The following is a 70469-nucleotide window of genomic DNA, read 5'->3' as shown; positions in this document are numbered from 1 at the left end:
CTGCGCACTGAGCTGCTCGTGCACTTCAAAGTACTCTGGCATGGCTGACTGATTGTGACACTATTTCATTTGGTAGAAACATTAAATCTATTGAGTTGTAGTCACAGTGGTGGACAGTAACTAAGTACATTTACTCAAGTACTGTGCTTAAATACAATGATGACATACTTGTACTTCACTTACGTATTTCCATTTTATGCTATCTTCTACTTTACTACATCTCAGAGGCAAATACTTACACTTTTTACCCCACTACATTAATTTGATAGCTTTAGTTACTTTACATATTCAGGTTAGTAATATATAAATATAATCAATAAATAATGTATCATGTATTATTATAGGTTAAGATAAAATGTTATTGATTAAATTAAATGAATTATTAATTATGAAATAATTATTAAAGTGATGAGCACATTAATGTATCAATAATTATAATCCAATAAATAATATATATTATTCTGCATAATAAGTACTGTATTTTAATGCTAACACTTTTACTTAAGTAAGATTTTGAATGCAGGACTTGTACTTGTGACCGAGTATTCCCACACTGTGTATTACTACTTTTACTTAAGTAAAAGATCTGAGTACCACTTTCACCACTGAATACCCATCGTCTTACTTCCTGTTGCAAGCTTAAGCACGGGCCCCTTGGTGACCCATACAAAATAAAAGCCCACATGGCTTTGTTATCACCATGCTGTTAAGTTGAACATGCTTTTGTTTTGTATGGGTCACCAAGGGGCCAGTGCTTAAGCTTGCAACAGGAAGTAAGATGTTAATGTAAATAAGATCTCTCATGGTTAGAAATGTGTAATAAAAAGATCAACTTGAGCAGAAGTAAGTAAACTTTATCGTATTTATTTCTATAGCAACTTTCAAAGCCAGAATTGTACGGTTTACAGTGTATGGTACACTTTTCTTTAAAAGTGCAAAAGTGCATATACCCAGAAAGGTGCTTTACATTGGACAAAACACACTAGTAATGTTTAGTACAGGGTCTCAGATCTTATTGAACAATCACAAGATTAACTTTTTCTGCGATCAACATTCCAAACAAAACAGCCATTTCGTCGTACTTATTGGCAAGAGATAAGGATACGTTTTCAAATTAAGGAGCTTAATTATCTTTATTATACATCTGTGGCATTGCTTACCTGGACTCTGTGGTGTCAGTATTTACTTAAGGAGGGTTAGGCAATGGTTAAGTATGTGACCTATATAAGCAGGATAACCATAAAGATTATGTAAAAAGCTAAAGAGGATCAAGACTTCTCTAAACCTCAGAGTGAGTTGACCCATAACAAAAAAACTACAACAGCATTTACGCACTGCTTTCTGAGCTAAGCAAATATCTTTGATTCCTCAAGGGCTCGGAGTTGAGGAGGTTAACATTTGTACAAAGTGGTGGACAGTTACTAAGTACATTTACTCAAAGTACCGTATTTGTATAACCTAGAGTATTTTTACTTTACTAGTTCCGTATGTATTATGTAAGATATCATATATTGATATACAGTACATTATATTTATATTTATATCGGCCTAAAACTCCTTACTCCAAACGCATATGTGAAATATCCAGGAAGAAAACATGATGATCTGATGAAATCAAAAATCACATTACTTTGGTGTAATTATCATGGTATCACTACAATATTTTAAGTTTTGGAACTATATGTTGGTACAATAAGAACTGATTTGGTGAAAAGCTCTAGAAAAAGATAGAAAGTTGCTGATACTACTTTTACTTAAGAAACACATCCACACATCCATGAATCTTACTAACATAGTAATAATCCAATAAGGACAATTGATCTATTTCCTTGATCAGATTCATGAGGATGACAAATAATTTAATTTAAAATATCTGTATATTTGATTAAATAATCCGTAATTATTTTAATTCATGCAATTATTGAACTATGTTATAGGTGAGTTTATAAAACAATGATGCTGTCCAGAGAGTCAGTCAATCATTTGTCTCTTCTCCTGGTGACAGTCAGTGTTTGTGTCACGTCTGCCTGTCACACCTAAATCTCAGTTATCCTGCAGACAAACCAGACCGGTCCATCCGGTTCCTCTCTCCTCGGTGGGAATTGAATCATGACGACTAATGCCAGCTGAAGTGTAAGGAATGTGCTGGCAATATACTTTACCTGCTTCCCTGTGCTGAACATACTGTAAAGCTCGGCTCTACCATGAAATGAAAGCAGTAGCAGTTCTGTGAATCATGAGCTCTTTGGACCGTTTCATGGATTTATTCAGTTCTTTATTGTCCCATTATGCTCATTCAGTGAGGAGAGGACAGTGTCTTTTAAGTCTTTTAATACTTTTTTGGCTAATTCACTTCTCCCTATTAAAAAACAAACAAACAATACATAAATAAAGCAACATTTCACTCCCATTGGTTGAAGGAGACATCAAACCAAGTCAAATACAACTATTTGCACACCTACACACTACTAGGTAATATTCTTTTAAATATAATTTGGGTGAGCTGACCCTTTAACATGCTGTCACTCTTATATGTAACTTCTCTTAGGACCATACAATCTATTTATTTCAGTAGCAGGGGAGGCTCACACTGCAGGCTTGTTGACGTCCCAGTCTTGCCAACAAAGCAGCAGCTGCTACAGTGGATGTGACGGCAGATGGAGGGGCTTTAAGAGGGTCTAAAGCATCACAGTGACGATCATTCCTACAGTGCAACTAGAGTAAGCTGAGAGATCACTCAGGACTACAGTGAGAAGACTTAAGGAAGAAGATTTATGACAACATTTTTAAACTGACGTTTGCCTCAAAGAGCTTCAGTCCAAACAGAGTGTAAACAGACATGTGTGTGAATGTCTTTTGAGTCTTAAAAACATTATTAATGCACTATGTTGTGGTTGGCTTCCTTCTTTACCTGTAGCCTATTTACCTCGGAGTTTACTTTCTCTTTTCCCCTACGTGTCGATGACCCCTTCCCTGTGAGGCTAAGTTCATGTCCGTGGATTATGACGCAGTGGGCCACTGGGCACAGACATGCAAACAGCCCCACCACCTCTCCTACAGACACACAGACTTTATAGTTGTTTAGCCACTTTTTGTTGTTGTCTTGAGTCTCTTTGTAGTTGTTTTGAGTCTCTTTGTGGTTGTTTTGAGTCTCTTTGTGGTTGTTTTGAGTCTCTTTGTGGTTGTTTTGAGTCTCTTTGTAGTTGTTTTGAGTCTCTTTGTGGTTGTTTTGAGTCTCTTTGTGGTTGTTTTGAGTCTCTTTGTTGTTGTTTTTAGTCTCTTTGTGGTTGTTTTGAGTCTCTTTGTGGTTGTTTTGAGTCTCTTTGTAGTTGTTTTGAGTCTCTTTGTAGTTGTTTAGCCCCTTTTCATAGTTGTTTTGAGTCTCTCTATGGCCTCTGTGTCTTTTTGCAGCTGTTTTGTATCTCTTTGTAGTTGTTCTAGTGTCTTTATCTTGTTGTGTCTCTTTGTAGGCCTTTTATGTTTCTTTGTGGTAATTTTGAGTCTTCCTGGTTGGTACGTGTCTCTTTGGAGGCATTTTGTAGGTGAAGGCCAGAGGGGGCCCAGAAACTGTGAGCCCTCTGAATTGCATTAAACCACATTGGCAGGCCCCCATCTCACCTGCGAGACAATGACAGCATGTCAACATTAAAGAACACAACCCAGTAAAGGAGAGAACCAAATAATATCTCACAATAAAGCAGGTGAACATCCACAAACAATCAGTCTCACTTTATGATTCATGGTATATGATTTAATTTTGTTGAATCTTTTTTTTTAGCTGTGCTAGAAGCCTGGCTCTAGGTAAGGCGATGCTGGTTTGTTGGGGCTGGTCAATCCACCACTTTGGTCCAGACTATGAGATTTTTAACATTCATGGTCTTCAGCGGTGTATCCGTCTTTGATGAACCTCTTAGTTTTCCTCTAGCGCCACCATGAGGTTGACTTTTTAGTTCTTTATTGAAATATAAGGACAATTTCATCAGCATCAGCTGTACTTCCTGTTTAGTGCTAATTAGCTGATGTTAGCATGCTAACACGCTAAACTAACACATGAAAATGGAAAACTTGCTACTATTATCTTTGTAAGCATGTTAGCATTGTGATGTGAGAATCAAGTACAGCTTAACAGAGCCGCTAGCATGGCTGTGGATTCTTAGTGTTGTTTAATTAATAATAATTTGTAACAAAAGAACAGAACATGTCAGTAAAGAAAGCAACACATTTGCTACATACAGTAATTAACCAAATTAAGTACACACATTCCTTATACTACTATCCCAGCATGTACACATACTGTATATATATATATATATATATATATATATATATATATATATATATATATATATATATATATATATATATATATATATATAATGTATATGTACAAAACAGGTAGGTTACAAAAATAAGCAGCAACAAGAAAATGTATGCTTACTAGGCTTACTGCTGGCCAACACAAATAAGTGCTCAGGAGAGACGATTCTGCACAATAATGGCCTACGTGAGCTGTATTAATAGATATTTGATTCATTCATTAAAGTCAGTCACAAATCTTTAATATTAATGTTTGGGCAGCTTGTGTCATCTTGTAAGATAAACAGGGGTTTATTTCTGCCCCTAACTCTCTTTCATTAGTGAAGTCTTTACTCGCAAGCAAAGTGGATTACAACTTGTGACCTTTTCCCACAGGCGTACAGAGAAATTATTGGCTGACGCACACTGAATCCTGCTGTTTGTTTTTAGTCTGCATACTGGCCATGCATGGACGCTCTGTGAATGCAGTACATTCTGATTATGGTTTTTACAGGACTTTTTACATTTCTATTTTGAAAAAGAGACATGGGAAACAGCGCTGGGACGAGTGTTGAGGAACTACAAGCTTGTGAGAGTCATCAGTGGTACAGAAGATTTATGACCGAAGTGCCCGTCTGGACTTATCACCTTTTACGAGTTTAAGCAGTTTTTTGGCCTGAAGAATCTGTCGGATAAGTCAAATGCCTACGTTTGGACTATGTTTTCAGCATTTGATATGAACAGTGTAAGATCATTTATAATATTCTGGCAGGGTAATCTCTACTCATCATTAGTTGCTTCTTTACTGAATAGCATTGACTGTGAAATGTTTTAATACTGTATCCTTTGCAGACGGAGAAGGTTTAGTTCTCATTACATTTATTTGTTTACAGGTAAAAGCTTATGCTAATGCTGCTAATATTATTCATCCAAATCATACTCACAACATATCAATAATACTGATAATCTGCTATTACCAAGAATAAGGATTATAATGTTTGCATGCACTTTTTTCCACCAACTACATCTATCTCATGTCCATTAATACACCATTGTAAACTTATATGAGCAGAGTGCATGTGTTTTTCTTCAGTGTCTGCCTGCGTTATCATTAGATTGTTTTTTTTATCTGATTATAAAATGGGTGGGGAAAATGTGCAGTTTTTTGCACAGATTTAATGTGGCAGGAGTATACTTTGAATACTGCTCTACTAATGACAATGTTCATGGTGTCCTTTTCTTTTGCAGGATGGCTTCATTGACTTCATGGAGTATGTAGCTGCTCTTAGCCTGGTGCTAAATGGAGGAGTGCAGAAGAAGCTCCGCTGGTACTTCAAACTGTATGATGTAAATGGGAGTGGATGCATCGACCAAGAGGAGCTGCTTCAGATAATTAAGGTGCGCCTTCATGTTAAAGATGGATGCTTGGCTAATTGAAAGACCTAAGGAAATCCCAAGTACTGTCCTAAAATAACCTGCTTAGATTACTCAGGCATGAATGAGATACAAGGCACAGAAATCCCACCTCAGGTTTAAAGGTGTGTGGGCCATACAGTGTGTAATACAAGGTGCAGAGGCAAATGGCCGACACTTGGCTGACATCTACTGGTTGACGAAAGCATTACATGTGTCAGTTTATAACATGATCTCCTTTCTTTGTGTCATGTTTAGTCCATCCGTGCAATCAATGGAATTCCTAGTGAGATATCAGCAGAGGACTTTGCCAACATGGTGTTTGACAAGATTGACATTAATAGAGATGGTAAGACAGGAGGGACAAATCTTCAGTCAGACACTTGGGGGCACCAACTGGGAATCTAAATCTTGGCAAATGATTTACAAAATATGGATCTCTGTCACCATCACCACTACAGGATTTGAGTTTAGTGTGTGTGTTTTTTTTTTCAGGTGAACTCTCCTATGGAGAGTTCATGGAGGGGATTCAGAATGACGAAATGCTGCTGAGGACACTAACAGAGAGTTTGGACCTCACACACATTGTCCAAATAATTCGAGGAGAAATAAGTTCCAACATCTAATACCTCCATCTGCATGGACCCTGAAATATACATCTTTGTTCAACTGTGCCAGAGCTGAAGATGTGGGTTTAGTTGAATCCATAAATCATCATCCAGACAAACGGATGTGGACTAATCTCTGGGTCATTGTCAAAGTACTGCATGGTTGTATTGTTTGGATTTTTCCTCAGGTTAAGAACTCAAATTGTTCAACTCCATCAGTGTTCAGGAGCCTCCTCTGTTGGACTCCAGCTGAAATGACACATGTGACACTGCATGATTTCTGTCCAGTGTCCATTGAGTGCCAATATTGCCATGGATTTGTTATTAAATAGCCTTTATATTACCAGTAGAATTTGAGACTCATTATCTTTCTTAATTGTCGTGTTTTACAAAATTTGCAGTAGAGCCACCTGAGATTCTTCTGAGCCATTACAGAGGTGTAGGTATTTTGGTAAAGACTTAACATCAAAGCTGATTCATACTGTGAATTATTAAGATGTAAAGCACTAACTACACGGAGGTAGATTCACTGGGTAATAGCTGTTATGTACATTTTAGAATAAACAATCACTTTAATTATCAAAATCATGTGACTTTCTTCTTTAATTAGCCTCAAGTCTGAATAATTTGAATTTTGACCGTGTGTTATTCTTCAGGACAACCAGGATCTGTGCATTTCTAATTCTTTCCCTCAACGTTGCTCTTCAAATCGTTGCTTCACAGAAAACAAACTGGAAACAACGAGCTAACAACTGTTGCAGCTTCTTTTTTTACAACCCTGACGAGCTTTAAAACATTCGGTTGTTTTTCATTTGTCAAGTCCACAGCATTAGACACCCTGTAGTCTGGGTCTAGTTTAACTACATTTAAATTCCACATTAAATTAACTTATTATGTTGTCAAGTTGGTTGATGAGAGGGTTTATGTTTAAAAAGAAAAATACTTAATTTTGACATGTGCACATTTCTAAAGGTAAATGACAGATGATGCCAAAAGTATCTTTGTGTGACCACATGAATGTTGTTGTAATGGGTTTAGAAAGATGCATATCTAGCACTAATGTCATAGACAGCTCAGTAAGTGATATATTTGAATTAGTTCTTTGTTGTCATTTATACTTTAATGGGTTCAGAATTTTTTTGGTGTGTGTGTGTGTGTGTGTGTGTGTGTGTGTGTGTGTGTGTGTGTGTGTGTGTGTGTGTGTGTGTTTGTGTTGTGTTGTGTGTGTGCGTGTGTGTGTGTGTGATTTGCTGTTCTAATGAATTAGGGTCTGAAGGTTGCTGGTATACTGCTTTTCAGCCCTTTTAAACGCTTGTTTTCTAGATTTAAATCTGTGGTGGACAGGCCAGGGGATTACATGGATACTATACTGGGGATGACTGTGTGTGTGTGTGTGTGTGTGTGTGTGTGTGTGTGTGTGTGTGTGTGTGTGTGTGTGTGTGTGTGTGTGTGTGTGTGTGTGTGTGTGTGTGTGTGTGTGTGTGTGTGATTGGCTACTATAAAGACTTTTGGATTTAAAGTCAGATATATCTATAATGTACCTCTATGAGGTGTGCTGAAATAACAAACAGCTACTTTTATATTAAATGGTATAATTAACTGAATAAAAGGGCTAAAAACAATAAAACTGTTTATTTAATAACTCTATTTTCATGACATATTTCATAATGTTCAACAGCAACAAAACTAAATGTTAAACCTTGACAACAATATATTTTGAATATAAAATGTCTTCTCTATATCCCCTTTAAAAAATACACTTTATACAAGATGGAAATAAACAATTTATCGAAATCTGATAAAATTGATATAGGGATATTTTGTATCACGTTGCCTCTTTACAGTCCCCTTTATGTGAAAGTTATGCTGGGACCCCTTAGGGGTCTTTCATCCTTTGTGATGCTACAGGCAGCTCCAGTGACTTACTTGGACCCAAAACACCCAACACACTCAGCCACAATTAGACTAAAACAGACCATGTATCCCATAATGCAAATTATTAGCATTACACAGACATAGCGACAGGCTCATTATGGATATTATGCCCAAAGGCAAATGTGCGCAGCTTGATGTCGGACACACGCTCTCAACGCCAGTAGAGTAGTTTCAGGGAGTGGCTTGTTATTGGATGTTTTGGATATTCTTAGTGACAGGATCACCAACCGTCCATTTGTGCCTATTCATAGTGAATGTGCGGTTTCTTTCAATGCAAACTGCCGCTCTGTTTGACTACTGAGTCATAAATATTGTCTGCTAGTGCACAATGTAGGTCAATTTATACGCAATCTATGTGGGACACTTATAGCCTAATATATATGTTTTCAAGCAAGTGAAATAACAGAAATATATAAGTATGTACGTTTGAAAAAGTATCAATCTGATGTTTATCAGTGCAGGAAAAAAAAGAGGGGCAAATTAAAATCCTTATTTTTCAGCAATTCCCTGGAGAAATAATAGTTTTTAATACATTTCTCTGTGTGTTATATGATATATGCCTGTATAAAGACAGACAATATATTGATGAAAAACATATGTAAATGTGGTAAATGTCAACATTCATAATGCAAAAAATATACCATAAACGTGGTTCAGATTTCGCTTTACAAAAGCATTAATGTATGTATTAATGAGGTTGGCTCAAAGTGAAATGCTCAGATGGAAAGATAATGTGTAGCCTACACGTGCTTCACTAACAGCTATCCCCTCAGCTGCTCAGAAAAGGTGTGTCACCGGCGTGACGTCATGTCTGTACCTGAGTTTCGGTGAGGAGAGGGGAAGGGCCGAGCCGGAGTGAACAACACCAGATAATAATTTGTTTTTTCTCACCCACCTTCGTCCAAATGATTATCGATTAACTTTTTTCTTCGAGGGAATCTGCAACAGTTGGAGAATTGGCAGAAGAAACACGGTTTTATCTCCAGCTGCGGTTAAGCAGGCCGACGAGGACCGACCTCTCCAACTTCCTGGTTCACCACAGGTATGTGTCGTTCTTTAGTAACGTATTTGGTCGCTTTAAAAAAATATATATAATTAAAATGCCACTATGTTTCCTACGTTTAAAGATACGGTGACCTACTTCACAAGGTCTAACCTGCGGGCAGCTGCAGTAATATGACAAACAAGCGAATAAATTAAAGATTATTCCGCCTGTCAAAGTGTGGCCGTATAAAAATGTTTGGACAATCCGGACATGCAGGGTTTCTGTGGACACTGTTGCAACATTGCAACATTGCAACATTGCTAATCACAGATCTCACTAGCTGGTGGTGAAATGATTCAGAGTAACTATATACTGTGGACTAATTGTGTTGTGTTGTCAGCCAGGATGTCGGTCACCCCTCGACGTGTCCGTCTGAAGCCCTGGCTGGTCGCTCAGGTGGACAGCGGGAGATACCCGGGTCTGGTGTGGCTTGACCGCGAGGCCATGCGCTTCAAGATCCCATGGAAACACGCTACACGACATACACCCCAGCACGAGGACGAGGACACCATATTTAAGGTAAACCCACACTTAACAGATGTCCTGGTAACATAGAAACATGGAAATGTAGGCTACGTAATGAAGTATTTGTTTACCCTGAGGCAGAACTTGTAAATGTTGGCACTGCTGCACATGCAGGGAGTGCTTAGATTGTATCGATGTATTTCCATTTTTTTAAGCAAGGCTTATGCTGGTTGTTAAATATATTTATCAAGGTCTTTGCATGTCTCAGGAGTAACATCTGGTTTTGCAAAAACAGTTACTAAATGCCTCTCTCTGGCTTCCAGAACTAGGAAAGCCATGGGGTCATGTAGGTATTAGCATCGGGGCCTTTTCTGTGTTGCTGCAATTAAATATCTAAGACGGATGTTGGGACATCTTACTTCCATTTTCTTTATGAGATTGCATGAAGGTTTTTAATCATGGACCGTATAAGTGCATTGTGGTGTAATGTTAGTAAATCAAAAAAAATGTATGGTACTGAGCACATACATTGGGTGACCTTGTACACATGCTTCATGAGAAATGAAGTCTTTAGGGATGTCTCATGCATATTAATCTACATTGTGACCTAAATATCATTGTCCCTCATCCTGGATATTGCTCTGGACAGATACCTCACATAGCGCATCAACTACCTTTGGGAGAAACCGTACAAATATGTGGATCCTGTGAGAAAATGTCGAAACAGAACTGGGATATTGATGCCTGTGTGTTTTTTTTTTTTGTGTTCCTCCAGGCGTGGGCTGTGGAGACGGGGAAGTTCCAAGAGGGAGTTGATGAACCTGATCCTGCAAAGTGGAAAGCCCAGCTTCGATGTGCTCTGAACAAAAGCAGAGAGTTCAACCTTGTCTACGATGGCACCAAAGAGGTCCCCATGAATCCTTTGAAGATTTATGATGTCTGCGAAATCCCACAGCCCCTCAGTAACCAATGTAAACAAGAGCTGGTTGATTATGACCGACTTTCTTCATCCTCGATTCCAAATATTCACCCAATCATTTTCCTCCATTTCACCTCATTTTGTAATATTTCCCCCGACAGGCTCCTCAGATGCGGGTTCTTGGACTCCACATGAGGAAGATGGTGGTGAGGAAGATATTCCAGATACACCAGAGTCTCTCCCTCCATACCCATCCAATGGTGAATGTTTTTTTCTTTATACATTACGGCGCATGTTTTTAAATTTCCTGGCAGTATATTTAAAAAGCAATTGGAGTTTGATTGCTGTCAACCAGAGATAAAACTGTATGACAATTTCATATCGCGTTATAGTGATAAAACAAGAATCACGGTTAGCAGTATTATCGCGGTAACAAATAGAATTAGCTATAAAGATACATTTGCTGTTACGTTGTGGGTGGTGGTGACAAAGGTAGTCATAAGATTTTCGATCAAGTTTCCCTCTGCACTCTTATAAAAACCAAAATACGACCACACTTCAGACTTAGTCCTCCTAGAAGACTGAAAATTCTCTGCTGCGATGTCACTGCCTGCCGCCATTTTTACATTGACTCAAAACAACCACAAATAGCACGCTGCTCCTGCCTCTGGGAGACTGTTGCTAACTTTGGCTGATGCTGGAATTTATTAACTGAGTTTTTCATACTGACCATGGTTTACCGTGACACCAGTAACTGTTTCATCCCTACTGTTAACAGCTAATTAATTGTTCTCTTTTTCCTCATTTAGGCACCAGTCCGTCTCCTCTCATCATGTGGTCTCCTATGAGCGCAGGGTCCCCCATACAACCTCCTAGTTGTCCCCCTTCAAATGAGGTCTGGCCCAAAGAGGAGCCTGTTAAAATCTGGCCTAAAGAGGAGCCTGTGGATGTGGAGATGCACCCCTCACCCCCGAGTGACATGCCTCCTGCTCCTCTGCCCGATCACCCGATGCAGCCCCCTTCTCTACCCGACGTCTTGTTTGCCTCTCCAGAAACGTGGATCAGTTCTCTCCCGAGTAAGCATGCACTTCTTCTGGTGTTGTTGAAATCCAGTGATCGCCGCACATTATTAAAGAGACAGTCAACTGATATATGTTTTCCTGTTTCCCAGACTGCAGTCAGTAAATTCAGATATATTTAGTTCAAAGGTAGCTGTATCATGCAATTTCCTAAAATTAATTACATTATAGTTGTTCTTAAACAATTAAGAGTAAATAAGCCCTTGAGGACTATTTTTAGCTGTGATTTAGTGAGTATTTACAGAACAGTAGAAACATTCATCGATGTTTGAAATGGTTTTTGAATAACAATGGAGGTCTATGGCATAGAGGAATAAGCCACACGGACTTGTTCAATCATTCAATTCATTTCTTGGCAGTAAGGAAAATATGCAAATTGACTTGGCTTAATATCTCCAAATCTTTGGGGGCACTTCAGAGACAGTGGGAGAAATTTTAAGTTTGTGTTTTTTGGGTAAAGGGTCCTTGTTAAAATTGACGCATTGGTACATCAAACGTGGTTTTAAAATGAGTCTACATTTGTGTCTGACCCAGTGACAGACCTGGAGGTGCAGTTCCTCTACAGAGGGAAGGAGATGTGTCCCACAGGGAACGTCAGTAACCCGCAGGGCTGCAGGCTTTTCTACGGAGATCTCGGCCCCATGGTCAACCAGGAGGAGCTGTTCGGGCCGGTGAACCTGGAGCAGCTACGCTTTCCGACCACAGAGCACATTACCAACGACAAGCAAAGGGTTTTCACTAACCGCCTGCTGGACGTCATGGACAGAGGCCTGGTCCTGGAGGTCAATGGTCACGATATCTATGCAGTGCGTCTCTGCCAGTGCAAGGTGTACTGGTCTGGTCCCTGTGCTCCAAATCCAGCTGCTCCAAATCTTATAGAGCGCCAGAGGAAGATCAAACTCTTCTGCCTGGAGTCTTTTCTCAGTGGTAAGAGGAAATCTCACTTTCACAATAAGTAAAACTAACTTGAGTTGTATGTAGATTTTTATTTAGAATAGTCTTTGCAGCTCTTAACCAATGTAATACTCTCTGAGAAGGAATTCTAGTACTAATAAATCTGTTTGATTGGTGTGCAGGTGTGATAGCCCACCAGCGCGGCCAAACACCAATCCCTCCGCTTTTTGAAATTAACCTGTGTTTTGGAGAGGAGTGGCCTGATGGGAGGCCCAAAGAGAGGAAACTTATCATGGTTCAGGTGAGAAATGTTGTCTCTAAAAGGAAGTGACACAGGACAGTACAGGCAGATAATCAGCAGCCAGACTTTCTATCTATTTTCAGGTTCATACTTCTTTTTTTTTTTTACTGGGACATGTATTACATGCTTTAATGTTCAAGAAAACACTCATGCTCTGTCTGAATATACCTGTATTCACCCTCTGATATTCACTGACTGTCCTATTTCACAGTTTATGGGGTTGTGGGCACTCCAGATACCCAAATGTGTGTGCACATGACTTCTTTTCATGATGTGTCCCATTTTAAAGGAAATAAAAGCTGCTTAATTTGGAAGCAATGAGGAACAATTATGCCTCCCTGTTACATGTGAACCACAGGACTGTCGATTCTCTTTTCAGAGTCTCTAATTGCGTGACTCATACTGGTGCTCTCTCCTTCCTCTGTCCTACAGATCATTCCAGTGGTGGCCCGTATGATAAGCGAGATGTTTTCTGGAGACAACACACGATCCTTTGACAGCGGCAGCGTCCGCCTGCAGATCTCAATCCCAGATATCAAAGACAACATAGTGACCCACCTAAAGCAGCTGTACTGCCTGCTGCAGACCCACCAGGGCCAGGATGGCTGGGCGTTGCCGCCCGGCTCAGGCCTGAACATCGTTCAGGCTCTGCAGGCACAGTGAAGCAGCCCACACTGTGAACTAACATGCATCATATATCATATATCACTGTATGTTTCACTCTGCTACTGAGAGTTACCCACTGTTGGCAAAGAAGTACTTATGTGTAATCATATAACTATGCACACTATATACTGTAGGATTATTATGCTTTTCTCTAGCAATGTGCTGTGACAATGCTTTTCTGTATATAGAAGTAGTGCCTTCATGCCTGCATCACTCCACATTATGTGTGCAGGAACCATAGAGAGATGTGGGGACTGCATAGGCCAAAGTCCTGTTGGCTGCAAGGGAACATTTAAGTTGACTTAGTTAATGAGTTACAGAAACCGCCAGTGCCTTATTTATCTAAAACTTTATCTAAAACGGGTCAGTGATTACCAAACATTCCTGCAGTCGAGAAACCGTGCAGAATACCTTTTTATATTTAGACCTCCATATAAAATGTTTTGAAGCAACTCATCTAGCATGGGATTTGTATATGTTGGATAAAATATAGGCAAATATGAATTAAAGTATATTGTTGTTTTCCTTGCATTAGTTTATGAATACGGTCCATCTGTACTGCTCAGTTTGAGATCATGTATCCTGCCAGCACATGTAATTAGGGGTTTCAATTTTTTTTAAACAAATGTTTGACAAAAAATTGCTACTTCCCTTTGACAGAAGAATCAGTTTTCAGGTACCTGGCCTGCAGTTTTGTCTTCAGCTGTTTTTTTATTTTTTCCATCTATATAGTAGGATATTTTTGTATTAATATCTCTGGTTTTTAAGCCATTTATTGTATCCAGGCAGCCATTTAACTAAACAACATTCAGCTATATGGATCTGTTTTATTATGGATGCCACTGCACTTTGGGGCGCTGAATTATGTTTTACGTCTAGTTAAATTCATCCTGTGATTGTATGTTTATTTTATCAATAAAAAATGCCAAAATAACATTGGAGTTTATTAATTACTTTAATGATGACACGCGTAGGTAACTTGTTTCTGGACAAAAGGAGTAACATGTATTACGTTTGTGCAATGCATGGTTGTATAAACATTGTTTACTTTTCTGCTCCAGCTGATTGACTGGTGAAACTGCAGGTTGACAGATTTGTGAGTTAAGTGCAGCTCTGCACCTTCTGAATGTGCTCATGCAACATTGCTGACCTCCAGTGGTTTAGTTCACAGCTACACACACACTACATTGTGCAACGTGATGTTTTTTTGTGTCTGCATCAGTAAAGGATGTGAACCTCCAAAGTGAGGTTGTTTGCTTAGTCACATTCATCTGGTTTATTTTAATGTTCCTGATTGACTCAGAAATGTATATCATTCTGGATCGATAAATGACATTAAACATCCTCTGTTGCGTTCAGTGGCTAGAATAGTTAAAAAACACGTTAAAACATTGTATTTTAACATGACATTAAAAAAAAGCCTAAATAATATTTGTATATACAATATTTATAAAAAACTAAAAACGATGTAAAAAGCACTAAAAGACCCATATGGAGAGATGTGTCCTGTGTATAGTGTTGCATGTTGGTCACCGGGTTACATTACATGGACGATCCTTCAACCTCCAGCATTTAGACGCGAGGACCGAGCTCTTCGTCCTCCTCCTGCCAACATCGGATGAAGCTGAGTGACACTTGCTCTCGAGTCGATTTCTGTAGTATATCAACCCTAAAACTAACTCCACCGCGGGTTTTTCCTTCGTTAGATGAAGTGTTTGTAAAGTATATCACACTTCCGGTCATCAAGCGAGCGTCTCCATTGACACGAGCAGTCGGCTGCTTGGCAACAGAATAACAACCAGGCAGCCATGGCAGGTTCGTACGAGTTAGTAAACGTCTATCTACTCATTTAAATGATCATTCAGACAACAATGAGTTGTCTGAATAGTTTTGTCTTCAAAATGATGGTTCGGTTGTTAAAAGTTGTCTGAAAGGTTTGATCTGGGAGCTGATTGATGATCAGTACGATAACTAGTAAACAATGAACACGACCTTTCTGTTACTTCATACAGATATGAGTCCAGATAGAATCAAGGAGTTTGTAATATACTACAGTATATAGATATACTCATATCTGTAATCTCTTAGCAACTGTAAACAAACAACCAGAAGCATCTTTTGTAATTGTGAAGGGGAAACTATTGAACGTGTGTTTGTTGATTTCACGCTACTTCTTTTTGATTTGATTTACAGAAGACTCTTTCAAAAACATTTGAAAAGAATATCATAACAAAGATTGATAAATGATTCATTTAGAAAAATCCCAATTTCCCAGCTGTTGAATCTTTCATAATTAACTTGTTTAACATCTTAGCAAAATCTTATATCCATTAATGATGTGGCTTTAAATACTACTCTCCTTGTATAGCTACTTTTAAAGATAATAATTAAAAACGTATTTGATTACTATTAAAAACTTTAAAATACAATTATTCCGCTACCCTCTGTTATTTGTTGAACAATTTATTTAATTTTTATATTATGAAATATATTTAATGCAACTATTATACATTTAAAAAGTGCAACATGTATGCCTGTAGTCCATGTAATGAATGCATTGACTTTTCACAATAAAGTTTTTTGGGGAAAAGTGATACGATAACTCTTGGCTCTCTTCTGTATATCAGAGGCCGTCGTGTCCGATGTCCACAAGAAGATCAGAGCAGTGTTTGAAGCGTTCGACAATGAGTCTAACAACACAGTGGATGTCAGGTGAGCTCAAACTGTACAGAGTGAGGTGGTGACGATAAACCAGACTGTTGAAATGATCAAACACACTCCTCTGAACCCTTTAGGTCACAGCTAAAAACTTCAAGCAAAGTGAATATAAAGATTGATTGTTAGCAATACTATAGGTCAAATCAACAAAACATGTTAAATTGGACTTAAATGAAGTGAGGTGTTTGACACAGTGGGCTCTAGTAGAATAAAACATGCCTTAATACATCTCTCAGGGGGGATCAGCACCATAGTGTGGTCTAACATGAAGTTTGTTTTACAGGGAGATTGGCACCATCATATATTCCCTGGGTTGCTTTCCCACTCAGGCAGACCTACACGACTTAATAGCTGAGGTCAGAACATTGTTTACTTGCTCATATTTTGGGTGAATGAAACAAACGGTTCATCTGAGGCTTTACTCAGGATGCAGTCATAAATGTATCATAAATGTATTACATAATGAGTCATGCAATAATATCTACTGTGCTTGAAATGTATTAAAACGTGCCACCATATTATTCGTTTTTTAAAATGTGCATTTATTGTATTGCTTGAAAAAGTCGATATTGATTTTGTTAGAAAATGTTCAGCTTGTTGTAAAAACTCAACCTTGTCCTGTCCAACCAGGTTGAAAAGGATCACACAGGATACATCTATTTGGACAATTTCCTCCCAGTCATGACCAAAGTGCTGCTGGAGCACAAGTAAAACTTTTATTTTCTCTCCAATATTTACTCTTGACTGATGCCAGTGAATAAAAAATGATTAATTTTGAGGCAGAGAAGAACGCCATGTCATGATGCAAATAGGTGCTTTTGTTACAGCAAATGATTTATTATACGGCTAGATGTTTCTGAGGGAGCAAATTAATTACCTGTCGCTGGTAGGACTTTTCAGATTGTTTTAACATTTAGGAAATATAATGAGGTACTTACTGCAGTACTTCACAGAATAGATGTGCAGCAATGTAAAGGTCTCCAAAGGCACTGTTTAGTACACTGTTTATTCACCAACCTAGATACCACGTCAGACTTCTCTAAATAAAATATGACACTTTCTTTTAAACTTGTGCTTTTCTGTGCTAAATCTGTTCTAAAGTGTATACTCTGTAATATATGGTTTTGTACTCATGTGTCTGACAAAACTCAGTTTCACCTAAAACCAGTGAAAACTTTAGGATCCTCTTAATACGGTTTTTGGTTTGTCATCATGGTAATATGTTTTATATGTTTGCTTTAGTTTTTATACTGATATTTACCTGTGTCTGAAATAAAGTTAAATTAAATACTACTAGGGGGGTTTTAGCATACTACAGGCGACTAACTAGTGTGTGTGTGTGTGTGTGTGTGTGTGTGTGTGTGTGTGTGTGTGTGTGTGTGTGTGTGTGTGTGTTAGGTTCCCTCCCATCCCTGAGGACCTTCTGCTTCAGGCTTTTGAGGTGAAATCAGTTTCTCCATATTCTCCAGTGTTGTAACACCAGCGGCTGCACATGATCTAAATTAAGTAGAAGTTTGAGCCTCAGTGAAAACCATACAGTCATCACAGTGTTCGTTACTGATATGTGTTCAAGCCTAAAGGCATTAACACTGTATTTCCAGGTTCTGGACAAAGAAAAGAAAGGATACCTGGAGCCCGAGGAGCTGACAAAGTACATGACACAGGAAGGTGAAGACATGTGTTTGTGTGTCTAACATTCACCTTACTTTCACAAAACAACCTATACTTTACAAACAGTGTTTTAACCATTGTGTTTGTTCATGATTGTGTGTAAACCAGGGGAGCTCTTCTCTCAGGAGGAGATGGATGAGATGCTGACAGCACTTGCTGACCGCGACAACAATGTTCTCTATTACAAAGACTTAATCAGCCAGCTGACCATCGACCCGGACATGTAGACAATGTCGCAGTGTTGGCATAACTGTGCTTGTTGTTAATGTGGGCTACTAGTTCTGATATGGTACAATAAATAAATGTAAATATCTTAATCTGAGCTTCTGTTTCCAAATTTTTTTGAATTTGGGAAAATGTATCAATGCAGGAACAGCCCATTATTTTGGTAAAACACACTAGTTTTAGTTTTATCATACTCACCCTTACTTTCATAATCTCAAAGTCTGACATGGCAAAGATGTTATACAATGGTGGCTGTGGAGTAGAGACTGGCTCCGGGGGTAGAGTGGTCGTCCACCGCTCGGAGGGCCAGTGGTTTGATCTCCAGCCTGTAGTCAACATGTCGTGTCTTTGGGAAAGATACTGAACCCCATGTGTGAATGTTTATCAGGTGGCACCTGGTAAGGTTGCCTCTGACTCTGTATGAATGTGTGTGAAAGGGTGAATGCTGACATGTGTTGTAAAGCGCTTTGAGTGATCGCAGAGATTGGAATAAGTATAGCAGTCCGTTTACAGTGTTGTTTTTCCACAATCACATTAAATTGGAAAGTTCATTGTAACTCAAAGTGAAGCAGTCTACTTTTCACATGTATATTAAGTATCCCCACACAATTTACTCAGGTTTGTATTTGTATTGTTTGTATTTTAGAAAGGGAGCTTGCTGCTGGGTTCAAAATGGAGGCATAGTGCCGGTCATAGAATGTGGAAAAGTATCCTGTGTGTTGTAGATATGAGGTGAGATACAAGCTGATCAGGCTCATGTGACACTGGCTGAAGGTTATATTTATGATCCTTCTCTGATACCACCTTATTGCTTACTAATTACTTATTCTATTAATACCTTCAAATGCTTTTGTGTTCAAAAGTGTACTATTGTGCATCAATTGGCCAATTTTCTTTATGACATACTATACTATGATTATTTATGACATTTTTAATGACATACTTTGCTAATGCGAGTCACTGATTAATTAAACTTTATACTTTAAACTTAACAGCATAGGTGGAAGAACTATTCAGATACTTAGGTAAATGTAGAAATACCACAATACTCACATTTAATGTTACTTAATGTTAATAAAGTATTAAAAGTAAAAGTACTTGTTAGGAATTATCATGTAAATAGAATTTTACAGTTGGTCCCAGTAAAGCTATTTTTAATTGTTTTTCATATTGTCGAGTTTTATGTATAATGCACGTTATGAATGTTCTTATCTTAATATTCAGCTGCAAAGTTACTATAGCTGTCAACTTAATGTAGTGACAATATTTCCCTCTGACACGTAGTGGAGTGGGAATAAAAAGTAGCGTACCTCTAAGTTTTAATTATTGTAACTACAGTCCTTGATGTACTTAGTACTTCCCACTGTAAATTAAATGTGTATCAGTTTTCTGGTGATATGAATCTAAAACAATCTCTTATCATCAAGTCATATTTAAATTGGATGATGAATAGGTGACCCGAGTTCATTCTCTATTTCGTATCATTTTCACACATATCATATTACGTTTGGGATAAATATGGTCATGCTGTTTACCATGTGTTCGTCACATCATTATGGAATTTATTCAGGTTAATGTTTGGCAGTGTGACATAAAAAGCAAGGAGGGACCTGTGGTTTTTATTGTGCAGCCAGTCTGACAGGTAAACAGACACGGGGAGACAGAGACAGGAATTGCTGAAACACAGAGGAAATTTCAGTTATCTATGATCCAATATATCCAATATTCGTAATCGTACAACATAGTAAGATGGAAAAATGATAAAATGCTGATAGCGCACACAAGTTTATTTATAGACCTGGAGACCTTTCAGCTTTTCCAGGGTGATTGCCTCTGTATCTGCTGACCTTTGCTCAGACAGGAAGCCACACTAAAGATCTCACACACTTAACTGAGTCGACTCAGTATCCCTCAGTACGTTTTGCTACCCACAGTGGACTTTGTCCTTCTCCGTTACAAGGAAGTCTTGAGTGTACCTCGCTGACTGAGGCGCAGGATTAAAATATGAGTTGTATTCGTACTAAAGGGTAAATAATACAACAACACTCATCTACCAGACATCAAAGGTAAGAGCATGAATCTCCACAATAAACTGGATATGTCTTTGTTAGTAGTCTAAACCATCTGTAGTCAAGTAGTTAAGGTGTGTTTGCATTTCATTTAACACAATTCAAGCTAAATCTACATCACCATCCTCTTCCTTTTACTCCTTAAGGTGATAACATCTTGAAAACAGATCAAATTAAAATAGATACAATACTTTTCTGATGACTGTAAAATGATCTGAAGCATCTGTTCTGTTCATATGTTCCGTTTGTTTTATTGTGTTCACACAGATCTTTTACCTGTGGATTGTTTTAATCTGCATTCGAGTTATAAGACTGCTAGGTTACTATGTAGATAATAAGACCCATTCATCAATGTATTGCTAATAACCAAGATGTTGTTTCAGCAAAAGCTTAACAAAACTTCAGCTCTGAATAAACACTGATGGACGACAAACTACCTCTACGTATTTATAGATTTATTTCAGATGCAGGTTGCTGACACACCTCGTACCACTTACATAATGTATCTTGTAAATAATTCATATCACATATGACATAGCAGGGGTGTGAGGTGTGTGCTGAAGATGTCCAGGAGCAACAGTTCCTTTGGAAACGACACCGGCAGCTACACTGGGTCGTTCCATTCCAGGTACGGATTTCACCACTTCACGTTGTTGATTGATCGTTTGATTCATCACTTTATTCGTCAGCAGAAGATCAGTGTTGTTAATTATTTGCATTTGTTGTGACAGTGGTTTCTCCACTATGGATGACACGTCCTCACAGGTGTCAAGTGTGTCGAAGCCCAGTGCGAAGTCAGTGTACTGTAAGTCAACGCTCGACATAATCAGAGGGTACACCTGTTCACTTCCATTTCATAAATAACATAGAGCTCTGGTTTGTGATCAACAGTGCAAAGGAGGGATTATGCGGTATCAATAAACAAGATGATGGACAAATTTCGGTACAGAGTGGAGGTAACATCCGTCACATTATCCATACAAATGAATCATTTCTGAATCCTGCCATGTTTAATGTTGTGTTTCTCTGTTGCAGCACTTGTTCACTTGTGACCTGGATGGGAAGGAGTTGAGAAGCGTAGGGGACTGTGTGGAGCGGCTGAAGGTGCTGGACGGGATGGGTCGTGTGTGGGGTCAGAACATGCAGCTGGAGGTGCGCGGTTCCAACCTGCTGCTCACAGACATTGAAACCAAGGTAAGCAGCATGTGAGACCTACAGAAATTACTTATCTGATGGGAGTAGTCTCTTCCAGGATGAGAATGACCCCACCCAGGGTATGAAGGTTCACTCGATGATTACATGAGCATTAACATAGATCATATGTTAATGCGCTCTAGGATCTGGAGCCGAGGAGCATTGAAGCTGTTCTAGAAGTTCACGGTGGCCCAAAGTTTCTAAATTGAGACTTGGTACAAATTGTATAGAACTGAATTGTATGACGTGGTTCATATGTATAAAAACTTGTCTTGTGTTTTCTCAGGAGGAGCTGGAGTCCATGAGGTTCAGTGACGTCCTGGAGCTAAAGGCTGTGCTGGACGCTGGCGTGTTTAACTCCCTGCTCACAGTGTCGGTCCAGCCCGGGGGGAAACACACCCCCACTGTCTTCATGTTTCAGTGTGAGGATGTCAGGGTGAGGACAAAGCCTCAGTTAATGTGACTGTTATGAAGTGAAATAAATGAGTGAGTACAATCTTTTGTTTTTTTGCTCACAGGCCGACTATGTTCAAAGGGATCTCTCAGGAGCGTTGGCACGCAGGAGAAATGATTCAAGTGTCAGGTAAGAACCTAAAGTCATTGAGAAGAAATACCTAAACCTTTGTTAGCCTTTTGATTTTATTCTTCAAAATGCCTCTCGTACTTTTTAGAAGCAGCAATGAAGGACTAATAGCGGAGCATGAGGAAATGGAAAGCCTTTGTGACACTGAAGAATCTCCTGAACCACAAGAGCAGAAGCCTGACGTTGACGCAATGCACCTATGGACGGCTCCTGACTACGGTGCGTTGGTGACAGGAGATATACAAGTGCTGCATTGATTATTAATCATTAAGTCAAAATCACTACAAACCCTCTTTCTCCTTTGTGCATATAGAGGAAGGAAGACATGCATGAAGTGGCTCAGGAGGAGGAGGAGGAGGAGGAGGAAGAGGCTCCACCTCCCAGACAGAAGGTACCTTCACTGCAGCCCTCCACCACCGAAGAAGAACCTCTGTTTCCTCCATACACAGACCTGGACAGGAGTGTAGTGAGTGTATATTTGATACACCGATAATCAGTGAATGGTTTCGTTTTTAAGCACATTTTAAACATGTTGAGAAATATTCAAGACTTTATTCAATGACTTTCTACTTCTTTCTGTCTCTACAGGATATCTTGAATCATATTTTAGGTGACATCGAAATCTTCATGGGAAAAGTAGCTGCAGTAGTAGCGAAAAATACAAAAAAAAAAAGGAAAAAGAAAAAAGGAAAAGGTAATTTAGTGTGGAAGATGAGGGCAGACTGATAGTACATGATCTATACTGCAATAGTTGTGACTATACTATGACATTTCTTATGACATACTTGTGAGTCTTCATCGTGTATTTATTTGGATTCTTTAGCAATGGATGGTATGCCGCCTGCAGCAGAATTTGAAGTGTGTTTCCATAAGATCAAATACGGTTTCAACCTTGTGGTATGTTTCCTTCATCACATTGACGTACTATCATCATGGTCGGTGTTATTCCCGTTCACTGTGTAGCAGCGTATAGCTCCGTAATGTGTTCCCCAATATACTGGAAGGATAACTGTTTATTTATCTGTAAACATGTAGAAGGTCGTATTAGCAAGGTTATTGTGTTGTTATTGAAATGTGTGACCCCTCACATAGGAGTGTGTGTAACAGTGAAATGTTTCTCTTGACAGGGGGATCTCAAAGGAATGATTAATAAGCCCAGCGCTCCTGAATTTGTTCACTCCTTATTTTCCACATTAGCATTTGTAAGTGACTACATCTCTTCCATTTGAATCTTTAATAGTTTAGTCAGTATCGAGTTACTTGAACACTTATAATGTCTGGTTTATAGAATGTATCACTGTATTAAAACCCTGCTCTATCACATACTGTTTTATAACTTCTTCCTCTTTGAAAGAAAGCTTTACATTGTACAGTGATGTGTAATGCTCAGCATGTATTATACAGTATACACCCTTCTTGTTGAATTAGTGTCACCTGGCCTAGTTACAGGACTTATGCACAACACAGTGAGTTATGCTTTTCCTCCCCAGCTGGTATCTCACTGCTCGGAGGATCTGCCACAGAAGATCGTGGCGCCGCTGCTGACGCCGCAGTGTATCCGTCTCCTGAGTGAGGAGGCCTCCACAGAAGAGGACAAGCTGTGGCAGTCTCTGGGAGACGCCTGGAACATCCCCAGGTGAGACACGGGACTAAACTACCTAACTAGATATAAAGAGGATTAAAATGGCTCCACCAGCTACAACAGTATGAGTACTTATACTTTAGATACTATTAGTTTATTTGGCTGAAAGTACTTCTTACTTGTAATAGGGTTATTGTTTAACATTATTGCATTGATGCTTAAGTGAAGGATTTGTACTTCCTCCTCCAGTGGACTATTGTATTTCGGTTTGGTTTCGTAAAATATGTCAAACTGCTGCGTGTTAGTCTGATACGTGTCAAGATAATAATAAGTTATGATTATGACACTATGTCCAGTTCCCAATGGCCAGAAGACGACGAGGACATCCCAACATACACTCTGGAGTTCTTTGATGGCTGGCAGCCCTCTGAGGCGACTGCACCACCTGAACCCAGAGAACCTATGAGGAGTCAGGAGCGTCAGCAACCTGCACCCAGCCAGGTACAGCTTCACATCAAACACTGCATTCAACAACCTGCACAAATAGACGGGTAGTTTTGGAGATAAGTGGTCGAAAGAAGAAAAACATAAAACGATCATGTATCTTTTCTGTGTAGGCTGCAGCCAAGTGGACAGCACCACCACCTCACCCCCCACAGAAAGCACGGTACAACAAACACATAACGTATAAAGCAATATCACGTAAATGTTCAAAGTTTAACACTTGAGATGCCTTTTGTTCTGTTTTCCAGCTCCAATGAGTCAACACCGCGTCAAATGCATGTTGTGTACGACTTCTTCTCGAGAAACCAAAGCGAGCTCAGTGTCACAAAAGGAGAAATAGTTGAGGTGAGTGTGACATGAGCAAACTAATCTTTCTGTTTTATTTGAGTGGCATTGGTTACAAAAGAGTTGAAGAGAAAAATGTCCACAATTCTTCAAGACTTTGGCTTTACTCTGTCCGTCAGCTGCTGGACATGTCGAAGCAGTGGTGGAAAGTGAGGAACAGAGGAGGGGAGGAGGGCTTTGTACCCAATAATGTCCTGCAGGCTCAAGGCGAGCAACCTATCGAGGTGGGCACCACCAACACAACACAGGTCACCACAGACACTGAGAGTTTGGGCTTTTTTGCTTCCATTACATGTCTTCTTTCAGACCGGTGTAAAGAGAACCCCCTTATACACAGTACACATCTAGGTGCTTATTTACGACACTTTTTTGCTTCTGTAGATTTCTCCTAAATGCACCAAAATTTAGCATAAGGGGTTATCTATTATTTAAAGTTTTTGACCTTTATATAAAAGGAAGGCTTAAAAACTGAGAACGTCACTATGTGATCTGGGAACAACACTGTTTCTCAACCACTGGTGGAAGTGGAGGGAATGCAAGTTACTTGCAGTACATTGAGCTTACTACTTACACAATATGTGTAATTATGAGTCACTTCTCAGTGATTTTGACATTGTGGCTGATATTTACCTGAGTAAGTCGGAGCGGAAAAGTTACAACTGCAGCAAAAAACTGACTAATTCAATAAGTTTGGAAGCTTTTCTTTGGAATTCATATCAATAACATATAGACAGTACATGTACATTGAATGTGTATATCTATCCATCTGTCATTACATTTGCTCAGCCGGCTCGAGGTCCTCCTATGCTCACAAAGAAGTCCAAGCCTGCAGAAGTGAAAGCCTGGCTGGAAGACAAGGGCTTTAGTAAAATGTAAGTACATAGTTATTACATTTAGTGTGAAAGTATTAACATAGACAATAAAGCTAGGTTTCATTAATTAATTTCATTTTGATTGGCTACTCAAATCTATGCGTTGTCTCTTAAGTGTATTGATGATGTTGGGATTCGATAACTTAAGGTTTGTTTGCACATTCAGATTAATAATACAAAATATAATCAGGTTTTTTTTTCTTCCTAGAGGCAAATTCACAAGTTAGTAACAGTAAAACTTATAAGTCTACTCCAGCTCCATGTTTAGCAGCTGAAACATAAAGTGATGAACACATTAAGGCATCAATACTTATAGTCCGATGATATATTTAGTATTTTGAAATGGACCATTCTGCATAATGGCTATATTTACTTTTTTGTACTTTAAGTATATTTTGACGCTAATACTTTTAAGATTTTGAAAGCAGGACTTTTACTTTTACTACTTAGATCTGAGAACTTCTTCCACCGATGCCCTTTAATATTGTTTAACTGCAGATTGGAATATGTTTTCTCTCTTGCAGCACTGTGCGCTGTCTGGGCGTGCTGAGCGGCTCCATGCTGCTCGGGATGACCAGAGAGGAACTGAAGACCGTGTGTCCAGAGGAAGGAGGACGAGTCTTCTTCCAGTTACAAGCAGTCAAGTCTGCGATGACTGTAAGTGACTCACCACACCGCAGCTTCGTTTGTCTCCGCTGATGAATGTTGAGGTAAATACAGAAACCCCTCTAACTGTTTTGTGTTTCAACACAGAAGGCTGCCAGTTAAGAGACCAACAAGAGGAAGAGGAAGAAGAAATCACCGTGCACCGAATACTGTAAGCTTTCAGATAAGAAATAACACGCGGGCGCTTGTTTGTCATATTATCCTCAGAAACCTTGTATCAAATATTATAAATGTGATTTTGAAATAGTAGTTTTCTGCTATCGTTCAAAAATGTGATCTTAACAGTTGGCAAGTTGTTAGATCAAGTGTATTTAGACAATCTATCCAGCAATACTATGCTAACTTTGTATAGTAAGACATTTAATAACCGTGTGATTATGTGACACAAAATGGGGTGAGCAAAAAGCATCATCATTTAGTCATTCAGTAACCTGTAAATAAACGTTATCTGGCACAAAGGTTTAGTGAGTAAACATGCTTTATTTCGTTCAGACATTACACATGAACATTATCAGAAGCATCTGGTAAACACTGGCAATCCATTTCAGGCAATAACATGGGTACAGATCAATGGCCATGAAATTAGGAAGAAAAGAAATCCCACGTCATAAAGTGACGAGATTGTGTAAAAACAAAGATTGTTTATGAGACAAATATATCTTGAGAGTGAGCATCAGAATACTTAACTAATTAATGCACGGTGAAGTTAAATAGAAAATAAATCAATGTGAATATAGAATAGCATATATTTGAATAACTGATATGTTTTTGTGTTGGCATCCAAATAATCACTGTGTCACTGCTCAGAGAACACAGCATCTTTAAATGCTCTCGGCTGTTCCATCTCTCGTGCATCACTTTTCATGCGCCAATATTTACTGTGATTAGTTGATCGTCAGAAACAAAAGAATCTGCAACAATTGCGATGATCGATAGAAAATGACTAATGTACCGGTTCAAGCTTCTCAAATGTGAAGATGTGTCGCTTCGTCTTCTATGAAAGTAAAGCAAATAAGTTTTGGATGTGGACTGAATAAATCATAACCCCGTGCACAAGGGGGAATGATGATATGATAGATAAGCCTTTTTCACAATTCTCTGATATTTTATAGACCAAACAATGAATCGATTTATCCATAAAGAAATCTGTGGATTAATCAATAGTGAAAATAATCTCTAGCTGTGCTGCGCTGTTGCTGAGGACAACACAGGGAACGACCAGAGATGAGTGTTTGTGAGGTAGGCTGCACTACGTTGTGTAGACAGGTGGCTCTGATGGTGGCACCATGAAGGAACATAAACACAGATTACAACAGGCTGTAAAGCTGAACGGATGGAAAAGGTTCAGTCCAGATTCTAATAGTCTGTCGGTGATAAAGCACCAAAGCAAGGTCGTCAACACGTATTCCCATAATTACTTTACAAAATGTTGCAAAGTAGTCAACAAGACGGTTGTTAAACATTAAAAGTAGGAAAGGCCAATTAGCTGAATGAAGCTGTAGTAATTGGACATAAATATACGTTGTGCTTCAGTGAGTGATTCTATTGGACGAGTCGATGTTTGTGTGTGTGTGTGTGTGTGTGTGTGTGTGTGTGTGTGTGTGTGTGTGTGTGTGTGTGTGTGTGTGTGTGTGATTGGCTACTATAAAGACTTTTGGATTTAAAGTCAGATATATCTATAATGTACCTCTATGAGGTGTGCTGAAATAACAAACAGCTACTTTTATATTAAATGGTCTAATTAACTGAATAAAAGTATATTTAATAACTCTATTTTCATGACATAATTCATAATGTTCAACGGCAACAAAACTAAATGTTAAACCTTGACAACAATATATTTTGAATATAAAATTTCTTCTCTATATCCCCTTTAAAAAAATACACTTTATACATGAAATCCAACAAACACGCACGTGGCGATGCATCCCTCGAAGCTACTGTATTCTTGCTGGATGAATTTGGCATCTCATCTTTCATCTTTCTCATATATAAAGCAAAACATGTACTGATACATTACAGTTGGTTATTCAAATAAAGGCTGATGTTTTCAGATTCAAATATTACTCACAATAGCATTTAGGTTTTCGAAGATTGCTCACACTTGGATGGAAGTTGGACCGTGTCCAGTGGCAGGTAGAGTGAAGAGTGGACGATACAACATGTGATCCCAGCTTTGATTAGATTTGGGGCGAGTTAAAATAAAATAAAAAATGCTACAGGAACCATGCAACAGTCTTCGCCATGTCCCCGCATGGTGTGCTTGTTTTTACATGGTGTAAAATGCTAAATTTAAATCTGTTTACTGCGAACAAATGTCTGACTCGAAAGCTGGTTGGCAGCCCTGACTTAGTTAAGATGCTTTACGTTACAGCTTGCTGTAAATAACTCATTCTCTCCTGCCATCCATTACTAATGCAGGCATGCAAAAAAAAAGCACATATAAGCAGAGAACTAGAAATGTTCCCTCTCAAACGAACGCCAAGGTAAAAAGATATTTTACGCCGAGCTTGCAGCTAGGTGGTTTCAGTTCCATCGGTGGAGAGGGATTCTGTACATGACGCAAGAAAAAATATTTCTATAATATTTTTTAGCCCAAAGCAAAAAATGAAAAGGCACTGTGAAGTCTTGGTGCATATGTACAGTGCACCGCATGCAAAGGGGAAAACTCCACAACTTTGTGGTTTGTCCATAAGAGAAGGAGCGAGTGAAATCTGGGACCAAAGGAGGGACACAGGGTCCATATCGTCATGGCCACAGTGAGGTTACCGAGAGATTTCTCCTCAGACGAAGCTGAATCCATTCATACTTATTTGTGCTGTGGTTCAAATCTACAACGCAGATTTTCCCCTTTTTATCTCATTTGCCACATAAAAAAACATTAAACCGGGATGATTTTCATCATTTACTAAATTTCATTTTGCATCTAAAGACGAGTGTTTGCTTTCTGGAATGTGTGCAGTCGACCACCAGGAAGTCTGCTTCTCTGCTCACTCGAGGCCTGTGGACTGTCTGTCACTTTCTGAGCTCATTAAAGTCACGGAAGAACGATTCTTTGTGTGCAATTTGGCAAATAAATGATGTGAAACCACACCGAGCACCATGCACGGCTGATCTGCAGCGCTGCGCTCTCTTCTCTCCGATTCAGTTACTGTACACCTCCAAGCTTTAAGCTGCCCTGAAGTGGCTTAAAAACATGAAATCTGTCAAAGTTTGTTGTGTGGGTAGTGTGGGTGTATTATTTCAATAAAATCCCATCTTCATTATACAAACTTATAATAAAGATGGTAGGTTCACCACAGTCGGTTCCGTTAAGCAGCTTAACTGTAAAGTGGAATCTAAGCAACGTTCAGAGCAGGTTTGCTGTGAAGTAAGTTTAAATGTGCTGGTTGTTAGAGTCCCTGTAGCACACGGATACTACAGAGATACTACATGCTGAGTAATGTGTCTGGTGTATTTAAACATACTGCTGACTAATGGAATAAATCACAGAGATCATCAAATGGCTTTGGCAGGACAGGATGGAGTCAAACAAATAAAGACAACATTGCCCTGAAGCGTCTCTGTAGAGTGCATTATGCTGACTGACACTGAACATGCCACAGAGAACAACAGAAACAGAAGTTATAAAAACACTGACTATGTATTTGGAACGTTTAACCTCATCGTTAAATCCTTTCCTGCAACCTAAAAATGACTCGTACACAAGAAACCGAAGAACGTAGACGATGAAGTGCTCGGGCAGCACTGTGTCCTTGGCTTTTTGGTAGCTGTGTGTGTGGCATAGTTCTACGGTGATGGTTGGTGTTGTTTATATTTTGTGTAGGATGCAACTGATTTACCCCAACACCACGTCTCTTCAGTGTCATGCTGGGTGGAAAACAGGGTTGGGGATTTGCAGGACAAATCCCGGTTATCGTGACTTTAGCGTTGTCCCGGAAGAGGGCCCATGGACAGAGAGTCCTCCTCATTGATAGTGTCCAGCTCTTCGGTGCGGACAGCGTGAATGACGAGCTGAAGCTCCTCAGAGAGTGTCTCGCTGCGGTACGCCACGCGGATATCAGGGACGTTGGTACGACGGATGTCATTGCTCACAGGACCCTCCTCAGAATAATTGGGGCCCAACCAGTAGCTCTTGGCCTGGAATTAAGAGAAGCTACATTAGTCGGAAGCTCAGAAACGAGTAAAACCAGAAGGAAACACATCATATGACTGAAAACAGCTCTAGGCTTTGTCCGAAATCGCATACTTACATAATACATACGTATTCATAATAAGTTTGACGCAAAATTCACACTGCATACTCAATTTTCACATAGTATGTGATATTTGTGTAAGTGTGAAATGCCTGGATGTAAACTAGATTAACAAGTATGCGGTGTGAGCTTACTGCAACTACTCAACTGCCCCACAATGCATTGCGTCTGGGTGCTTTCAGACCTTCCGTGGCTGTTAATTTGTGACTTTATTAAGTTTTAATATGTTTTCAAGTGAGTTAGTAACCATTTAGATGTAGTCAGTTTATCCAAAGACGACTTTTTGTAAATTTGGTGAAACCAAAAAGAAAAGAAAACCTCTCAATATAATGTAGTCAAGTCCAACAACTTTAACTAATCATTGAATTCATTTCTGACAATGTCACCAAAGAAATGAACATTATAAATAAAAGGATGAGTTTGGGGCAGAGCTGCTGAATTGAATTGCATTAGATTGTGCAGGTGGGCCTAATAAAGTGGCCACTGAGTGTGTGTCACCTGCTTAAATACACAAAATGAGGAGAGGTATAAAATAGTTTACCTTGTGTGAGAACCCGCTCATGAGGACACTGTTTCTCGACAGCTCACACATGTCACAGGAACTTAGTTTCCACACCTGAGTAGCGATGCTGTACTCCTCCATCAGAGGCTCCTGGACGCAGACAAACACAGAGAGAAAGATGTCATTTCTGCCTCATCAGAAATGTGTACCTTAACTGTAGGTCATGTGTAGATTCAAACAAACTTCCCTCATACTGACCTTGGTGAAGTGGAACTGAAGAGGATCATCAGTGGACAGGGACACCATGAGGCCTCTGGACAGATACTCTGGCAGCGGGTTGCGATGGTAACTCAGGAACAGGCTGTTGTTACTCAGCGGTGACATGGCGATGCCAATTTGAGCCAGGTAGTAAAGATACTGCAGCACCGGAGCCTAACGAAGATCAAATAGAGAGCGAGCATGAGAGACAAACTGAATCTTGAACCTACATGTAATTCCATCAGTGAAAACCAATCGGGACCCAAAGGTTTACATTGTTCTTAATGTTTCCCAAATTATAATGCAGTCCAACCCAACTGTTACAAAACATGGACTTTAAATAAGCTCTCTGACACAGTCAGGTAAGGGATCGTTTACAACCCCGCTTATTACATGACGACTTACTAAAGAAATCAATAGTTTCACACAAAATATTAATAAAAAGATTCTTTTATTCCCTCCTCCAGAGTCTATGATCAGAACTGCATCCATAGCAATGATCAGTTATTTATAGCAGCGGTCTGCTATACAGAAATAATTGACTAATCTGTATTGAGTATTCAACAAAGGCGTGTAATAAATTAGTTTTAGAACAAAGCCTGTGTTCTTATAATGATGAATCCCATTGTCCTCGTAAATGGAAAGCAGGTGGCAGTTGACTTAGCTTCAATAAATGCCCATATAAGGGCGTAAGACTGCCAGGCCGTGTGCACATATAGAAATTGAAAGAAAGAAAAGTTTGGAGAATTATGTCTAAGAATTAAAATTGCCAAAATAAAAGTCTAAAAAGGGTGAAGCACCAGACTCCAAACGTAAAAAAAACTTAAAAGGTTCTGCAGATTCATATTTAGTATCTTCAGTAGTGAATATAAAATAAAACACAGAAAGATGCATGGCATGCTGTCACTAGTTAAGTGATGCTGAGTTTTGAAAGTAATTGTACAAATGATAAAACATTTTATTCTAATTTAAATCCTATATTATACAACTGTAGTATTGACCTAAGAACAAATCATTGGTGAATATTGTAATAAATGTGTAAGTGGGATGTAAGAGGAAAGTTTCTCCTGGAGAAAAGTTTGTGAATGAGGCCCAGAGTTACTTCATCATGTTAAAACATCTCCACAGCATTCTTTTAGAAACAATCCAGTATGATCTGTCCCGACCTTTCTGAGCAGCAGTCCGTGGGAGATGTTCTCCGACAGCACGTAACCTGACACCAGGTGGTGGATCGGCCCCGCCTCCCCACAGTGAGGTCGCAGCACAAAGGTGTGAAAGCCTCTCCGCCTGCGTCAGTGAAACGTAATTACAAAAACAAGATTTAAACCTTGTGGGGTTTTTTTTTGTGTGAATGATTATGCTTTTAAATGAATGGATGCAAGGTCTACTAAAGGATTCTGGTGTGTTATAAATGAGTCCAGCTGGCCCATACCTTCGCAGGTGGTTGAGCACAGTCATGTTGGCGTAGGTGTAGTAGAGGTAGTAGGAGTAGGGCGGGTTGGCCTCTTCGGACCAGTTGGCTGGCAGCGGACTGTCAAGATTGAAAATGTGGTGCTCAGGCTTAGACTCATCGTCCACGCTGTCGAAGCCCACCACCTGTGCAACAAACAAACAAAACCCAACGACAAACACTCAGTCTCTTCAAACATGAATCATCAGGAAAGCTTGGCTCGCCTGTGACGTGAAACTCACGTGCTCCAGGAAGAGATGCAGCTCAGGATGACTGCGCGGGTTGATCGTCACTTCAAACAGAGGTATGAAGATATTCTCCAACATCTCCTGGAAATTAGCCAGCTGCTTCTTTGTGCGGTACACATCACTAGAGAGGTAGAGATCGAACAGTGACATCTGTTGTCATCATAGAGATGATATATCGTTTGTTTGTGTAAAAACTATAACTCATTTATTTCAAATATAGGCGCAATTGTAGATGCTAGAAGATATAATCCGTGTCTACACTAGTTAAGGAGTTCCCAGAGTGAGCTGGAACCAGAACATAGCTTGTCTTATGATATGCATCTAGTCTTTAATACAGGGACGTCATCAGACATGTTGCCATAACATATCTTATATCATAACAGCTCTATATCAAATGAATTCCACTTGGTTTGTGCTCTCATCACAGCCATGTGTTTGAGCACCAGTGACAACAGTACAGCTTCAAGGTAAAGCAAGTTGGAGGGAGTACTTACAAAAGACGGGGCACCTGGATAAGCCAGCGCACATTATCAGAGTACACTCGATGTTTGAGGGCCCACTGAGCCAGCTTGTCCCATTCGTCCCGGGAGCGACCGTAGATGGACAGGCGTAGCTCAGAGTTCTGGTACTTGCTCTCCTCCAAGTCGTACATCACCTCCTGGACAAATAGTGACAGGAGATATCAAAGCATCAATTGGTTTCTGTATCGATACATTGCTTGAATGAGGTATATAAATACGTTATATATGAATTCTTTCACACCTTGACAATGTGTGCAAAGTATTTCCCTTCGATGTGGTTGTCAGTCTTGATGAAGATCTCCCTGAGGATGGATTCTCCGATGGGGTTGTATTTAGCGTTGAACTTGTCAAACCGATGGAACGTGTTACGGTCCTGATACATAAACAAAAACAAGTCAAGTCTCATTTTTATCTATACACAGAACTCCTTTGTACACAATCTCTCAAAAATATATAGCAACACTTTAGTTAGATACTGTCATTTCTCACCGCATGCATGTCGAGAGTGTCTACGCTCAGGTCAAAGGCAGTCAGGTTCATGCTCTCAAACACCTCCTTGAGGGTCTGACCGCGGCCGCGCTCAATGTGAACGATCTCCTCGGGGTATTTCTTCATGGCTCTCTTGATGAATCGCAGCAGGTGCTTCTGATTCATGCAGGATGACGCATGGATGTGTGTGTCCACCTGGAGTTAGGATAGAGCGGAATATGTGAGATATGACCTTGGAGCTCAGTGGTTGTAGAAGTCACATTTTTGTAGTTGGGAATGTATGTGTAGTTGGCTCTTGCCTTCCGTATGTTATAGAAGTCTCTGTGTGGAACTTTCTTCTGCGCTGCCAGCTCCTTCATCTCATTCAGGAGGATGTGCATCTGGAACTTAGAGCTCAGGTACTGCAGACGGCGGTAGCAGAAAGACTTCCTGTAAACACCATAGAGAGGAAACGCATGCATATGTCATTTAAAATAAACACCCAGCATTTAAACTAGGGATGTCAGTTTCGGTTAATTATGCTTCCGATAGCCCGACAACCATTAAGCAGTAATTAACCGGTAAAGTTTTACGAAAAAAAAAAAAAAAAGGTGTGAAATGCAAGACACACTCTCTTTTTATATTCTCGTTAAACGATTAAAGGGTAAAACCGTTGACAATTTTAACAATGACATTTTCAGAATGATGGCATCGAGGAAACACTCACACTGGGCCGTTGATAATGAGGGCCATCATAACATTCATGTCTCCAATATACTCCGTCAGGTCAGGATAGGGCAGATCCAGCTCTGTGCTTCTGTAAAAGGAGAACAGTATAAGAGTTATACAAACAGAATCACTGTTTTGTATTAACATGTTATCCGTAATAACTCATACTTGTCCATGTTGGTTTTCTTGGTGTAGACGTGGACTACTCCATCCACCATCTTGCAGCCATGTCCTGTGTCTGTGGGCATATTCTTGGGGTCCTTGTCATAGGGGTGAGTCTTTGAGACAGGTGGGTGGACGGGGGCATCTGGGAAAATAGGAAATTGATATTAATTATGTAATATCATACATGCTACAAATAAATGTCTTAAAATGATAAACAATGACGAGGTAACTGCTTAGGCAAAAGATCCAGTGTAGGAGATTTTGTTACATAGCGGCTGCTGTGTTTTCATTTAATAATTAGATCTAGATTAGAATTTGACAAAAACAGGTGTTGAGGGCGTGTTTCTTCTACATTTTATTGGAGTAGAAAGACTAGAGTAGAGTAGTAGAGTAGAGTAGAGTGATAGAGTAGAGTAGTAGAGTAGAGTAGTAGAGTAGAGTGATAGAGTAGAGTAGTAGAGTAGAGTAGAGTAGTAGAGTAGAGTGATAGAGTAGAGTAGTAGAGTAGAGTAGTAGAGTAGAGTGATAGAGTAGAGTGATAGAGTAGAGTAGTAGAGTAGTAGAGTAGAGTGATAGGTAGAGTGATAGAGTAGAGGTAGTAGAGTAGAGTAGTAGAGTTAGAGTGATAGAGTGATAGGTAGAGTAGTAGAGTAGAGTAGTAGAGTAGAGTGATAGAGTAGAGTGATAGAGTAGAGTAGAGTAGAGTAGTAGAGTAGAGTAGTAGAGTGATAGAGTAGAGTAGTAGAGTAGCGTGAGTAGAGTAGAGTAGTAGAGTAGTATAGAGTGATAGAGTAGGTAGTAGAGTAGAGTGATTAGATAGAGTAGAGTAGTAGAGTAGAGTAGAGTATTAGAGTTAGAGTAGAGTAGTATAGTAGAGTGCTAGAGTAGAGTAGTAGAGTAGAGTGATAGAGTAGAGTAGTAGAGTAGTAGAGTAGTAGAGTAGAGTGATAGAGTAGAGTAGAGTAGAGTAGAGTAGAGTAGAGTAGAGTAGAGTAGAGTAGAGTAGTAGAGTAGATTAGTAGAGTAGAGTAGTAGAGTAGAGTAGTAGAGTAGAGTGATAGAGTAGAGTAGTAGAGTAGTAGAGTAGAGTAGTAGAGTAGAGTAGAGTAGTAGGTAGAGTAGAGTAGAGTAGAGTAGGTAGCTAGTATAGAAGTAGTAGTAGAGTAGTAGAGTAGAGTGATAGAGTAGAGTAGTAGAGTAGAGTAGAGTAGTAGAGTAGAGTGATAGAGTAGAGTAGTAGAGTAGAGTAGAGTAGTAGAGTAGAGTGATAGAGTAGAGTAGTAGAGTAGAGTAGTAGAGTAGAGTGATAGAGTAGAGTAGAGTAGAGTAGTAGAGTAGAGTAGAGTGATAGAGTAGAGTAGAGTAGAGTAGTAGAGAAGAGTAGTAGAGTAGAGTGATAGAGAGTAGAGTAGAGTAGTAGAGTAGAGTAGAGTAGTAGAGTAGTAGAGTAGTAGAGTAGAGTAGAGTAGTAGAGTAGAGTAGTAGAGTAGAGTAGTAGAGTAGAGTAGAGTAGAGTAGAGTGATAGAGTAGAGTAGTAGAGTAGTAGAGTAGAGTAGTAGAGTAGAGTAGTAGAGTAGTAGAGTAGAGTGATAGAGTAGAGTAGAGTAGTAGAGAAGAGTAGTAGAGTAGAGTGATAGAGTAGAGTAGTAGAGTAGAGTGATAGAGTGATATAGAGTAGAGTCGAGTAGAGTAGAGTAGAGTGATAGAGTAGAGTAGTAGAGTAGAGTAGTAGAGTAGAGTGATAGAGTAGAGTAGAGTAGAGTAGAGTAGTAGAGTAGTAGAGTAGTAGAGTAGAGTGATAGAGTAGAGTAGAGTAGTAGAGAAGAGTAGTAGAGTAGAGTAGTAGAGTAGAGTAGTAGAGTAGAGTGATAGAGTAGAGTAGTAGAGTAGAGTGATAGAGTAGAGTAGTAGAGTAGAGTAGAGTAGTAGAGTAGAGTGATAGAGTAGAGTAGTAGAGTAGAGTGATAGAGTAGAGTAGAGTAGAGTAGTAGAGTAGAGTAGAGTGATAGAGTAGAGTAGAGTAGTAGAGAAGAGTAGTAGAGTAGAGTAGTAGAGTAGAGTAGTAGAGTAGAGTGAGTAGAGTAGTAGAGTAGTAGAGTAGAGTAGTAGAGAAGAGTAGTAGAGTAGAGTAGTAGAGTAGTAGAGTAGTAGAGTAGTAGAGTAGTAGAGTAGAGTAGTAGAGTAGAGTAGTAGAGTAGTAGAGTAGTAGAGTAGAGTAGAGTAGAGTGATAGAGTAGAGTAGTAGAGTAGAGTAGTAGAGTAGTAGAATAGAGTAGAGTAGAGTAGAGTAGTAGAGAAGAGTAGTAGAGTAGAGTGATAGAGTAGAGTAGTAGAGTAGTAGAGTAGAGTAGTAGAGTAGAGTAGAGTAGTAGAGAAGAGTAGTAGAGTAGTAGAGTAGAGTGATAGAGTAGAGTAGTAGAGTAGTAGAGTAGTAGAGTAGAGTAGTAGAGTAGAGTAGTAGAGTAGAGTAGAGTAGTAGAGAAGAGTAGTAGAGTAGAGTAGTAGAGTAGAGTGATAGAGTAGAGTAGTAGAGTAGTAGAGTAGAGTAGTAGAGTAGAGTAGAGTAGAGTAGTAGAGAAGAGTAGTAGAGTAGAGTAGTAGAGTAGAGTGATAGAGTAGAGTAGAGTAGTAGAGAAGAGTAGTAGAGTAGTAGAGTAGTAGAGTAGAGTGATAGAGTAGAGTAGTAGAGTAGAGTAGAGTGATAGAGTAGAGTGATAGAGTAGAGTAGTAGAGTAGAGTAGTAGAGTAGAGTCCAATTGAAAGATGCTGGATTTAGAGCTGCAGCTAAAAATGATTTCAATCATCAATAAATCTGCAGATTATTCTCTCAATGAATCGATTAATAGTTAAGTCAGTCGTGCTGAATATTAAATGTGTCTGACTAACCATCCAAAAACTAAATATATTAAGTTTCCCATCATACAAGACAAACAAAAGCAAAAACTTACATTTCAACTGGAACCAGAGAATTACTCAAATGATTTATTAATCAATCAAAATAGAAAAGAAAAGCTCTTCCCCTGCAGATCAGAGCCACTTATTCATGACAGGCTTGTAGCCTTTCTGTTGTATTCCCAGAATGAAACGGGAAGCCAAAGCCAGTGTCAGTATAAGTAAAGGCTTTTGTCATGCTACTGTATGTGGAGTACGGGTTTTGCAATATATGCAATAACCGTGATTTTTAATAAATTAAATATTGATATCATGTTCATAACACACATATGAGAATATCGTGTAAATAATCTAGCGCCTTTTAAATATTTTCTGTTTCTTTCCGTTCTTTCTTTTTCTCCTTCCCCAACGCCCAACACAGCAATCCTTGCAATGTAATTTCCAAAAGAGACAAAAAAAACACAATAAACAATGTTAAAGATGAATTTGGCTGAAAGCATTATCATTAGTATTATTTTCCATTTTTCTTGGAGGATGTGATCTTGAGAAAGCCTTAATACTGAGTAAGCAAAATGCTCTTCATGTCATCTAATCTTGGCTGCAGTTTCAAAGTCGGCCATTACTGCCTCCTTGTGGGATGAAACCGTCATCTCTGTGGAATTCAACAAAACCCTTTGACTCAGTGCAAGACTGCAGACTGTGTTGCCTCCACCATGCGGCTCTGTCCTTTCTCATATACATTTTCTAATGGCTATTTCTTCCCAACTGTAGTAAAATATGTTTGGTGTGTGCATGAGATACCAGCATCTACAGGAGTCTCTGCTATATCGTCATAGTCAGCCAGATCCAGAGGCTTCATCCCGAGTTCCTGCAGGACATGAGCTGTGGTCTTACAAAAGGACTGCAAGGATCGCTTAATGTACTTCTCCCGGATGAATAATGCCTTCACCACACACTTCGCAGCATCGACAAGGTCAATGAAGGGCACCTGGGAAGATATCAATGCACAGTAATGAAAATGGGAATTTACCTTACTGGATCTTAAGTTCATAAAAATCCTATATAAAAAAAAAAACAACCCACCCCACACTTTTCCTCTCCAGATATTGACACCCGCTGGTACTCTCTCTCTATCGGCAGCTGCCTCTTCTTAAAGCCACTATCAAAAGTGTCCACACTCTCCTCCTGCAATAACCTTAAAGGGTAAAGACAAATGGATAACAAGGATAAGAAGGAGAGAAAGGTAGGCAGAGGCAGGAGATTTAAAGACACACAGAGATGGAAAACATGTGGATATAAGCAGGAGCAGAAAAGTAAAAGAGGAGAAGATAATCCAGATGTTATTGGTGTTATAAAGTTGTAATGGCATCCTCCACTTATTAGTGCAGTTTATTGTTTGAAACAAGGGCTCTGGAAAGTTTTCAGACACCTTTCACTTTAATGTGGGGTTAATGTGCAAAGAAAAAAAAAACCCTGTTGAAGACCTATGCTTTAGAATAAAGTGTATAGCCTTTTATAGATGCATGTCTCAGACACAGTTCTATTTCTGAAAATATTATCCAGTCGATTGAATTTGCAACATGAGTTCTCAAATTAAGTTCTGGAGACATCTCAGAAATGATTGATGATCCAAACTCAATTCAAAAGATCTTTACAAAGTGTCTGGCAACACATGTGCTGTACACATAGGGTAACAGCTAGTGGGATGACACTGTATCTATATTATAAACTTCAATAGTTAACCTACAGAGTTGCTCAATGACCAGAACTGTAAGAATGTTCATAACCAACACAAGAAGATCAATAGAAAAGGAAAATGCATTTTAAATTTAAGAGAAAGGTATAAATACAAAATACCCATTTATACATCTATCAAGTCACCAGCAGGGGGAAGATATGATCCGTTTCAATATGCTGATAATCTGTCAGTGGGTCTGGAGAAAAGTACCTTACGCCAAACCAGAATACCTAAATACGTTCAGACTAGAAATTGATGTAGTATAAAGTAATGATAAACTATACATTGAGGTAAGTAGTTGCAGAGCACATTTCTAAGAATACAAGTGAAACAGGCCCCCTTGCATTAAAATGAGATCGCAATCCGATAGTGCTTGACCACATGAACGTCGTGGTGTAAATGCACCCAATACGCATTGAGGACGTATTGTGATCCAATCGGTGGTCAGGGACGCTTAGTGACCACATTCACCACAAGTCTAAATGCAGCTGCGTTTTCAATCCACATACAACAACTACCAGCTCCGGCCACTAACAGGTCTGGACACCGGGGAGCACCACATTTTCAGCCTAGACCATCTCTATACAACAAGAGAAAAGTCCTGTTAGAGAAAAAAAGTATCACAGTGCAGCCCCGATCAATCTCAGGTGTTGGGAGCTGAGGGCGAGAGCGGCTGGTGATGGTGGACGGTGCACCTCCAAAAAGTCCCAAAACTATATTTCAAACGGCCGGCATGCAGAGGTGTGGCTCCTCGGTGCACCTGCAGCCAGACGACCGCTCGCCTTTGTGCTAAACAAACGATAGCTGCAGCATGAGTAGACGGTAAAGAAGAGAGCGGTCGGCGACGTTCTGGTGGTTTGAGCTGGACAGAGCGGTCGGATCTCAATGTGGACACTGGAGACGTATATTAATGCCAGGTGTAAATGTAATCGGGTTAAATCATATCTTAATACAATCTGGATACAAGATGCGTCTTAATGCCAGATGTGAATGAGGTCATAGAGAAGAACTGAAAGAAAAATAAACAACCAAAGAGAAAATCACAACACAAAACATGCGTTCTGAAGCAGATCTCACTCACTCTAGGTCTGCCTCACTGTCGATTTTCATGAAGTCCTGTTTGGCGCGGAGCAAGATCTCTGGCTCAAGCCTTGGGGTGATTTGCAGCGGCGCAGGATAATGTGGGCAAGGCAGGGGGCAGAGAGGCATCAGAGGTAGTGAGAAGGAATTAAGCACACAAAAGGAGAGACCAGATATATGCACAAGCACACACATAAACACACACTCAAAGAAGCACCCTCACACACACACACACACACACACACACACGCACACACATATATAAATATACATATGCATCCAAAGCACATTAGGCATTAAGTGATCGAGGAGATCGGCACAAACAGAAAAATATCATCAGTTAGAAGGGGTACACCCTGATTGGTGAACAAGGGTCAGCAGGGAGGCGTGTCAGATAACCACCCAAACGAAAAGCTTAGTGGTGCTTAGATTTAGTCAACCCTGGCAACCCAAACAGAACACACCTCCTTATGAAAGTGTGTGTAGAAGAAGATTTAACACCAGGACAGGTACAAACTGCTGGCTAACCCAGTTAGCAGATTGCTGGGATTAGCTAGCCCACAAACTGGCATGTTGGAAGCTGATAAGTATGTGTTGGGGCAGGGAAGAGTTTATTTAACTGGTTTTGTGTGTGCGTTGTTGTTTGCATCTTCTCACTTAATGTCCTGGCTGATTTGCCTCTCTAGGCGGTGGCGTCGCTCTTCCAGCTGTTCGATGGGGCTGTCCTCCGGGAACTCATAAGGAGCGCTTCGCATCTCGCTCTCCGCCATGCTCCGTGTGAACAGCTCCTTGTGCAAACATAAGTTATACAACGTTATATGGTGTCATGAAATAAGGAAAAAAACGGTCAACTTCCATTCACCTATGGACATATAGAGGACTCACATAAAACCACCTGCTACATTTACCTTTAAAAAAGCCATATAAGGCCTGTGTGTAACTGATGTGATTCAAAAATAAGAAACTATGATGAACTTGTGCCTCTGCCAAGGAGGTTATGTTTTTGTCTCGGTCTGTTTGTCTGTTTATCTAAATGGCAAATTCCACATTCAAAGAAATGCCAGTTACAGCAGATTGACATATCTGAATGGCTGGAAAACTGGTGCATGGGTGCTAATCAATAGTGCACCTAGTTTAAGATTATTATATTGAGCTGTAACTAAAAGCTCTAATGTGATCGGTGTTGCTTTGAATTCTTACCTCAGCAATCTCTTTGTACTTTTCCTCCATGGATGTTCGCAGGTCGATTGGGTAGTGTGTGAGAGAAACAGGCGTCCCTGGAAGGGATCTCTGGGGCTTGAGGGGCTTGGGTCCAGTTGCACCACACAGGTCTGTAGGCAGAGACAGAGTTACAGTGTGGGAAAGTAACACATGGAGTGGCAATGACTTCAAATTGTTTTAGGTCTGGTGCCCAGAAAAGGCTGAGGCCATGGATCACTATAGAGTGCCGCAAGACATTTTGTAGGCCAACTCAGAAGTAAGCATCTAGAAAAAATACATAACAATACATAACAATATAACTTGAGTAGTAATCTAAGTATATTTTTCTGTAATCTACAAACATTTTCTAAACTATGTAAAATTTCAGCAAAGTATAAATACTTTTTACACTGTTTACTGAGCAGGTTCCCTTTGGCCAGAGATAATTACATGGTTTATTCTTCTGCATCTGGAGCGGCCACAATGCAATTAAAGAATCCATCTTGAACTCTACCTTGCATTCTTTCCACCACTGTAAACAGCATAGTGTCAATAGAAAAGAGTCATATGTGCTTATGCAAAGGATTTATTGCTGGACTGATAAGGCCTGTAAATGTTTACTGTTGAAACAGCTATGACAGAGACTATGTGTATAGTACAGCTTAGACTTGTGTGATCCTTAAAACTAAAAGTACTCATTCATTTAGTTAAAAATGATGGACTTTGGACAAACAGCTAATACAAAATCTGTTAAATCTTCCACCAGTTATTGCAAAAGTTTCTGTAACACATAACTGATCTCACAGGACACAACCAAAGACGGTCTCTGGAGTGTTTTCAAGAACTTCCTTTGTTTCCTTCCATCAGCTACATGGACCCATTAGCCCATTTTTCTTTTATCTACACTGAAGACATCAAACACAAAGACATCAGTTGTTAACAGCCAGAAGTTAAACAAATGTAAATAGGGCATAACTATGTTTACATATGAAGCTCTGGTGACAGTGGCTGCATGGAGATCCTTGTAATATGTCCAAGAACAGAAGCTGGCTTAAGGAAAGACAGCTGTACCAATAGATACTGTGTCAGAATTACCCACACACACACACACACACACACACACACACACACACACACACACACACACACTCTAGACCTGCTGGAAACAGATGACGCCGGCTCCACTCCAGACTAAACCAAAGACAAGAGAGGAAAACTGCCGAAAGACAAAATAATATTTATATATAATATTTTAATTTAACGGCTACTATAGTTATGTGCACACGCAACAATTCACTCACTCATAATAGGTCTATGGCTTTAGGAGTGGGGTGTTCACTCCCCTGTATAATTGGTGCCATTATTGGTACTGTGTCTGGCCTGTGACAATTAGTCTTTGCCATCTGCTGTCTGCCTCCAAGGCTGTGGAGTTAGGAATGGACAGAGGGTAAGGCCACAGTATGCTAATATTAGCATTAAACATTGCAATATTGCACAAATAAGTTTTGAAGGATGTGAGTTACAGCTTTGCCACGATCTGCTGACAATCATATGCTCAAGGACATACAAATAGTGTGTAAAGACAAATGCATTGTTATAGCCCAACCAATCAGGGTCTGAAATTAAGTTTTTTCTTAAACTTCTGAAATATATGTAGAAGGAATTATATATAACATTTCCTAATATAAGGCAAACTTATATACCAAGGTGACCTGACACTTTTACCTGCATGAGTCAACATTTACCCAGTATTTGGCAGGTGCTAATTTCCTTGCAACCAATACTGGATTTGTAAAGGTAGATCTTTACACAAGTTTTAAAGAATTCTGACGTAAACAACAACATAAATATATATATTAATGAATTAATTAATGAATGAAATGCGATCACACTATTTACTGAGCAGACCATTTTGTAGTTATGTAAACTTTGGCAACACTTTCGAAACTACCATTACACTGTATATATTTTTCATCTATATACTGAAATGTCTTGTACCAAAATAATGGCCAACATATATACACCTATACAAATATTTCTGTATTAAACTCATTTGAACCTGATCAATTTATCATATGATATAAAGAGTGCAAGATATGTCTCACACACACACACACACACACACACACACACACACACACACAGTCATCCCCAGTATAGTATCCATGTAATCCCCCACAGATGACTCTAAATCCAGCGCCCCCCAACTCTATTTATCTCAGTGACATCATGGTGGTATAGGTCTAGGATCTCAGGATAGAGCGTGTCGTATGCTGTACAGAGTGTGAAGCCCCTTGAGGAAAAGAATCATGTTTGTGATATTTGACTATATAAATAGAAACACTTGACATGCAAAACCAACAAAAACAACCAAGAGACGATCGAAACAACAATGGAGGCACTAGCAAGTTTATGATGGGAAACGTTCAAGAAAGACTAATAAGTCATAAAGTCATATGTTTCAGATAAACAGGTAAATGAAAAGGGTACTGTTCATTCGTGTCCTATCCAAAATGTGATATAAGACAGTAAATAAAGATGAATGTCTTTGACGTCTGGTTCATGATGTTATTTGGTAAAGAGTGTTTTTGGTATTTTTTCTGTGAAGCCTTGACTTAAGCACTATTTTTAACCCAATATCTCGATATTGATATTGCGACGATATTGTAGGGTTCACCATTGGAGCTTTCACAATACATTTACACAATGATAAATAATCTTCACTAATGTTTGTTTATGTATATTTATTGACTAAGTGGGTAAAAGCAAATGATGAAACAGCTACAACAGTCGGGTAAATTCAGAAAATTACTTTACTGTTTTTAAATATATATCTAGTTTTTAAAACCAGGAAGTGTGTGGAGCTGCCTCCGCCCTATAAGGATCCATACAATCCTTCCAGCCTTTCTCGCCCTCCCTGTCCCTCAGGCCAAAAGTAGCAGCAGCATGCATCAATTTGACAACTTCAATTTTCTGTAATATGATGTTATGTGCATTTTGACAATAAAACTACTTTGTACGCAACAAACTTCAATTCACACAAGCCCCACAATGTTATGGAAGCTTCCCATCATGATAAACATTATATTATTTAGAGAACAAATGACATTCAGCTTCCAATGTAGCGATGAACAGCACTTACCCGTACTTGTTATTTCATTTCTACAATGATTCTATCCCGCTCTGTAAAGATGGAACGTTTCTCAACTGTGTCACATTGTGCTGGAAACAGACTTTGTTGTTGGACAACTATTCTCAGTGCAATGTCTAAGAGGCAGTCTTTACCACAATAACAACACCCACGGTTACTGGCACGTTGGTAAATACCACACTGAGCAACTGTGAACCTGTTGTAGCGTTCTCGCTCTATTCTTTACCACAACACGACGCTACATGGACAATTTAACCAGTTAATGTCTCAAAGAAACATCAGAAAAAAATACTTTTACTTTAAATCTACAATTTACACAAAACAATGCCAGCCTGAAATTCCATTTTGTCTTTATTGTCTGGAAATGCTCAAACAAGCATCTGTGTGAGTTTCAGTTTTGTCTACAATAGCTGGTTCTCCTTTTCCCTCAGATATCAACATGTTGTTCTCCGTTGGCTTCATGCTTCAGTTAACTCTCATATGAAAATGTCTTTATTTCTCATGAAGTGTTTAGCAGCTATGCTTTTTTCCCCAGAAGTGAAGGGGACTATAACTGCAGAAAGAAATTAACTACTGTGCTAAGCAAACAATGCCTGCTTTCCCAGACAACCAATCATAAGGCATCCGAATTTACAGGGTGTCACGTTCAACACGGCAGATGACATTGCGGAGAGACTCAATTGTCTCGCCTCTTTATGATCAATAACCAATTAATAATCTGGGCCGGATTATCCATATAATGCATTGGAAAAGACAATTTACTGTGACAGGAGCCACTAACTTCAAAATAATTAAAAACGTAAATTGCTTTGTGGTCAGAAACGGGAGATAAAACATTTATAAAGCACTTGATTTAGCTTTTATTTGTATTTTTCTTATTCTTATTGGAAGAAATATGAATAATAAATTGAAAAGTAGCTGCTGATTTGCCACACAGCGAGGAGAAGCAAGAAGAAAATCAAGTCGTTTAGAAATGCTGTGTCTGCTGAGACTGAAAAACGGATTATTATTATGACTCCCCTGTGATTATTATGTAAATAACTAGCTATGTGAACGTAGGTCATTTCAATGTGTATAAGTAGGCCGTTTTGTAAACGTCATTAAAAAAATATCCGAACAACAGTTCCCAAAAGAAGTGGACAGCTGGAGCGTACTTGGTGGGCGCGACTGTTTACAGAACGTTATCAGTGTGGATGCACAAATAGTTTTATTTATAGTTATCGATATAGTTATCGTTCTTGGTGTGACCTCCAAAAGTTCAGTGACGTGTCCAGAAAAGTCTGTCTAATTGCAGCAAACTGGTCACAATGTCTTACTTGGTTTGTTCTTACTTGTTTTTTTCTGCATAGCTGGTGCACCTGCCCGTCTCCTTTGAAATGTACATGATGAAGTTTGACTACATCTTCAGTAGTATCAGAGCCTTTAATTAATACTGTAGATTAAATATATATATATATATATATATATATATATATATATATATATATATATATATATATATATATATATATATATATATGAAGCTTTCCCTGCAGAAAGAGGCATTCAAGTGCCCACATGACCCTCTGCCCAGCAGGGAAATGAGGCCCTGGAAGCCCAAAACAAAAAATAATAATAATCATCTTCAGTGGTTCGATTAACAGAACAAGGATGGCGAGATGCATGGCAATATAGTTAATATCATTATCACAATATTAAAATCACACAAAATATAATCTAGCTACTTATACATGACACCAGACTTCATATGTGTCAAACGTCCAAGTTCAAAACTTAATTATACTTGTTTATTACAGTTTGCTCTGCATTATTAGCTTTGACAATAGAACGTTTTGGAACAATAACGTACTGGACGTGTCATCACGGTATGATTCAGCAATTAATATTGAAATATTACCCAGGCTTATTGTTATACAGCTGACCATATGTTTGTGTTTTATTCTGACATGTAAACTCCAACACAATCAGCTTGTGTGTACCATTATCATTCCACGAGAATAACCATTGAGACCAAATATTTAAATAAATTTGTAGAGATATCAAATACTAATGCAAACACAAGGGAGCCTGTCGTCCATAACAACGCTTAACGTCAGGTGCAGCCAGGGATGTCACACAGCAGCAATGCATGATGGGCATCTTAGAATGGGAGAAACTGTGGATGTCATTAAAAACATATATTGTCCCATATTAATGTGTTTTAGTTAACTTTTTGGTCTGCGGCGATTGTGGCTCCGATGTTTAGAAAGAGATATCACTTTATTCCCTGAGAGGAAGATCGATGACACGCGCATTAGATGTTCCTTAGCAACCACAGATGAGAATAAATCTCTACAACCTCAACAAACATTGCTGATGAAATTTGCCAGCTAAAAACTACTGCCTGCAAATTGACTTTGTAAACAGTTGGGTCAGAATTGTATTTCTTTTTTTAAAGCTGGAGAGACAAAAATACATTGAAATGAATGCATAAAAAACAAGGTAATTCTCAGTACTGTGGGAAGAGACATTTACCTTCACTGCTACTCTGCAGCTTTCTAAAACATAAACGGCACAACAGACAAGTCTCTCGTCATTACCATCACATACACCAAAAACACAAACCAGACGTCGGTTGTTCTCACCAAAACATCCGAAAGGTCAACATGTTCAGGTGGACTTTTAAAACTGAGACACCATCATCTGCTCACACAAACTGCCTGAGGTGTTTTGATGCAGTTCTGAATAACATATTTATTCATTTCCAGCTTCAGTGGCACCTTATCAGCAACTGCTGTAACCGCCTTTCTGATTTACTGCACACTCTTGCAGAACGTGTGTCATACTGTATACCGTTTATGTTTTCTTTGCGTCGGCACACTCACAAGGATCTCAGTGATTAATCCACCGGGGCAATATTACCGCATCATAGATGACTGTAGCAAACAGCAGCAGGGACTAGATGCCCCAAATGTTCCCTCGTTGCAACATCCAGACTCTGCGGTAAACTAGTGGCACACATCAAGCTTTCCAAATATAATAAAGCAACAGACCAACCTAAACGATGCATGATGTATTTTTCTCTCTCTCTCAAAGAAAATCCCCTGCTTCATTTTTATAGTTCCTGTTTCTTCCTACTGTTTTCTTCATGCTGTCACCTTATTCCAGTACGCAGTAACTGTGTTTACTGACACCTCATCGTTCACCGTGAGCTTGCTTGTGCAGTATTTATGGAGCGATTAGTACCATGGCTCACACAGAACTGCTGTAACTTGTAGGAACACAGTATTCACATACAGTTCATGGTAGTGTTCATCAATAAGCAGCATAGGTTACAGTACCTCTATCTCCCTGTCTTGTCTTGTTCTCACAGTCTCCGTTACGGTCGCAGTGGCCTTGTCTGAGCTCTTGCGGGATGCTGGGACATGTAACTAGGCCTGGGACGGCCGATGCAACCTCCCCCGCTTGCACAGTGGAAGAGCGAGAAATGACAGCAAAGAGAGAGAAGAGAGAGAAAGGATACACTCCCGTAAACACAAGCTGCTCTAACACCAGGATGACACAATCCCCCCTCTTTTTTATATTTTCTTTGCTGCTCCTGTTGTAACAGTCGCCAGCTCCAGTGTGCTGATGTAGCAGTTTTCTCCCTCTTTCCTCTGATTCTCTCTCTCTGCCTCTGTCTCTCAGCTGCTTCCTGGATAACGCCGGTTTTCAGTGCAAGCACAGCCTTCAAGCTCCCGGATTTAAATACTGGGTTGGAACATACCACGTGGCAGAAAAAGGGAGGGACCGGGGTGAACCACTTCAGCCTCTATTGTGCTGTAAAATGGAGGAGGCTCTGCATCTCTGGCCAATCCCACTTTTTTCTCCTCCTCCCACCTCTTAGTCATGATTCACCGCTTCATATCATCACATGAGTGCAAACCTATAAATCATGTTATAAATACCATCAAATAGTACGTGTAATAAAATCACTTCATCAATCTATCAATTGATTTGCCTCATAAGTATTTACCAACACTGTAGCACTGTAATGTATTGTTTGGCTTGTTGAATTTCTTTGCAAGTTCTTTTCATTTATTAATTGTATCCGTTTTAATTGTGACTTAATGTTTTAATGCTATTATGTGCACATGTTTTTTTTATTCTGCTTGCTGTTGATGCATCCATGCAGCAACCAAATTACCCATGCAGCAAAATAAAGACTTCATTTATCTTTTTTCCTCCATGATACAAACAATTTGTATGTGATTGTATGACTGAGCACAGATTTGTGAATATATGATTGTGTGTACATGCAAGTGAGTTAATTTACATGCTGCATGTTACTTCCCGCACCGATCACATGATGCCAGAGGAGAATGTTTTCTTCCTCTCTCACATAACTGCTGTGCGGCACAAGGAAGGCCTGTCTGCTGTACTTCACAGTGTACACAGTGTACAATCTGCTTCTTTTTCTTCTCCATGTTTAGTGCTCGGAGAAAAGATCAGCAAGGATTTATCCAGATGATAAGCACATAGAGATATACACAAACATCAACATGAAAGACACACTCAAAGCCTTTTGTGCAATAACATCACAAAAGACCCAGCTGCAAGGAGAAATCAAGAGCACAAGACTCAGAGGAAGTTATGAAGACAATGTTGCTCTACTGGTCTGACTCATAAGTGAGTTTTGTTTTTTTCCTGTCACAGTATCCAAACTGGAAGAATCTTTACCTCCAAATCCTAGAAATATTGTAGATACAACAACAGTTCTTGAAAAAAAGAAATGTTGACCTCGGTACACAATGCTCTCTTTAACCTACTGTAGCTGTGTGGCCTGTTACACGATGGACCTAAAATATAAATGATGATCTGCAGTGTACTAAGGGAGCAGGCCTTGTACAGCTCGGGTCTAAACTACACCACAAATCCACAATCTATTTGGAGATACAACCAGCAAACCTAGAAGTGTGTTTAATAAATAGAGACAACATATAGTTGATTTCTTTGACAATATCAATGTACCTATGCTAATTTATGTTTGATACATTTTAGAGATTAAAGACCTAATTTGTACAAGTATGTTGTTGCAACCCAAAGCCAGCTTCAGCATCAAAACAGGCAATCACTTCACATTAGATTCTGAACACATAATCATTTGTGCTTGTCTGACTCTTAGAATTGTAATCATATTCTTTAAAACATATTAAAGCAAAACCAAATATTTCTGGACATGAATGAGTTTTAGCATAGATTACTAAAAAACAGTAAACTAGAGTACATTACTGTAACTTTGTTTGCAGGTGACAATGAATTTGAACAGTGGTAGGAACTGTGACTTGAACCCACATTATTGGTGATGACTTGTTTAAATTGCCAATTATGAACCTATAGAGGAGCCTTTAGATGCAGAAGATATAGAGATGTTTTATGGGGGTTTCTACAGATGAATGCTTCGGTCACAATTCTCTGGTAAATTGCAGCAGCAAGCGTGGAGGCTTTATGTGACCTGCAACCTGTTCTATAGTGCTTGTGGGGATTGCTCATGCATTATATCTCTGTGAACATGAGAGAACGTGGCTTTGATCAAGCACTTGCTTGAGGCATTTTTATTCCTGGACTTTCTGTTCTGAGTTTAAAGATTGAAATGACTTTCCTCGTTTAGGGTAAATAATGATGATGAGTATGTTTTTTGCCATCGGTGACATTAATTGCTGACAACAATTACATCAGAGCAAGCTGTAAAGTGTGTTACTAAAGGCCAGACAATGAACATGTCCACTTTCATTCTTTAAATCACATTTCTTTAAAGCAACCTGAGGTCTTTTGCAGCTTTGCTGCTATTACCCTGTTGTTTCAACACATCCTGTTCCCAAGACACTAATCAACAGAGCACGGGGGGGGAGCTGTGCACCGTTTCTGACTCCCTTCTTGCCAGAGGAACACAAGAGCTGGCATTATTGTAAAGGCCCTTTTCAAGCAAACATAATCTCTAACCCTGCACAGAAATACCCATGTGAATAAAAAAAGAACAAACGTTCCAACAAAATACTCTGTATACTGTGTATCTCGCTTCCTGGGTCAGGAACGTTCTCAAAATAATAAATCCTCCCTGCAGTCCATCACATATACAAAAACACTGACTGACCATACATCACATATACATATGGCCACTGCATATACACACTGACAGTCACACACTTCAAAAGAAACAGACACACACATTCACACTCCCCCTCCAATCCTGTGATTATCCAGAGCCCTGTCCGGTTACAAAACCTCTTGCCACCTCTCTCAGTGCAGCTCCCTCCATATCTGAATATAGCAAAGGAGGAGCACTGTGTCACTCGACACTGTCAACATGAAGCACACTGTACTAAGCAGTGCTAGGACATTGTGAGGTTAATCATCCATTCCTGAGAGCGAAGGTGTGTCAGGGATCAAAGCAGAAGGCATTAAAAAGAGTGTTGCTTCACAGAGATGGCAAAGTGAGGAGGATTCTGATTACACAAGACCTGTTTCTATGTACTTCGATACAAACTCACACATGCATGCACACACCTTGTTATTGCCATCTTAGCAGAGACTCACCATTTTTGTTTTGTCTTTGATGACAGAGTACTAGAAGTGCAGATAGTCTACATAAAGTCTGTATGAATTAATGGATTAATCGTTATGTAGTATTATGCAGTCAAAAAGTCCAATAAAAATTCCATCACAATATATACACACAGGAATGCACACATGCAAACACAATGGAGATAATTTGCTACTTGATATCACCTGATATGAAACAATAAAGAATAGTCTGTCGGAACTAATGGCTACATAAGAAAATACCATTTATATCATCTATTCATCTATTATAGTCCACATATCGCTCCGCTGTCCCATAATGTGTGATTTGCTCTTAGAGCTCACTGATGATCAGTCAACTGTGGTAAGTGTGTGTTGAGGAAACGTATGGGTGTTTGCATCTATTCACAATGCATTAGTGGAGATCATTAAGTGACCAGGCGAGTGGTGGGCGAGCTCTTCACTGACACATTGAGGTCACAGTCCGTCAGGGACCAAACATCAGCCGACGCTGGTTCATCTGCGATCAATGAGGTGGATTCAATGAAACCAAATCTTCATTAGCAGCCATGAGAGCAGAGAAAGACCATAGCAGCATGCTTAACTGTCCCTCAACAATGAAATACAATCCATCATAACAATGTGTGTATAAGCATCGTCAGCCTGCAAATCACCCCAGTGAGACATGGTGTGTCCATGGCATGATGTTAAGTCCAGCTGCTCTGAGCATGCAAGTGTGTGTGCGAGTTTATCTTGTTGTGACGATTCAAAGGACAGATATTGTGGCTCTGCTGGTTATCTACTCGCTCCCAGCATCAACAGGCCCACCTGTTGCAGTTACAGCTTTCAAGGCCTTGGTTCCTTGTCCTCCAAAATCTCTTTTCCAGAACTGACTCACTTCCTCTGTTACATGGAAGCAACTGAGCTATTCATAGAAGAAGAAAGCCCTGGAATTTTCCACCCAAACACAGAGCAAACGGGTCCTCACTCATGTCTGACTGCAGAACAGTCAAAGAGCCGAGACACTGACAACCAGCCACTTGTTTAAAACGGATGGTCTGACTTTACAAAGCCCTTTTGTGCCAGACTTCCCTCTAGTGGGGAAATGGAAAGGTGCAGAACTATACTGTAGTGTCATACTAAAAGCAGTTCAAAGAAAATGTTTGAAATATATACACAGAATTACCTAAATAAAGTCCCCATAAAACATATGCCTAACTGGGTTTGCACATACTTTATTATCTGTTTTGTGATACTAAAGTTGTTATTGCCATACCTTTTAGTTGCTCTTAGTCTCAAATGTGTCTTCACTGGTTACCTCAATGCTCTAAATGTTACAGTTGTACAATATAAATAATATATTCAATTGTGCAGTGACACTGAGGTTCTGCTTTGTCTCTCAGTGATGAAGAAAGCCGGAGTAGGCAACACACAACTGTGAGGTTATGGGACCTTGGGCAGGCTCTCCTTGTGTCACAAGTTTCAGTTTGTGCAGGTTGAAGTCCATAGGGCAGCATGTACCAAGCGGTAACTGACAGAGCTCATAGGACCAGGTAAGTAATAAGATAAGGCTACAGGGTACACTTGAATTCAAGAGAGATACCTAAAGAGACGTGCCTACCAAACATCCTATAGATAAAAGGTACAGAGGGTAGTGTCAAGTTAGAGGCCTGTGAGTTAGTGACGACTAAGGAAAGAGCCTCTGTATGAGATCAACTCACAACAGAAAGCACAGCAGTGACTCATGCCGGAGAGAGGAATTCCCTGCACCTCTCTGGCAGATCTTAATAGCCTCTATACATCACGTCATATACCTTTGACTGCACAGTCAGGGCATTACATATTCTACTCCATGTGATGCAATGAAGGTCCTGTGGGAGAGAGCAACCTGCAAGCAGAGACAGATTCCTGCAGCTGAGAAAAATTGACCAAGCAATTAATGTTTCCACCAGCAAATCAACACCAACACTGACATAAGACAACCGGTAACAAAATGTACAGGAGATGAGAATTTATTTGAAAGAAATAAACCTCCAAGATTCTTGAAAGGAAAGATGCCGTAGAGCGGAGCTGTTTCTGATGATGCTACAACACTGGAAATGTTCGGCTACAATAGATTTTTTTTCTGCATCATGAATGCCAACAGACTGGTGTGGTCAGATGGAAGTGCTGTAATGGGTGGCCTACATGTGGCTTCTATGACAGACCTGGAGTGCAGAGGGCTCAACCAAGCGGCTAATTGAGAGGACTTAAATGACTGCATGGATGGAGAGACCTCTAAGTTATTTATTACTGCAGCAAAGACAGGCTTCCTCTGCAAATACAGTATAGTGTGTGTCAACGTGAGTTACTCCTTGAGATCTGCTGCGGCATCTCTCCAAACACTCGACATTCGTGCTGTGCTATGGCCCACTGAGGAAGTAGTTTCAAATTATTATCAATATTAACATTTAATTGCCTCATAGATACATCACTGGTTACATTCTAGTCCCCCCCCCCCCCCCCCCCCCCACAGAGACTAGTTAGCATCAACTTCAAAAGGTAATGACAGACGATCATTTGGCCTGTATCCCATCACACTAAGAAGTTAATGAAACCCATACGCATGTATTATGAATGAACAATATCGTAACACTAATTAATAAACTAACATTTGTCAGTAGGATACAGGCCTGTGGTGACACATTCCAATTCAAATGTCAATGTCAATAACTAATCCGAGATTTAACTGATTTATAGTTTGACAGTTATAAAGCAAGATAAAGTTAAAGAAAGTCAAGAGCTCATTGACACTGAGCAAGCAAAACATAAATGAATTGAGATTCATTATTATAGTTATCACCTCTGGGATGCTAATGACGGAATCAAAGCTGAACGCATAGGGAGGAGGTAATGCAGTAATCTTTAGCTGTAGTATGATATAATGAGGTTTCTTCTTCTCCACATAGCACTGCGTATTTTCCTATACAAAAATAATGAGATTTTGGTCAAACAGTTGGGGAGGGTATGATGAGAGAGGTGCAGTTGCAAGATAAAACGATCCCACTGCTCTGTCTAACCCAAGCTAATGATTGCATCACATTACAGTTGATTTAGCTGACGCCTTTATCCAAAAGTGACTTACAAAAAGTGCAAAACAACCATGAGGATACAAACTCAGAGTAGCAGTAATGTTGAGATATAGTAATGAGTAATGAGATAAGGAGAAGCCGGTAGACGCATGATAAACTGTTTTAGCTACAGGGGGCTGCGTCTCCCTTTACAATCTTCCAAATATCCCTTCAACCTTCATAAACTGCCAACTTTTTAAGTCTCCAACATTCGAAATACAAACATGTAAAATACACCTTGTAACAGTTTTAACATTGCTCAGTTGGTCGACTCGAATATTATAATAGGTGCATCTATTTCTGCAGGCAACCCTCATAACAGCTATCTATCGGAAACACTCTGAAAAGGCGTCTCCTATGATGCACTATCAGCATGCACGATAAGTTAAAGCAGTAAAAGCAGAGTCAGATCCATCATGTCTTTAAGTTTAGTTATATTATAATGTATTAGAGTACATATTATCAGCTGAGTGTCAGTTACGGAGCAGTCAAGATGATAGTTTACTTTAGAGCTCACAAGATTTGCTGACTTTTTGATGAGTCGATTGACAAAAATAATCATAAAATATTTTAGCAGTTGATTGATAATCAATCAAATCAAAATGCCAAGCATTTCTTGATTAATGCCAATTACAGGCTTTGCAGCGCTGAGGACATGTAATGTGCTTTTGTCCATATTTCCTGACATTTCAAACTACTAAACAATCAAACGTTTTATGAAAAAGATTAACTCAGTTGCCGCTCTAATTTAATGAAAATATTCTTGGTAGTGAATTACATTTCAGTTCTACATAAAGCAACATGCATGCTGAATGCTAAATATACAACATCAGTCAAAGATTCAAACAAATAAAATCAACGTCTCAAAAACAGACACAAATCTAAACTGAGAAACAAATTAGAGTTGCAGTGCTCCCCACCTCTGGAGTCTCAGTTTCCTCCCTTATTGCTCCTGGTGAGCAGCATGGATTCTTACATGCCACTGCAAAAACATCTGTGAATTTTTTCACTCCACAAGAGCTGAGAGTTGACTCATTCTCTCTATAGGACCCCCTCTCACCCAAGCTCACCAGGGCTGGTGGTGCTCTGCAGGCTCCCCCTCTTGCGAAACGGGGATTTAGGTTTAGGCTTCCCTTGTCCATCGTTGTTGGAAGAGGACGTGGAGGATGACATCTTGCCGCCTGTGCTCCTGTTACTACTGGAGCAGAGTGAGTCAGAGCTGCGCAGTGGCCAGCAGAGGGAGAGTGGAGCAGTAGCTCTAACGCTGGAGCTCTGTCTCATGGTGGGGCAGCGGGGCGGCAGGACCCATACTGTGCCGGGAGAAGCTCCTCTGCAGAGTTGGCTCCTCCTCCTAGCCAGCAGCAGGTCAGCAGGCATGCCGCACAGCCACGAGCTGAGAGGCAGCCCAAGGCTTCCCCGGCTCTTACTTGGGGCCATCCCCCTTGGTTGCCCTAGCAACCAGGAAATTAGCTTCCTATAGCCAATGCCGGGGAAAACAGCCACAGAGGAGGGCATTGCAGATCAAAGTGTGTAGCTATCATGACAGCCAGCAAACATGGAGACCCCCATGGAAACCCCGCCAGCTGAGCGCCATGGTGAGTGAAGGACAGAAGTTTTCCCACTCATCTAAAAATAGCAATTAGATAAACTAGATATCATGAGGATTAGTATTTAACCGAGAGAAAGAGATCCAGATGAACGGCAAGTCACAAAAAAAGTAAAAGAATACAGATAAGCACAGAAACCAACTTGTATACGCTGAGTAGTGAACTCTCTCTTTACTGGAACAGTGTGAGGGCAGTCAGACAGCCTAAACACACAGAGACCCGCCTGACGTAATGTATTATAAATAGTGGCAACCAATGCCCAGCAAGGTTAGTAATAAAACCTGTGATCAGTACCCACACACATTTTTCTCATGTGGTTTCTGAGGTTCAGAAGCATTCATTATTATTACACACTTTTATGTGAAGTGGAGTAACTGCACAAGCATCCACAAGTCAGCAGAGCCTACGCAATTAAACAAATAAAGCTGTTGTTTTGTTTTTTACCTATATGTTGCTTAATTGACACCTACTGCTGTATGCACACCCAACCACTGAACTGTAAAATAACATTTTCAGACTCTTTAAAAGCCCTTAAATTACTAAATGAAAAGTTGTTGTTCATCACACTTGAACATATCATATGTACAATACAAAAATACAGTTTATCACATGTCATCGTGAAAGCTCTTATTTAGCTTTTCAAAATAAAAAGCTTTTCTTAGACTCCTCAGGGACTACACTGCATACAATCTAAACGGCTCATTAAAACCTTTTAAAGATGAAGGATTTTTCAGGCAGATCAATATGCATATGTTTAGGAATGGCTCACGTCTACTGTATATTACTGAAGCTGGAGGACACTGACTATTGAGAATGTAATATTAACTTTGCATTGTATTTCGTAACTTTGGGATCCCATCCCTTGACAGAGTAGTCAGCTACAAAAAAAAGAGTAAAGATCCCCATCTAGTGGTATGAAAATTGTATGCAGTTAAACAAAAACATGTTTGTCCCTTCAGAGCACACAATTGCTGTTCAGTTTATCAAACTATACGGACACTAGACAACAAACATTTTATTGTCATGAGCAATACACACAGCACTAAAGGGCTTTATCATCATTTGAATGCAGAATACTGATAATTTGGTCAACACTGAACAAAATGCTACATTTTCATTTATAATAAAATAAAATATTAAGACACTGATGAAATTAGTGGATCAGATAATTAGGAATACAACTGTGCTTGAGAGCAAAACACAAACCGATCACACTGATCTCTAATACTGAAACACAAACGTTAAGCTATTTTTTGTTCAAATCAGAATGGACTAACTCTAATCCTAAAACAAAAAGACAATCCAAAACCTGTTCAAACTATGCCCTGAAACTTGAACACATACCTGAACATACAGTAAAACAATTTAAATCCAACCTTTCTATCAATGATCTTGACAAGAACATATTCCTGGTGGATGACTGACATAAATGGAGTAAATCAAGTTTTACCTTTCCCAGGTTAAAATAAAAATCCATCTTTTCAGTTTTTGTTAGAGCTGACACTCACCATCTGGTGCAGCAGCAGCAAAGGGTAAAACTGAGGCCTACTTTTAAAACAAAATCTTAACTAACCCCATGGCTATGTCATACATTACATTTTGCTAAAATCAAATTGTTAACATTCTCAAAGCCTTACTTGAAAACAGCAGTCAATTATTCCTTCTTTGGTTTTCTTTTTGCCTCTTCTGTTTGCTTATGCTGTCTGTCTACACACCCTTTTGCTATAAATGAGACCACTGTGCATATCAAGCACTGTGCTGCTTGGGGATTTCTTTTCTCACTCCTTCAGAGCAAAGCTCATGGAATTCAGCATTTGTTTGCAGAGGTCATAAAACAAAACCCACAGTGTTTTCTCTTTCTATGTATAGCCTTTCATAGGAAATGCAGAACGTATAACGCCATTAAACCCAGCTGAACAAAGAATATTTTTTCTTTAATTAGATTAAGTACACTTTGCATTCGAAGGCTGATGTTGCCAAGCATTTGACAAAACAGAGCCATGGCATATTCCTGTTATATCTATTAACAACAGGGCTTCTGCTAATCACAAGACTGATAGTAACCATTTGCAAGAACTTAACTGAAACTGAGCACTTTGTTTTTTGTATGTTTACTTGTTTTTTAAGTTTTAAGTTTGGTACTGTTTTTAAGCTAATGATTTGTCATAATACCCAGGGTATTTACCAAAAGCACTACTTCTGCATGTTACTTTTAATCTTAAAGGATTAGTACTTTACAGTACAAACATAGTTATATTTATGACAAGTAATTACTAGTTTTTCCTTATCCGAAGCAAGGGTCTATCCGGATAGAGGGTTTCATATGTTTTGTTTGTTTTTTAACCTTTATTTATTCAGGGCGAGTTGTCTGATCTGCTGACCACTGAGCAGCTCCACTGAGCAGCTTGTGGTTAAGAACCTTGCTCAAGGGCAAGCACTGCCTTTTCACTTTCCCCAGATGTATCCAGCCGGTCCAGAGGAATGTTAAGCCCTTTGAGGTAAACTTGTGATTTCGGGCTATATAACTGGAGATGACTTTATTACTCTAGACCTCTTGAGTTAAACGTCTTTTAAATGAACATTGGGTTATTTCTTATGAACTTAACTAAGTACTTGTAAATGACAGATGTTTTGCACTGTGTCACTGCTTGTTGACTTACCATCTGACATGGATGAGGACAAGTTGTGAGCAGACTGCAGTCAGCACAGACAGGAAAAGCACAAGCCCTGCAAAAAAAACACAAAGCAACAGAGCAAAGTATTTTAAACTGATAGTAGTTAACAGAAATGTTAGCTAGCAAACTGATAAAGCTATCTGTTGAGACCTGCTGGGCAGCTTGGTTTTACCTTTCCTGTAAGGTTTACTAAATAACGACACTAATGTTACTTCCGTTTAACACGAACTCCACTAACGTCAGTTTAACGTCTGATACCTTTAACCGTTACTTACTTACTCAGTTAACGTTTATTAACGGTCAGTGAATAGCTGTTAGCGTTACACCTACATTAACGAAATAACGATATAACAATGTAAGATAGCAAACAGTTACCAGAGTTAAGCCTTACCTTTGCTAGAGTTACGTTAGGTGGGTTTTTGTTTTGACATAAATGCCTTTATTTCCATAAAAGAAGGACGATGTTAATGTAGCCCCTCCCTCTATGATCGTCGTGGTTCAAAGGTCACTAAAGGTCGACACAAAACACACACAAATATTTTCTTTAAGTGCCATTAACCCTGTTTTAAATCATTTTGGCTGTATATAAAAGTCAGTAAATATCGCAACGATAACTGGCATATTTACACCACAAGCTGAAAATGGGGGAAATTAAAGTGTAGTTCTGATTTTGATGGGAGGGCCTGTCACAAGACCTAGTGTTTGAGAAAATATTCAGAATAGTTTCATTTAAGTACCACAATTTAAAAATACCACTATAACTCACAAGTAAAAGACCCATTCAAAAATATTTCTCAGTAAGCCTACAGAAGTTTAACCATGTAATTAACTATCAAAAGTATAGGTATGTGCATGCAATGCTGTAGTTTCTCAAGGTGGAGCTAATGTTTGCTGCTTTATATAGGCCTACTATTAATTTACTGCACAAAAATAATTTAATTTAACACAGTTAAAGTTTTGAAAACCTGCATACAATGTATTGTCAAATTAAAGTAGTGAAGTGAAACGTGTAACATTTCCCTCTAAAATGTAGTTAAGTATTGGTAGAAAGTATCAAAAATGGAATTACTCATGTACAGTAAAAGTATGTCAAAGTTGTACTTAAATGCATACCATTGAGCAGAATGTACTTATTAATTCAAAACAATACAGCCGTTTTTAAGAAGTAAGGGAGTAAAGAAGTAAATTAGCTGTAAAATGCCTTTCATACTAGTTGGTGTATATCCATTGAAGCAAAAAGCAAACTGGAAGACCATAAAATAAAAATAGGAACACGTGCAGTACAGTGTTGGCTGACTGGCTTTCGAGACTGAAGTCCAACATTTCATTTAACCATTTGTGTCACTCGTGAATAAAAACCATTGACCCCTATTAACGAATATGTTATATGTAAGGAACAGTACATTTATTTTAATATACTCAAAGATTACTGTATTAGAAATCACAATAACTGTACATATTGGCTTGTTGTCCCTCCTACAACCAGTCATTTGTCTTTTGTAAAATGCCGACAATGTGTCTGGAAAGTTGGAGGAAACAAATAATGGCTAATGGATATGAACAATGGCAACTGTTTCCTGAGATATTCATCATAACAACTTTATGAAATGAGGATATGTCAGCGTTTTGTTTTCATGTAGTTCCTATGCCCCCAAGTGGCAATGAAAATAATTACTGCAGCTTGTAATTTATGACTTTTTAATGTTTAATGTTCCACATCTTTGTTCCACAATAAACTGATGCATTATCTGCATGCATATATATTCCCATCTCACTTCCCTCTTTCACTTCCTATTAGGGCCATGGTTCAACATTTTCCTATAGCTACATGCTCTTTGCCCTCTTCCAGTTACTCAGTCAGTACACACTTCTGCCTTCACATGATAGGAAATGTGGTGGCAACTAGTTAGTTTTGTTTCTATGGTTACCTCCCCTGCTTGCCCGTGCCTCTTCATACAGCTGTCATCTCATTGGTTGAGCTTTGAAAGGGCAGCGGCAATCGAGGTCAAAGTTGAAATTATTTGAACTTTGGCGCGCGACGCAAGGGGAAACAAGGGCACAGCCAGCGCAGAGCGGTCTTACCGCTGACCATGCAACTAATTTCACATGATCAACTGAAATTATTGTAGCTTTTGTTTGCAACTTGTGTTATATAGTTTAGTTTTGCTTTTCATTTATATGGTTCCAAAAAATCAGGGCAGATTGATTTTATTGTAAACTACTGGTGCTGTCAGCAACATAACTTGGTCATATCAGTACCATTTTACTTTATAAAAAAAGCACAGCAATCAATTTGCCATTACTATTACAACAACAAAAAACATTATGTAAATGCGGGATAAGAGTCCTAAAGTTTAAATGTAAAAACTATATATATTAAGGTAAAGCAATCTAAGATTATCAAGAAATAATCAAAGTTCAAAGTTCAACAGCAGAGTAGAGAGTTATATCGGTTTACATTATGAGATACTCACACAAGCAATCCAGAGATTGGGAAAAAAAATAACAACAACAGAAACAATGTCAGCTGTGGTTGAGTCTAGAGAATATATTTTAAGAAGTCTCAGATAAGGGTGTCTTGTTGGATTCCCATTAGAGCACGCTCCTCCTCCTGCCCGCTACAGCACTGAGAAATGTCACTAGGTAATAATTGCCATGGAGATGGCAGAGCCTGGTGAAGCTGGGGGCGGTTTGACTGAGGTCCATCGTTGAGGTGTGAGGCCTGTCGTCCACCAGCTTCTTCTGACAGAAACATAGCATTAAACCGAGGTTATATCTATCTATCTATCTGTCTGTCTGTCTGTCTGTCTGTCTGTCTGTCTGTCTGTCTGTCTGTCTATCTATCTGTCTGTCTGTCTGTCTATCTATCGATCTATCTATCTATCTATCTATCTATGTCGATTGACATCTATATATCTTTTCTCTCTGATGAAGGTCCACTAGCTTTGGCCCCCCTCCCCCTGCAATGGTATATCAAAGCAAGGCAGAGAGATTAAGCCACACACACTGAGATGTTGAGCAAAATAAGCTATATGTATTTAGGCATCACTTCACTGAATTTGTAACAGCAGCAGCCCCATAACGTTGGTAAAATTATGAAAATGCAACCAAAATGTTTTACAAACATAGAAACTCTTTATTACAACAGTATCTCACACTCACATTTTAGCCATGTCTTCTTCTAAAACACATTCATATCATTGCAGTACAGTGGAAGTCATTCTTTTATTTTTATCACAGCATAAAAAACAATCTCTGAACAAATGAAAATCCTAACACAAACGTTCAATATCATTCACAGTTTGGGATATTTAGACGTGATTAAAAGAGGATATCAAGCTCGACAAGCTTTTGATTTTGGATTGGCATCGTCACTCAAAAAAATATCTTTAAAACCCTGTATTCACATTACGTAAGAAAGTCATTTCAATCAAACATTTCCACAGTTTATCATATCTATCCCTAACAGTTTGCTATAAAATATCACTTCATCACATTCTCAAAGTTCTGCACCCTCATTTCTAATAAAGGAGCAATTCACACCTGCTTTAGTCTCCTTGCAATGTTTTTTTTTTCCTGCATGTGAGGTACTGTAAAAACCCTAATGATCAGGGTAGTCAAACTTAATCTAAATATATTCTTCTTCCGGGATAAAAAAAATCTCCACAGAAGAAAAACTAACAAAAAAAGGCAGTTACTGCATACGTGTCAAAATAAATCAGCTTCCTTGTAATGAAATTCACAACATATACTTACACTCACTAATTAAATGAAACATGGGCATGCTGAGTTAAACACACAACCCAAACTTATACAGTTTTACTAAACATAACATACAATTTAGAACATTTAACAAATGTAAGAAATAGAATCATATTTGAACGTAATGCAGTGCATCAAGAGAATACTGATTTTTAGGATCTATATCCAAATATACTGAAAATACAACACATGGCAGAAAGCTAGGTGACCCTTAAGGAGAGTTAAAAAGTCAACCTGCATCCTAAAATGAGTCGCAACAGATTTTTTTAGGAAGAAAAAAAAAAAGATGTGTTTGGACAAGCACCGAAGAAAGGAGAACAAAAATTCAGGTGGTTATCTGTAAACAACTCGAAGCAATTCCATGAGAGTTAGGCCACAATATGTACACCCACTAATCGATTATAATCAGATTGGCGTAAGGGTTATGAGTGGCATTATCATTGATGAAAGCACAGCTACCAATCAAAAATGACGGTTGTGCATTTACCTCAAAGGATCCCCTAAATACTCATAACGTTTGTGTATTTTATTGCTATCTTCTTCGTCATTACTTATTCAACAGTAATCAACTTACCAGAATTTCAAAAATGATTGATTTGGCAGTTACAAATACAGTATCAGTTGGTGTGTGGAAACGTTTAATCTTCATTCCTGAATACCAAGGGCAATTCTTCCAACGTTCACCGCACTAAAGTAAAGTAGTTAATTGAGAGGGAGCCGATGTATTTCAGCAAGTGTTCCCTAATTTGAGATCAAAAGGAATATTCTGTAAACATTTAAGTCTGAAGACTATTTAGTTACCTTCATAAAATCAAACATATAATTATTGTTTTTTTTATCTTTAAAAAAGGCTTTAAAATGTTACACCAATAGTAGACATAAAAGTAATTTACTGTACAGAGCTGAGTGGTTGTGTGGAAGGCCATTTTTGCCATTTTTAAAATCTAGCAGTAATTTCCCTGTTTACAAAAAACAGTTTGAAATGCATCTCAAACAACTGCATTTAATTGTATCCTTGTGATTGTTTAAGAATGAAATATGATGAGTCAAAGTGCAATGATTCAAAGATACAATTTAAAGTTATTTAAGTGAATTGAGCTACCTGTTGGACAGCTTTCAGTAGAAATAGAGAAAAATGTTCTTACTGAAATAACTCCTGAAACAGTTTATATCTGAATGATCAAAATGAGTCTTATTTTCAGGAAATAAAGACATTAAAAACTCAATTGTCTGTATATATATGGTTGTTTTTCGCCCGTTCAGTCTCAATAAACTCTGAAGTCTCCTCTGCAATTTGTCCCGGGATACGGAAATCTATCGGTATCGGCTGTGCTGGCTCTGGTGGTTGGGCCACGGGGCAGCAGGCCTCCCCTTTAGGGCTGGAGGTGCTGTGAGAGTTTTGAGAGTTTTGAGGATCCAAGTTGCAGCCTGTGCCCTGAAGAAACTGAAGGAAATTTTCCTCTATGGATCCTTCCCTGCTGGGCAGTCTGTCCTCCATCTCAACCCCTGCTCGACGAAACAGACAAGGCAGATGCTTGCCCAGCTCCTCCCGGATCTGTCTGTTAAGACAGCCATAGAAGAAGGGATTGGAGGTGAAGCAGAAGTAGCCAATCCAGGTGACCACCTCCTCCAGAGAGGCTAGTGTGGCTGGAGGGCTGGCAGCCAGTGCTGAATACAGGTGGAAAGTAAAGTAGGGCAGCCAGCAACAAAGGAATTGCCCACCTACTGCTGCCAACACTGCTGCAGCTTTTCCCCCCCCGAAGGAACGCTGCGGAGTGGCTCTGTCTGTGCCCGTGCCCGTCCCAGAGCTGGTAACCATCGTGGAACGGCTGCTGAGTGATTCTGACCGCTGGCGACGAGGCGTGTCCATCCAGGTAGGCAGAGGCCCGTGGTGCATGGCTGCGACCCGAGCCACTTTGAACATATTGCAGTACACAACAAGAATGACAAGTAGTGGACACAGGAAATACACCAGAGTAAACAGGGCCATGAAGGCCAAGCGGTTTGACCCTCCCCCTGTCCAATGTAGTGAGCAGCGCCTGTGACCCTGAGCAGGTGGAGATGGGACATGCCCCACCTCCTCCTCCCCCAACCCCACTACTCTCCAGAAGAGGAGTTCTTCCACCTTGTAGGAACCAAGCAAGCAGCGGCAGAGCAGACATGGCCAGGGCTTTGACCCATATCCCCACCAGCACTGACGCTACTAGGCCAACAGTCATCTTTACTTCATAGCGCATCGGGTGTATGATGTAGTAATAACGCTCCACATTGATGACAGAGATGGAGAGGATGACAGCGCTAACCAGGCACACACTGAGAAAGAGGTAGCTCCGGCACAGGGCCTCCCCAAAGAAGGCTCGGCTTGAGAGCATGCCAAGGGGCATCAGCACCAGGGCTGCCAGCAGGTCCACCACACACAGGTGGAAGACGAAGGCAAACTTGTGGAGCTGTGGGGCCTTAGCAATGACCGCCATGACAGCCACATTACCCACCACAGCCAGCAGATCCATGAGCAGCATGGCCAGCAGGGCTAGCGACTGGGACAGAGCCCAGCCCTCAGGCAGATAGGAGGCAGACATGTTGGACATGAACTGTGGAGGTGGGTGGGAGGAGTTCCACATCGGCTCCATTGAAGGGTGGGATGAGGCAGGCAGGCAGGAGCAGTCACAGGCCCATCACCCATCCTTCAAAGCCAGGAAGTACGGCCAGAAAACAGCGGCTTGAAAATGAGGTCAAAAGCTGCCTTTTGGTCCGAAGGGTGATGCTGCGATCGTCAGGAGCTCTGGTCGGATTTTATGATTCCTGTTCATTTAGCAAGTTTTCATGTCTGCCGTCCGTCACAACCCATCCTACAAATGAGAGAGAAAGACAGATGAAAATAAATTGTGAATGTGTGTTTACCTTAGTTTGGATATATATATATATATATATATATATATATATATATATATATATATATATATATATATATATATATATATATATATATGCCTCATGCACTTCTGGGTTTTATGAACTAATCTTTCTAATCAGTTGAGCTGAGTTTCACTTGTGCCCCAGCTACCGTTACGATTAATACACTCATAAGAAGATGATAAAATCCTCCTTACCTTCTCAAATCTCTGTTAAGGTAATCTTACTGATAAAATAATCCAAAATCTGGCCCTTAACTCAATTAAGTAGCCTATGCATTATTCAAGGCAAGGACACTTGGCATCTTTTTAGCAACATGCTGAGAAAACTGAAGGAGTGAAATTATTTGAACAATCATCATAAATCATCATGTAAAAGAGTTGAGTCACTTGAACAGATTATAGTTCATAAATCTACAAGCAAATCATGATGCCCAAAACATATGTGTAAGATTGTACTGATACTCTAGGAAACATTTTAAATAAAGGATTTTGGACCACCTTCTTTACAGTTATAATAATATTATGGTAAGAAAAAAAAGGTCCTTTGCTGAGAAGCTGCAGGTGATGAATACCTTTCAAGCACACATCCTGTCAATGCACGAATGCATGTTCGTTCCCAAAACCAATATCAAGAATTAGGTGACAGTCCTTTTCCGTCATATATACACTTGCTGTGAGAGTTTTTGTTGAATATGTTTACACAGCGACTAAAATGATTGTGCACATCTAAAAAAAATAAAGACATAATCGCAGAATGGCGTTGCCAATGTGAACCCCAGTATGTAGGTCAGAGATTCCATGATTGTGCTTATGTACATGTGCTACAATAGTGTGTCTTCTAAAGAAGCCCTGGCCACTTAGTATGAGTTAATTTAGTCTTTCAAATGGAAAACTTGAGGGTATTCATAGGTTGCAGAGGCTGTCTGCATATTAACTATGCCTAGCTATTACAGACAACAAACAGACATGGGTTGTTGCTGTTATAAGTATGTGTCAGATCAAGGAAATCCAGTTGCTTACTGCTATAAATGCTCTCTGCCACAGAACAAAAGCCCGGGATGTTCTGCCTCTTGTCTGCAGTGATAACAGTACGAATGAGGCTAAAAATTGAGCTCTGACCCCCTTCATCACATATAAATAATTGCCCTCAGTGAGCAACGTCTCCAAATCACACATAGGGGTACTCCCAATTCAGTGTAACCCTCTTGCCAGGTTTAGTCATGGCTTACCGCCTACTCATTTATATATTAATCATTAATGCATTACACCCACTGTATAAAGCAAGGCCCACATTCTATATATATCACATCACAATTGAATTTGATTTATCGTTGCACTCAGCAGTATGTTATGAGCAGATTAGAAGAAGAGGGTGAGAGCAAGCGAGAAAATGTGGTGAGAATCAGGGAGCGTTAGTGGAAGAAACAGAGAGAGAGCATCAAGTACCTGACTCAGAGTATTTCCTGATGCAGCTGTCTGCTGCTTTTGGTCCCTGAGGATGAAAACCTGGTTTAGCTCCCACTGCTGAGGTACACAGTGGACATCAATCACTGCACCCTGTGAATGCTGTTGAGGTACTTCCCTCTATAGGAGCATGTTTCTCTTCCCAGCCCTTGATCTGTCTCGTGCATCCTCCTCCCTGGGTGCTTTGAGCTGTGGCAGCAGAGATTTTTCTGAAACGATGCTGATGTAAATGCATGCAAAGACACCAGCTCACTCTCTGCTTCCCTCTTCCACTCACACACAGTGACTGCAGAGATGGAGCAGGAGGCAGCGAGAAACAGGACCAGAGCTGCCGTCTCCACAGGGTCCTAGTGTCCTCATCGCATTGTCAAATTGTACCTTCCTAAATTACAGGGAAATGTTATGTTGTCGCTATATTTATTAGCAATGTAAGCTGATTTTTACCTATAAGCGTGGTAAGAGATATGAAGATATATCTTAGTCCAACGCTTTTCAAAACCTACTGTAATATGAATGTACTACAATATATCTCAACAACTATCAGATTGCCATGTCATTGCAATGGCAATCCCCAGAGGATGAGTCCAAAGAGTTTCCTCTAAGTAATAATGATATATATATATTATTATTATACTTTTAATCTTATATATTATAAGCGTCCCTCCAACATATGGATCCTACATCTATGTTTACTATCTCTTCTCACGTGACCTTTTTTCCAGCTAATCATGCTTAGTGGCTATGATGTTGATAATCATGACTTTGGAGCTCAGCTCAGCTTGTAAGCCCTTGTATGATAGTTTAAATAATAGTGTGTAACTTTAAGCTTTAATATAAATAAAAAGGGTGAGTTACATCAAAATTCCCCTCACATACAGTTTTCATGAATAGGGAAATTAGCTATAGAGGCCAAAAACGTTTTTTGTAACAGGCTGTAAACATGTTTATTTCTGCTGTATAGTTGATCATTTTAACATCTGTCTGTGGAGATTTACTCGCTTTTTGAGGGAGCCTCAAGTGGCCAATCGAGGAACTGCGGTTTTTGCCACTTCAGCATAGGCTTCACTGCTCTGCACTGGATTCAATAAGCCATTCAAATGTGTCTCCCCTTCTTATGTCACATGCAAACCCCATCTGAGTATCTCAACCAACAGCTTGAGAATGACCTGACCATTCTTTCTCGCAAGCCAATCAGAGCAGACTGGCCTTTGTTTTTAAAACATTAAAGCATGTTAAACATGTTTTAGTAGAAACCCAAAAAAGAAGTGTGAACCTGAAAATTAGCATAATATGTCCCCTTTTAACATTTCCAATCTGGAAACACTGATGACAGGATACCTTTTAAGACAAAGACCAAATTCTTGCCAGCTAACACATCATATTAACAGGCTTAATGCTGACTGTTACACTAAATGCATAGTAAGAATACCACCATGCTAACTGTAAGTCTTCACATGTTACAAACTACATTTTCACGTGGCCATACTGCACAAGCATACAGTAGTTGTTATGCCAACATGCTAATCTTATGTTAATGTTAGCATCTTAGCACGCTGATGAGACCCTGACAGGGCTATAACCAGGCAGTTAGCATGTTAGCTTGATCATTTTACTTCTCATCTTAAAACACAGCTGCTGATCCTAAGTACACCTGAAATACATATGTGCCCAGCTAACCATACAAAGCTAAGCCTGTCACTCTAAAGAGGATTTTTGATAGGCGGTAATAATATTCAGGCCAAATATAAAAAATGTTTACGCCCTAGTATCAAGGATCTAAGAATAGCAAAGTTGTCTCCACATTTTGTGATCCATTCAAGAAGTTATTTTCTATTGTGTAAAGTCTTTTTGTTTTGCTTTACATATCACAGAGCGTAAATGCTTACCAGGTGACCTCCGACTGACCTCTTTACTGCATGATATGCATGATACCTCACCCTCATATCTAATCCCTTATCTCTTGCTCCTCTGCTAGTTTATTTGTTTTCGTCAGTCTGTAATGATTCAAGTAGTAATTTCATGGATTTAAGTGCCCTCCAGTACAGGATTTACTGACACAGTGAGGCATTGATTAGGCCAGGCCTCAGCCTCCACCATCCCAGTTTCTCAAACTGGGGCTCTTGTTGCCACGGTGATCTTTTTCATGTACAGTCCATCTCATTGCTCTGTCAGCGAGGACAATGACATCAGAGCTATTGTGGCTACTCTTTTGAAGGAGCAAGCATGGTGCTGCTAACTCCAGGTGTTTTTTTCATTTGCATTTGTATGGTTAATGATAACATTTGCACCTCTTTCACCATTAAACAGAATGTTTTCATCTGCAGCATCTCAGGAATTGATTGATTAAAGTAGTTCACTAATAGCTTCATTATAATAATGCCACTGGTTAAGTTACAGGTCTTCTGGTTGACATATTATACACTTTGGGGAAGGCACTTGTTACTTGCATTGCAAACTACTGATTAAAAGTTTTATTTTATTTGACCACTTTATATGTGACACTAAATACTGGATCTGCAATGATTGGTTGATGCATGTATTGACAAAAAAGTGAATCTGCAACTATTTTGTAAATTGATTGTTTGAGTAATCTTTCAAGCAAAAATGCAAAAAGATATTTGTTTCCAACTCTTCAAATATGAAGATTTCTTGTGTGACTGTTAATCATGGAGAAATTAGACTGATTTTTCGTATTCAGCCTGGGGAAATCCTCATGGACATGTTTCACTATTGCTGACTGAATGATTGATTTATCAAGAAACAAATGTGCAAATGACTCAATCATGACAATAGAATTATGATGTTACTTGCAGACCTCGTACATATCACTATCCCTCTCTTCAACATTGTAAACCATTTTTTCAGACTGCGTAAAATGGCATTTTGGTCCACAGTTTCACCATCTAAATAACTTTTAATCTCAAACATACATCACAGACAACCATCACCCCTTTTAGTAATCGGATTCCTCTATTTTCAATACAAGCCTATAGTATCTGTTAGTAAACCTGACTGTTTACAATCTAACGTCATCTGTCTCTTCCTGTCAATACTTCAAACATGCCTGGACAGCAGATCATAAGGAAACACGATGCAGGGGAGAGATTTAATGGACAGCGATTACTACTGTTGTCATGGTGAAGATGTATCAGATGGGAAACATATGTATGCTTAGTGTAACACGTATCAGTATATATGAATAAAACAACAATTTGTGTGTGTGTGTGTGTGTGTGTGTGTGTGTGTGTGTGTGTGTGTCAGGTGTTGACTCAAATAGCAGAGTCTTGCTCGGCCGGCAGCACCAATCGCTGCCACCACAAATACAATGGTTTCCACGGCAACCGTGAAAATAGACTCCACATACGCACTCAGAAATAGCAAAGGACGCTGCACTAACCCCAGAGAGCCCTATACTGCCAATAATAACTACCCATAGATATGGATGCACAAATATCAGCAGCACTCAGAAATAAAATCACGCCATTACATTCACCAAAGAATAATTACTGCAACCTACACAAACAATCAACTCAAAATCAAATGCACATTCAGCACGGGTGTACCGAGGCACGGGAGAACATAAATCAGTGTGTTTAATAACATCAAAGCAAAAGCACAAAGAGGTTGTTGAGTCTACAACACCTGACATGATTGAAGGACAGATGCTTTACAAATGTAAGCCATACC

At 39.4% G+C, this 70469-nt stretch overlaps 6 protein-coding genes across 13 annotated transcripts; 4 read left to right on the top strand and 2 right to left on the bottom strand.

The window, feature by feature from the left end:
• Window positions 1–4842: 4842 nt before the first annotated feature.
• On the top strand, window positions 4843–6335 carry guca1ab.2 (guanylate cyclase activator 1Ab.2). Its single transcript, XM_029430644.1, is given in 5 exon segments — window positions 4843–4923; window positions 4925–5041; window positions 5545–5694; window positions 5968–6058; window positions 6205–6335. Coding segments are annotated over 5 exon segments (570 nt in total).
• A 2669-nt stretch (window positions 6336–9004) lies between these two features.
• irf6 (interferon regulatory factor 6) lies at window positions 9005–14555 on the top strand. 2 transcript variants are annotated; one of them, XM_029432709.1, is made up of 8 exons: window positions 9005–9294; window positions 9642–9816; window positions 10538–10733; window positions 10843–10941; window positions 11491–11757; window positions 12295–12687; window positions 12837–12955; window positions 13388–14555. In XM_029432709.1, exons 2-8 carry the CDS (start codon window positions 9643–9645, stop codon window positions 13616–13618), a joined length of 1479 nt encoding a protein of 492 aa, XP_029288569.1. In that variant the 5' UTR covers window positions 9005–9294; window position 9642; the 3' UTR covers window positions 13619–14555. The 2 variants fall into 2 exon arrangements, with proteins under 2 accessions (XP_029288569.1, XP_029288568.1); XM_029432708.1 differs by having other exon boundaries at window positions 9638–9816.
• Window positions 14556–15229: 674 nt separating this feature from the next.
• On the top strand, window positions 15230–18320 carry drc8 (dynein regulatory complex subunit 8). Its single transcript, XM_029432294.1, has 7 exons — window positions 15230–15436; window positions 16249–16333; window positions 16623–16695; window positions 16970–17046; window positions 17738–17780; window positions 17941–18007; window positions 18119–18320. The coding sequence occupies exons 1-7, from the start codon at window positions 15430–15432 to the stop codon at window positions 18235–18237; spliced, it is 471 nt and encodes a 156-aa protein (XP_029288154.1). The 5' UTR covers window positions 15230–15429; the 3' UTR covers window positions 18238–18320.
• A 2547-nt stretch (window positions 18321–20867) lies between these two features.
• Window positions 20868–26437, top strand: eps8l3a (EPS8 signaling adaptor L3a). Its single transcript, XM_029430643.1, has 19 exons — window positions 20868–20932; window positions 21036–21109; window positions 21196–21260; window positions 21340–21498; window positions 21785–21934; window positions 22017–22081; window positions 22170–22308; window positions 22395–22547; window positions 22670–22775; window positions 22905–22978; window positions 23209–23283; window positions 23572–23717; window positions 24020–24164; window positions 24281–24330; window positions 24416–24512; window positions 24632–24736; window positions 25299–25384; window positions 25909–26041; window positions 26138–26437. Exons 1-19 carry the CDS (start codon window positions 20868–20870, stop codon window positions 26150–26152), a joined length of 1902 nt encoding a protein of 633 aa, XP_029286503.1. The 3' UTR covers window positions 26153–26437.
• A 73-nt stretch (window positions 26438–26510) lies between these two features.
• On the bottom strand, window positions 26511–59073 carry ampd2a (adenosine monophosphate deaminase 2a). Of its 7 annotated transcripts, none has more exons than XM_029431566.1 (19): window positions 59033–59073; window positions 58627–58693; window positions 41559–41689; window positions 41016–41146; window positions 40360–40428; window positions 38624–38735; window positions 38342–38528; window positions 34651–34789; window positions 34481–34570; window positions 34074–34203; window positions 33775–33969; window positions 33527–33658; window positions 33259–33422; window positions 32759–32885; window positions 32499–32662; window positions 32233–32353; window positions 31067–31240; window positions 30848–30958; window positions 26511–30190 (listed from the first exon to the last, which is right to left on the bottom strand). In XM_029431566.1, exons 2-19 carry the CDS (start codon window positions 58634–58636, stop codon window positions 29975–29977), a joined length of 2403 nt encoding a protein of 800 aa, XP_029287426.1. In that variant the 5' UTR covers window positions 58637–58693; window positions 59033–59073; the 3' UTR covers window positions 26511–29974. The 7 variants fall into 7 exon arrangements, with proteins under 7 accessions (XP_029287426.1, XP_029287428.1, XP_029287422.1 ...); XM_029431568.1 differs by lacking the exons at window positions 58627–58693; window positions 59033–59073 and adding exons at window positions 54092–54211; window positions 55430–55494; XM_029431562.1 differs by lacking the exons at window positions 58627–58693; window positions 59033–59073 and adding an exon at window positions 55430–55874 and having other exon boundaries at window positions 41016–41143.
• A 2687-nt stretch (window positions 59074–61760) lies between these two features.
• On the bottom strand, window positions 61761–67041 carry LOC115008375 (G-protein coupled receptor 61-like). The gene is made up of 3 exons (XM_029431950.1): window positions 66765–67041; window positions 64552–65252; window positions 61761–64505 (listed from the first exon to the last, which is right to left on the bottom strand). The coding sequence occupies exons 2-3, from the start codon at window positions 65031–65033 to the stop codon at window positions 63626–63628; spliced, it is 1362 nt and encodes a 453-aa protein (XP_029287810.1). The 5' UTR covers window positions 65034–65252; window positions 66765–67041; the 3' UTR covers window positions 61761–63625.
• Window positions 67042–70469: the final 3428 nt, after the last annotated feature.

This window comes from Cottoperca gobio, chromosome 5 (assembly GCF_900634415.1).
Source record: "Cottoperca gobio chromosome 5, fCotGob3.1, whole genome shotgun sequence".
Taxonomy (NCBI): Eukaryota; Metazoa; Chordata; class Actinopteri; order Perciformes; family Bovichtidae; genus Cottoperca; species Cottoperca gobio.
The sequence above is the reverse complement of the archived record's forward strand: the minus strand, read 5'-3'. Positions and strand labels throughout refer to the sequence as shown.

Excerpts from the sequence above, each read along its gene's own strand:
- irf6 (XM_029432709.1), top strand. The coding sequence starts at position 9,643 with ATGTCGGTCACCCCTCGACGTGTCCGTCTGAAGCCCTGGCTGGTCGCT. Across the intron at positions 10,734-10,842 it reads ACAGCCCCTCAGTAACCAAT|GCTCCTCAGATGCGGGTTCT; the intron begins GTAAACAAGAGC and ends TTCCCCCGACAG. Across the intron at positions 12,688-12,836 it reads CCTGGAGTCTTTTCTCAGTG|GTGTGATAGCCCACCAGCGC; the intron begins GTAAGAGGAAAT and ends ATTGGTGTGCAG.
- drc8 (XM_029432294.1), top strand. Across the intron at positions 16,696-16,969 it reads TACACGACTTAATAGCTGAG|GTTGAAAAGGATCACACAGG; the intron begins GTCAGAACATTG and ends CTGTCCAACCAG. Across the intron at positions 17,047-17,737 it reads AAAGTGCTGCTGGAGCACAA|GTTCCCTCCCATCCCTGAGG; the intron begins GTAAAACTTTTA and ends TGTGTGTGTTAG.
- eps8l3a (XM_029430643.1), top strand. The coding sequence starts at position 20,868 with ATGTCCAGGAGCAACAGTTCCTTTGGAAACGACACCGGCAGCTACACT. Across the intron at positions 22,548-22,669 it reads CAGACCTGGACAGGAGTGTA|GATATCTTGAATCATATTTT; the intron begins GTGAGTGTATAT and ends CTGTCTCTACAG. Across the intron at positions 23,284-23,571 it reads TATTTTCCACATTAGCATTT|CTGGTATCTCACTGCTCGGA; the intron begins GTAAGTGACTAC and ends TTTCCTCCCCAG.
- ampd2a (XM_029431562.1), bottom strand. The coding sequence starts at position 55,874 with ATGCCCTCCTCTGTGGCTGTTTTCCCCGGCATTGGCTATAGGAAGCTA. Across the intron at positions 38,529-38,623 it reads CTGGAGAGGAAAAGTGTGGG|GTGCCCTTCATTGACCTTGT; the intron begins GTGGGTTGTTTT and ends ATATCTTCCCAG. Across the intron at positions 34,204-34,480 it reads CTCATTATCAACGGCCCAGT|GAAGTCTTTCTGCTACCGCC; the intron begins GTGAGTGTTTCC and ends TGGTGTTTACAG.
- LOC115008375 (XM_029431950.1), bottom strand. The coding sequence starts at position 65,033 with ATGGAGCCGATGTGGAACTCCTCCCACCCACCTCCACAGTTCATGTCC. Across the intron at positions 64,506-64,551 it reads CTGGCCATGTCTGCTCTGCC|AGTAGTGGGGTTGGGGGAGG; the intron begins GCTGCTTGCTTG and ends CCTCTTCTGGAG.